At 35.2% G+C, this 70,897-nt stretch overlaps 8 protein-coding genes and 1 long non-coding RNA gene across 15 annotated transcripts in view; 4 read left to right on the top strand and 5 right to left on the bottom strand.

Annotated features, from left to right (window-relative positions):
- The first annotated feature begins 3,989 nt into the window (after window positions 1-3,989).
- LOC144575058 (uncharacterized) lies at window positions 3,990-5,110 on the top strand. The gene is made up of 3 exons (XR_013518349.1): window positions 3,990-4,043; window positions 4,388-4,549; window positions 5,015-5,110. It is a non-coding gene; the product is annotated as an uncharacterized LOC144575058 (long non-coding RNA).
- A 5,400-nt stretch (window positions 5,111-10,510) lies between these two features.
- On the top strand, window positions 10,511-14,812 carry LOC144575204 (xyloglucan galactosyltransferase MUR3-like). The gene is made up of 3 exons (XM_078325318.1): window positions 10,511-10,997; window positions 11,089-11,153; window positions 14,720-14,812. The coding sequence occupies exons 1-3, from the start codon at window positions 10,511-10,513 to the stop codon at window positions 14,810-14,812; spliced, it is 645 nt and encodes a 214-aa protein (XP_078181444.1).
- An 886-nt stretch (window positions 14,813-15,698) lies between these two features.
- Window positions 15,699-18,556, top strand: LOC144575102 (uncharacterized). Its single transcript, XM_078325219.1, has 6 exons — window positions 15,699-16,195; window positions 16,399-16,492; window positions 16,899-17,017; window positions 17,105-17,170; window positions 17,393-17,452; window positions 18,191-18,556. Exons 1-6 carry the CDS (start codon window positions 15,869-15,871, stop codon window positions 18,242-18,244), a joined length of 720 nt encoding a protein of 239 aa, XP_078181345.1. The 5' UTR covers window positions 15,699-15,868; the 3' UTR covers window positions 18,245-18,556.
- Window positions 18,557-25,403: 6,847 nt separating this feature from the next.
- LOC144574671 (scarecrow-like protein 34) lies at window positions 25,404-29,349 on the top strand. Of its 6 annotated transcripts, none has more exons than XR_013518273.1 (4): window positions 25,404-25,702; window positions 26,354-27,616; window positions 27,741-29,019; window positions 29,098-29,349. XR_013518273.1 is itself a non-coding variant. In XM_078324683.1 (3 exons), exons 2-3 carry the CDS (start codon window positions 26,384-26,386, stop codon window positions 28,842-28,844), a joined length of 2,337 nt encoding a protein of 778 aa, XP_078180809.1. In that variant the 5' UTR covers window positions 25,574-25,702; window positions 26,354-26,383; the 3' UTR covers window positions 28,845-29,349. The 6 variants fall into 6 exon arrangements, 1 of the variants encoding a protein (XP_078180809.1); XR_013518277.1 differs by having other exon boundaries at window positions 25,574-25,702; window positions 29,105-29,349; XR_013518276.1 differs by having other exon boundaries at window positions 25,678-25,697; window positions 26,356-27,616.
- A 2,692-nt stretch (window positions 29,350-32,041) lies between these two features.
- LOC144575136 (membrane protein insertion efficiency factor) lies at window positions 32,042-34,869 on the bottom strand. Its single transcript, XM_078325256.1, has 4 exons — window positions 34,629-34,869; window positions 34,469-34,540; window positions 34,227-34,367; window positions 32,042-32,410 (listed from the first exon to the last, which is right to left on the bottom strand). Exons 1-4 carry the CDS (start codon window positions 34,798-34,800, stop codon window positions 32,346-32,348), a joined length of 450 nt encoding a protein of 149 aa, XP_078181382.1. The 5' UTR covers window positions 34,801-34,869; the 3' UTR covers window positions 32,042-32,345.
- Window positions 34,870-35,033: 164 nt separating this feature from the next.
- Window positions 35,034-38,148, bottom strand: LOC144575089 (uncharacterized). Its single transcript, XM_078325209.1, has 11 exons — window positions 38,058-38,148; window positions 37,771-37,830; window positions 37,632-37,684; window positions 37,433-37,499; window positions 37,271-37,322; window positions 36,973-37,044; window positions 36,706-36,758; window positions 36,400-36,457; window positions 36,225-36,316; window positions 35,570-35,842; window positions 35,034-35,398 (listed from the first exon to the last, which is right to left on the bottom strand). The coding sequence occupies exons 2-11, from the start codon at window positions 37,810-37,812 to the stop codon at window positions 35,240-35,242; spliced, it is 921 nt and encodes a 306-aa protein (XP_078181335.1). The 5' UTR covers window positions 37,813-37,830; window positions 38,058-38,148; the 3' UTR covers window positions 35,034-35,239.
- A 14,248-nt stretch (window positions 38,149-52,396) lies between these two features.
- On the bottom strand, window positions 52,397-53,686 carry LOC144574924 (thaumatin-like protein). The gene is made up of 3 exons (XM_078325031.1): window positions 53,507-53,686; window positions 52,963-53,234; window positions 52,397-52,885 (listed from the first exon to the last, which is right to left on the bottom strand). Exons 1-3 carry the CDS (start codon window positions 53,571-53,573, stop codon window positions 52,472-52,474), a joined length of 753 nt encoding a protein of 250 aa, XP_078181157.1. The 5' UTR covers window positions 53,574-53,686; the 3' UTR covers window positions 52,397-52,471.
- Window positions 53,687-55,772: 2,086 nt separating this feature from the next.
- On the bottom strand, window positions 55,773-58,655 carry LOC144575081 (L-type lectin-domain containing receptor kinase S.4-like). Its single transcript, XM_078325202.1, has 2 exons — window positions 57,307-58,655; window positions 55,773-56,828 (listed from the first exon to the last, which is right to left on the bottom strand). Exons 1-2 carry the CDS (start codon window positions 58,528-58,530, stop codon window positions 55,965-55,967), a joined length of 2,088 nt encoding a protein of 695 aa, XP_078181328.1. The 5' UTR covers window positions 58,531-58,655; the 3' UTR covers window positions 55,773-55,964.
- Window positions 58,656-69,418: 10,763 nt separating this feature from the next.
- Window positions 69,419-70,897, bottom strand: part of RCA (rubisco activase) — a 2,887-nt gene continuing 1,408 nt past the window's right edge. Inside the window, exons 5-7 of one of the 2 annotated variants that reach the window (XM_078324532.1) lie at window positions 70,272-70,744; window positions 69,903-70,184; window positions 69,419-69,741 (exon numbers count right to left, since the gene is read on the bottom strand). In XM_078324532.1, the coding sequence (XP_078180658.1) occupies window positions 69,626-69,741; window positions 69,903-70,184; window positions 70,272-70,744 (871 nt within the window). In that variant the 3' untranslated portion in view covers window positions 69,419-69,625. Of the gene's footprint in view, window positions 69,742-69,862; window positions 70,185-70,271; window positions 70,745-70,897 lie in introns of both variants that reach the window. The other variant, XM_078324533.1, reaches the window with a different exon arrangement.

The following is a 70,897-nucleotide window of genomic DNA, read 5'->3' on the forward strand; positions in this document are numbered from 1 at the left end:
GGAGCTAACAGGAAGAAGAGAGTATATCCATTATTAGATGATTGCTCTCCAAATGGTATGTGTTATTTATAGGCAAAATCATAGATATCAATCAATTTGTGCATTCATGACTATTAAAAATTATATTCAATATATTACCGTTTCATTCGTTATTAAAAGAAATTGAATATGAAAATATGAATGGAAATGAAACGGTCTCATTGAATAAATGGTAATCATGCACATACAGAAACTCAAATGGATTTTATTTCCTGCGCAAGCTTTGGTGCAAGTTATTGTCAATTAATTCAATTGATTATGAGTAAATGCTAAGATTTAGAAATTACATCCACAGCTTGCTCTCTACCATATTTATATGATTTGATTTTCTGTGGCAATGGAATAGAGAGCTTTCATATGAAAATTGAATCATACAACTAATTCACAAATAGCTCCATAATTCATAAAGTTAAAAACCATTAATATTAAAATAAATATTATTTAAATTTTGAGTTTTAAAATAAATTTCTAACACCTCCCTCGTATATAATTGGTGAATACAAAGCTTTTCTTCATTTTCTGCACATATGCTGATATTCTTTGAATAACTGCTTTTCTCATTGGTGAATAACTTGTTATTTAGCATAATTTGAAAGAAAAATTGGGAATCTTGAATCTCATTTTTGATATTTCTCCTTTATGAAACGACAAATCGAGAGGAAATTGAACTGAAAAACAGTCCAGCTAGTATAATTAATTTTGGAGCCTAATTTAGTTTGTTGAAATATGTGATTCACCTGGAAAAAATTGAAAGTTTAACTTAAGTTGGTGATACTTACTGAACCATAATAAAAATCAGAAATAGCCAAAATCAGGTTTTTCATCGCCTCATAAATCTAGTTCAGATGAGGGAGATGCAAAATCTGCTGGGATCCTTAATTGTAGACTTGTAGTCAAATTCTTTATTATCTTCAAAAGATTGAAATTTATGTGTACCACTAGTTTATGATCAAAATTTAAAGGCTTGGCATGGAGAGATAAGATATTGCTATTTCTTAATGGAAGTCATTGCACTAATCTGCAATTGAAGAAGCCAGGAAATGTATATTCTATGATGTGAACGCTATCCTTTTGTGTTGACATCAATTAGGTAAATTTTAAAGTTAAAGAGACATTGGAAAAGTATAAGTTGAAGTAAAATTCTTAGTTTAAGGTATGTTTGGAAGATACATTGTAACTGAATTATAACTATTATAAAGAGTGTATTAGAGGCTCTATCCAAAGGAGAACGAGACACTTTTATACAAATCAACACTTTACAGATACAAAAAGAGGAGAGAGAGGAGATGGCTAAAATACCTTCTTCATCTTTGACAAAATGACCCAGTGGGTTTCATATTCTCTTTCCCTCCCCTCCCTCTCTATCTCCAAATTACCTTAATTCTCTACATTAATAGTAATTCTTAAATATAATTATTTTCTTTTTTATTTCTTTGATGTTATTACTTACTGTAATTGTTGTAAACCTATTATTTTTATGCTATATTTCTTTTTTATTTGTTGTCACGCTATTTGATAAATAAAAATATATTTTAGAGCTTCATATTTTAAGTTGCAATTTTACAGCAAATAAGCAATATCAGAGGAATCTCTCTAATTTACTCAAGAATTATAGTGTAATAAAAATAATTAAATGATCCTGATGAGTAAAGCACGCTATTTGTCCTTTCCATCTATTAGGTACTAAAGATCTTTGAAAGCATTCATTTTTATCCAAAAGCTGTTTGACATGCAAAATATTTTAACATGTCACAGGAGTCATGCAAAAATATTTGGAATAGAGAATACAATAAATTGGACAAATATGACATAATCAGTAATAAAAAATGCATCAACAATTTTTAGCTAGCTATCTATTTTCTTTATCTATCGCTAATTCTAAATCCTCAGCTTTCCATACAATAGTTTCTTCCATTAGAAAAGCCAATTTCTTCAAATATTCTTTGCACATTTGGAGGCACATTCTTGTAACCAGAGCCAATGATTTTCATTTCTAAATTTATTTTTTTCCTGACACAATAGATAGTACACATATAATTCATATTAAAACTTGGGGAAAAAAAAGAATTAGAAATAACTAGAATGTTGTAACTATACATTCTTCTAAGTTTCTCCATGTTAATTAATAAACTCTACACAATCAAGAAATCTTACGTTAGATTAAGAATAATGTTAAGCATACTTTAGTTTCTAAATAGTAGATGCGATCTCAAGTTGTAGCGTCTGCATATCTTATTTGTTAGAAAAAAAATAATTAATATTTGAAATAAATGCAATGACAAAATGTACATGACCTCTAGTTTTACTAAGTTGCGGACTTCTATTTTTTACAATGACCAAGCTCACTGTAATGCGAGCATTTACGCTTTGTTCCACAGAATGGAGTGTGTGTTTCAGCATCGTAGAACTAGAGGAGACGGAGAGGGAGCAGGGAAGTTAGATACAAGACTCGTCAAAGCAAATTCAAGCTGCATAGCATAAAAAATAGGAATAAAAATTAATAAAAAAAAGAAGAGAATAGAGCTATTCTTAAGTTAATCCAATTTGTTAATTCATATTTGAATCAACAAGAATTGAAAATAGTGACCTAACCCAAAATTAACCCAAGATTAACTCTTGAGTGATCCAAACACACCCCAATACGTTACAAATTGAATAGACTGCTTGTAACGACTTCCTATTTGCGTAACTGATCGGAAGTTCTACTACGGAACGCTACGACCCTTCCTGTTCGACTCAAGATTGAATAGACTGCCTTTTAGCGAGCTTTTCTTTGTTGCGTAACTGATCGGAAGCGGAGGGGACGGAATATGACCATTCCTTCTTTTTTCTTCTCTTCGTTCTTACGCTGAGAAGTATGGTGAGAAAGCATTCATCTCTTCTCCGACAAACTCACAATTTTGTCAGTCTTTAGCAAAAATTGAAACCCTAGATTTTTTTAACATGCTCTTCCCCTATGAAAAGATCAAGCGACAGATTAAAACTGTTTAAAATGATAAACCTAATGTTTAATTCATCTGAGCTGATCTACTAATGGATTAATCTAATGGATAAAAAATTTTAAGTTGAACATACTTCAATTAGTCACATGCTTTTTAATTCAATTTCAAATCTGACTTTTTGCATTTCTTTTTTATTAATTAATATAAATGAGTAGGCTCCTGGACATATTAGAGGACTACTTAATGTTTCGTGGCTACCACTACTATATTGAATCCTTCAACTAACAAGTTTGTGATCGAGTAATCAGTGCTATAACAAAAGAACTATAGTCCGATCCAAGTCCACAGAGAATGTGCCTTACCAGATCGGTGTCAGGGACTCTTCCAGGCTATGTTGCATGGATACGGGTACGGGTGTCGTGTCAGACACGACACGGGTACGGCGATACGGCAATTCTCAAAAATCAAGAATACGACACGCTTATTATATTATATTATTAGTTTAATAATACTTGTATTATATAAATTAAATATCAAAAAATCTGGATATACATTAAATAGAAACGCTACAAGATTATATCACCAAATGTGAAGTAGTGCAGTGGTTAAGCCATTTGGCGCTGTCAGCTGAAACCCGAGTTCGAATCCTCCTTGGAGCAATGAAATAAACATTTTGGCGCGGTTCACAGGATGCTGGGTGCACTAGGAGCAGCAACTAGCTGGCGGTCCACTGCAGGCGCGGTGCACAGGGTCAGTGATGGACCATGCAACGAAATGTGCAGTATTTATGGCGTATCCGGACGCGTCAGAGCAGTGTCCAGGTCGTATCCAGACGAGTCAAAGCGTGTCGGAGACCGTATCAAAGGACTAAGGATACGCCACGTAAGGCGACGCGCCAGCTGGCGTGTCTGATACGTATCGTGGCCGTGTCAGAGGAGTGTCGGTGTCGGATACGTGTCGGACACGGGTACGATGAGTTTCTAGGAGTGTCAGGGTAACATAGCTTCCAGGTGATGTAAAAGTCAAAAACCGTCGATGATCAGTTCGATTTATGATTTCCCGGTTAGAAAGTTGTTTTTTATTCAATTTTTCAGAACCTGGAATGTTTACATGGATTATGTGATCAGTCAAAATCAGGATAGGCGGGGTGATTTTAGTGGTTTGTGAATTGTTGGTATTCATGAAGAAAACAATTTTCTGGTAAAAGGGATTAGGATACTGGTAAAGGGAAAGGGATTAGGATATGCTCTGATAATGTCTAAATAATTATATAGAGAATAGAGTTGAGACAAGATTCTTGTATTTCTTTTCATTATTCTCATGTTTGATACAGATACATCTTTAGATAGGCAGTGTAATAGTGTATACAATCATATAACAACCTAACTAATCCTAGCAACCTTCAGATACAAGCTTGCATTACTCATCTTTCTTCTTTGACGTCGTCAAATGGTTAATCGGAAGACTCATCTGACAACAACGCTACCAATACCATCATGAACTACTTGCCTAATGTGTGGGACATACCACATGCAATTCAAGAATGTGACTTACCTTACTACTTCTAAGTTTTTCTCTTATTATAAAAGCAGTGCATTTGTTCCTCTAGGAGAAGCTCCCTGATCCCATCAATGGCATGGGCAAAGCTGCCTTTTTATATTTTTATTGATACTAATTTTTATTTTTTAATGATTCAACTAAGAAACAGGGATATTAATAAAATAAATGAGTTTAGACGGGAAAATAATTAATTTCATATTTTGATGGGTAAATATCTAATTATTAAAGTTATGATGGACATATATCTAAAATTTTCTACATTTTATTACAAAGTTTTGTTAATATGGATGTGCTAAAACTACCTTTGTTTTGCCTTTCCAGTGTGCAATGAATTGTGCAGAGGATTGCTTGAAGTCCTTATCTAACTCAATCCTGACAGTTTGTTCTGATGTCATAAAATTTTCATCAATACAATTTGACAACAAATGCATGCACCGAATCTAGGCTGTGCTGTCACAAGACACCTTCCCTAGAGTTAGCTACACTGAAGTAGTGGAGGTACTCCAAAAGGTTTTTATATGAACAATGCATTAATTAAGGCATAGAATAATTATTATTTGACTACAACGACCTAATTGAGATTTGTTTTCTGATGGAGAGCATCTAATGATTCTCAATATAAAAAGACTTACATGTACTGTTTTTCTATAAATTTAGATAAAGACAATATAGGGGTCCTTATTGAAAAAATATTTTCACAATGTCTGACAAGATTAAAATGAAATTTTGATAAAAATTAAATGTTGGATGCTTGATCTTTGCATATGCATATAAGCCACTGTGTTGAAATCCTAAAACTTGTTTATATCAATGTTAAGGTATCCTAAACGGCCAAACCAGTCCCTAAGTACACCCCAATCACTGTACCAGGCAATCAAATGAAGAAAAGAAAAGTGAGATGCAACTGGTACCAAACAACCCAAAGTGAACACTGTTACAAACCAAAAAAGAAAAAAGGGTTAGAAAAGGAACTTAGTCGCACTGCTCCATGAGCCAGTAAAGGACATCACCATGAACAATTACGAAACAAATTTCACACTTAGTGTTTCTACAATTTCTGAAAGCTTTCTAAAGTTCGTATTCTGAAATTTACGAAGACTGGTATCAGAACCAAAGCTGGTATAGAACTGTTGATCACTGAACTGAAATCCTGACATGGCTAGAAGCTTTAGAAAATTCTGAAGTTCGTTGAGCTTGACGTTTATGATCTCCTGGAAATTTAGACACCAACAATACCAAATTTGGTCATGTGAGTTGTCCTGTTTAATTTTTACAAAACAGACTGTTCAATAAACCCTAAAGTGCCAGCATGTATGTAGAACTAGTGGAATAAATTAGTAAAGATCTTATAAAAATTATAAAAGTGTATGTAAGACATAGGAAAATGTATCTACATGGATAAAATTATGAAACGAAACGGGCGAAAAGCTTTTATCAAAAAAAAAAAAAAATTATGAAATGAATATGAAATGACACAAATCAAAGCTTGTAGCACTATTGCACCTGTGCTGTGCATTTCCAGTAAGATTCACTTGATCCAATAAGCAAATTCAGAGTCAATAACCCTTTAAACAAATGCTTAGATCGATGTCAATTAAACTTGGCCAATGATTGAAACCCCTTATGTTAAAACACCACAAAGCCATCGGAAACCCAAGATCAAGGCCCTGGCATGAATTGTAGATTTGTTCCACCTGATTTTCATTTTCTTATTTTTTTTCCTTTCTATTTCTTTTTTCTTGTTTTGACTTTTTAATAAAAGATTATTGAATTAAAACAGTCATTTATTATTGTTTCTTTTATTGTTATTTATTATTTGTCTCTCAGTTTAATTTTAATGTTAAATCTTATAATATATTAATATGTTTTATAGTAACTCATGGACACGATACTAATAATGAATTAAGATATTAGACAATTCCGATTCATTTCCTTTTTATCCGGGAACATCCAATAAATTAATTTTTCGCACCAACAAAATATATGAACTTAAAACAAATAAATTTACAAATGGCTAATGTATCACCTCCGTCATCATTTTTTCTTTTATTTTTTGATGGTTAGTTGGCAAGTGCCAAAGTAACAAATATATTATAAAAAAAGTTTATTTACAAACCTAGATCTATACAGTGGCCTTCGTGGCCTGTTATTTCCTTCTAATAGTTACAATTATTAATTGCACATTCTTTTGTTTTGAGGAACATTAGTTTCCCGATTAAAGACAAAATATCGTTCAGAGCATCAATAATCATTTTATTAAATACACTATTTTTATTTTTATTATTCTTTACCTTTGCACCCCTAAACAGGATCCTTTCTCTAAAAAAAAAAAAAAAAAAAGTAAGAAGGAATCAAACAAAACGGAGAGTTTAGATCTCTTTTGTCACGCTTTTTGATGATCTCTCTATCTGGGATAGTTTTTGTAGGAAAAAGGAAAATACAAAGTACAAAATCAGAAATTGAAATGTAAAGATTTCTAAACGGAAAAAAAAAAAAAAAAAAAACGTACTCTAATCCAGCTTTCCTTGATTCCTTCTAATAAAAGGAAAATATCATTCTTTTACTTGAAAATGAGAAAGCCCGGCTAGTTTTCTTTTGGGTTAATTTCTCATGTATCAAGATTTCTTCAATTTCTTATTTACCCCTTTACTCTTTATTATATTCAATATGTCCTTTAACTTTGTGTTCTCTTTCATATTTGTCCATTACACAATACTTATGAACTTAACCTTAGTTAAAAGACAATAATAACCTTTCAGAAACTCTTCTTTAAAAGTTTGATAAGTCTTCTTATTTTCTGTTGCAAACACAACTCAATTTGAAAATATAAATGAAAAGAAGAGGGGTGAGAACAGAAAATGAGAAGGAGACTTGGGCATTTAAGGAAGAGGCGCAGTCAGCAAAATTAAAGGAGAATAAGAGGAGGTTGGGTGGATCCTCCCGAGAAGTTTGGAGCATGAGGGTAGAAAATGGAGCTCAAGAAGTTTGAGCTAGTAGAAACAGAAGAAAGGTTAAAAATACAAAAAGCAAAGAAAGAAAAATAAAATATAAAAATAAAACCAAATTAGCTAATGAAGATTGAAACCCAGCAGCTTCACCTCGTGTTGTGCATGTTGCAGGACCGCAATTGTTATATTTTTTTTGAGAAAATATAGAAGTCAAGCTCCCATTTCATTGATATAAATAACGGTTATACAAGTTATGCAACTTCAATACAGCGAGATGCAGGACGGAAATTGACCAAATAGGCGAACAACAACATCAATCTTTCTTTGTAAAAGATCTTTCCAGCCTATTACCATTCTACAGGGTATCAACAACAATACAGCGAGATTCAGGGGAGCTAAAATGGAGATGGGGGCCTACGGGGTGCTTTTCGACATCTTCGGCATATAAGATGCTGCACACCACAGGAGTGCTATGCCCATATCAGAAGAGAGTTTGGAAGGCCAACACGCCACCGAAGGTAAGGGTATTCATATGGGTAATGTTACACAATAAACGATTAACTAGAGACATGCTACGGAGAAGAGGATGTCAGGTTACCAATGGATGCAGATTATGTGCTGGTCATATGGTGGAAACGAGTAAACACCTTTTTTGGGAATGTTCAGTATCTAAAGCATACTTGCTTTACTGGATTCAGTTGCTTCTCAAATTGGGTTTGGGTACAATACATAATAGTGTTAGCGATCACGTTAGACTATGGGCAGGAGCAGGAGCTATGCACACGGAAGAACTGAGGCTGGTGTGGATAACAGCTTGGGCAGCGAGATTATGGTCGTTGTGGCGAGAACGGAATAGTAGAATTTTCAATCAAAAGACAAAGACAGTTAGGTTACTCGTAGAAGAAACGATCAAGGAAGTTAGGCTATGGATAGATAATGGATGAGGGGTTTTAGTGGAACATGAACCCTCGGTTTTTTTTTTTTTTTTCAAGAGTAGAATATCTCATTTAATTGAGTAATGTAATATATGTAGGAGGTGGTTGAACATTTGTAATTAATTTTTTATCAATGCAAAATAGTAGGCTGGCAATTGCCAACCTACCATCAAAAAAGTTATGCAACTTCAGAAAATAAATTAGGACTTCAGAGTGTTGAGTCTGACCTACAAAATAAAGGAAAAAAAAGAAATAGAAAGAAAGAAGAAAGGAAAATAGAGCAACAAAGATAAAATAAAAAGAAAGAAAGAGAAAATAAACTAAAAGTCCAATTAAGATAAAATAAAAACTGAAAAGCTATCCTAGCAATGCTCCAGTACCAGTACCGATTACATCCTTCTTGTTGCATGGTACTGTACCTATGTTGTGGCCTTATCTGCTCAACCAGTTTGAGCAACGTCTTGGTTTCTTCTTTAAGAATCCTTAATATTCTAATTAAAGCTTGGGAGCAGTCAGACGCAGATTTTCTCTGTACTAGAGCTGGTGTTGTGCCTCGTACCAACTGGTACATACCAACTATAGTCCCAAATTGAGCTGTGTTCGTAGTAGAAACAAGGAGACTCATCAAATTTTTAAAGAAGAATTTTTTAAAGGATATTTTTGTCTTTTAACTATAGTTAAGTTCATAATCATTGTGTAATGGGTAAATAAGAAAGAGAAGACAAAGTTAAAGGGCATATTGAATATAATAAAGAGTATAGAGGTAAATAAGAAATTAAAGAACTTTTGAAGGGTTCATGAGAAATTAACTCTTTTCTTTTATCACAGACTCATAGTTTATAATAAAACCAAATTCTTAGACTTTCTCATTTTCAATTAATGGATGCATGGAGGATCTGATTTAGAATGAAAAGAAACGCCGCGCCAGATGACTTTGGGAATATCACTTGTTGGTACCGTCTGGATTGAATACTACATTTTAATAGGAAGCGAAGGCCAGAATCTCAGAGTACAGCATTTTTCTTTAATTTTTGTAATCGCAACAAAATAGAAATAAAAAAAATACAAGGCTGGGTACTCAAAATCCTGTCTTCTGTTTATTGGATCAAATGTGAAGATTCTGGCCTTTTAAAAAAAAAAAAAGAGTTAAGAGCCGGACTCTCAGATATCTTTTTCTTAATTGTTTCCATTTTACAATTTTTACAATTCAATTTGTAACTTTTTGTTATTCTTTTTCCCGAAAAAAGAAACTCTCTATGTATCGCTGATTAATTTGGTTATATATCACACAGAATTACAGTGACAGATCTAGTGAGACAGGATTTAAGGAGCATGAACCTATAAAATGAAATGAAAACATGCACTTATTAGTTTTTTGTTTTTGTTTTTTTGAGGAAAAACATGCACTTATTTGTTAGCTGACTTTCCAATACAATGTACACTTGCATCCTAAAATTAATTACAAACGTACTGAATCTCGGTATCAACGTACTAGATATCATCCTCCCCTCCATTCATCCATAATTCATCCATGGAGCAATTCAAATCCACCAGAAAGTACATCATCTACTTAGCCATTTCGTTCGCAGGGCCTCCTTTTCCTTTTCTTCTTTCGCTCTGAATCTATCGGCTTGCCATTTCCCAACTTCCGCTTTGCTCTCATCTCTAAACTCCATTCGCTGCCGACCGACCCGTGTTCTGGCCGTTACATCTACACATACGACCTCCCGGCTCATTTCAACTCTGACTTATTACACGACTGCAACACTCTCAGGTGGAACGACATGTGCCTGTTTATAGCCAACTCAGGTCTGGGCCCACCTCTCAATGATTCGAACAGAGTATTTCCCGAGGCTGGTTGGTACTCAACAAACCAATTCACTCTAGAGATCATATTCCATAACCACATGAAGCAGTACCGGTGCCGGACTACAAACTCTTCCATCGCTGCGGCAATATACGTACCGTTGTATGCTGGCTTAGATATTGGGCGACACTTGTGGGGGTATAACATGTCGGTACGTGATTCCCTATCCCTGGATCTTGTTCAATGGCTCAAGTCTAGGCCTGAATGGTACGTAGCGTAATGGTGGAAGAGATCATTTTTTTTGTTTCGGGAAGGATAACCTATGACCACAGACGACCGAGTGAAGAAGAAATAAGCTGGGGTAACAAGCTGATGCTCTTACCAGAGATTGAAAACTTTACGCTGCTAGCAATTGAGTCTGCCCTTTATACAACAAACAAGGTGGCAATTCCATACCCGACATACTTTCACCCGTCAAATGAGAGCCAAGTGGCATCATGGCAGGAGACGGTACGGTCCATGGACAGGCCTTGGCTGTTTTCCTTTACAGGAGCTAGACGACATATGCAAACCACATCAATTCGAGACCATCTGATAGATCAGTGTACACGATCTGATGAATGCAGGCTTCTCCAGTGCAATCAAGGAAAAAATAACTGCCAATCACCGACTCGAATTATAAAATTGTTCAAGCATTCAAAGTTCTGCTTGCAACCGACAGGGGATTCATTCACGAGACGCTCGACATTTGACTCTATTTTGTCAGGTTGTAGTATTTTTTAACCCAAACTCGGCTTACACACAATATATGTGGCACTTTCTGAAGAATCATACGGAATATTCAGTGTTTATATCAGAAGAGGAGGTGAGGGAAAGGAAAGTGAGCATAGAGGAGGCATTGTTGAAGTATAGCAAGGAGCAGGTAAACGAAATGAGAGAAAATGTGATAAGCATGTGTCACACCCCAAATCTCGGATATAACAGCCTGCCGCATATATCTATTAAGACATATATACGCAAAGCAGTGGATCTTTTATATGCATTACCAATAACATCATTACATAATAACCACATTCCAAATTTCACGTGGTTATGCTGTCAGACGCAATCCAAAATCGTCTCTCTGTATCTGTGTAATAAACCTGAAAATGACCCAAAGAGTGGGGGTGAGAATAAATTCTCAGTGCGAATTTGCCACAGTTAGATTATTGAACTTGCAATCAAGCTCCATATTCAGAAATGAAATCCATACAACACCGATTCAAACAGATATATATTCATAAATAAAAGAATGCATATGCTCGACAACAATGCAACCAGATGAATCACAATTAACGGAATTTTCAAGATGAATTTCAAAACAAACACGTATTTGGCTTAACTCGACTCATTAGGGCTGGTAATAACTACAGATGTTCTTTCAAGCTGGACCCTTTATCAAACCCTCGTCTGTAGGGTTACTGACACCTACAGACATTCCACCGAGCTGGACCCTTTATCTGACACCCATCTGTCCCAACCGGTACTGGAAAAACTGAGGGTCGTTCACCTAAAGCGCTAGAAGGATCCAAGGCTCAAAGTCAGCTATACAGCTCAACTTTGCAAATTCGTCGGATCCAAGTCAGCTATACAGCTCAACTCCGTAAATCCTCTCACACACACAATTCGTCGGATCCAAGTCAGCTATACAGCTCAACTTCGTAAATCCGCTCACATACATAGTCCGTGGTGACTTTCAATCAAAATCAGATCATAATAGATCGACACAAATGGCAACTGATCGGCGTAAAGCGCAACACAAGTTTCGGTATGCTTGGGAGCGTACCTTTTAAACCTCGATTACACCTTCCGATTAGGGTTGCAAGTGCACAACCCTATCGAGGAGTATAATCGGGTATCGATCCACAGGGACGGTTTCTTTATCTAGAATTTTACTTAGCTTAGCTAAAGACTAGAAGTGAGAAAAAAGGGGTTTTGGTGTTTAATTTTCCTAAGAAATCAACTCAAGCAATCACACAATGATATAGAATAGTAAATGTGCAAGAAAAGGTATAAACTGTGTTTTGATTTGGGATAAAAGGTGTTTCAAGGGTTTCAGACTTCATCTCTGATTTGCCTCTAGTGGTACGGCCCTTACCAAGTTGGTACGGCCAGGCCGCACCAACCTGGTATGACCAAGCCGTATGGGGCTTGGTACGGGTAAGCCGCACCACTCTTGTAAGGGCCGTACTGGTTTACCAGAACAGAGCTTACAAGTTCGAGTTGATGCATTTCTTGCTGGTACCTCGTATTAAACTCTTGATAAAGGTTCAATTGACCATACCTAAGGTTCCTAAACCTCAACTCTCGTTTGTTGGTTCAAGATCTAAGTTTTGGATTCAATTCTTCACCTTCTAGGGTTTCTAAACCTCAACTCTCGTGTTTTGGTCCAGATCCTCTAGTTGATTGATTGGAGATCTAAGGTAACCTCTAATCTGTCGATTAGAGGAGAATTCAACCTTTCGGCTTCAATTCGATCAAATCTACCTAAAGGGATTGATTTGGTTGAGAGAAGGCAATGGTCACATGACCTTGTTAGGGTTGATCTACCACTATAGGCACACCACATGCAATCACAGCAACACAAAGCAATCAAGACAAGCAAATTCACAATCAAATCAATCACAAGAGTTCATACAAGATCCAAATCAAGAAAAGCAACACAAATCAAGAAAATCCATCTACAAACCCTAGAAACGAAAGTCTACTACTCACAAGTCATGGATCTGTCCAGATATACAAGAAAAGAGATAGAGAAAGTCATGAAAGAACTAGATTGAAGATCGGGAATGGAGAAGGTGTAGATCCGTCGATTCTCGTCTCTTCCTCTTCCTTGATCTTCTCCTCTTGCTCCTTTGCTCTCTTTCTCTCTTTCACTGAGCTCTCAATCTGGAATGAAGTGGAATCCCCGAAAATGGAGAGATCCCCCGCTATATATAGCCTCTGCCAAGATTTGAATTCTGTCAGGCGGCACCTATGTACGGCCCGTACCAATTTGGTACGGCCAGGCCGTACAAGGTGGGAAGAAGGCTGAAACGGCTAAGTTTGGTACAAGCCGTACCAAGTTTGGTAAGGGCCGTACCAAGGTGTCCAAAAACGCCGTTTCTTCGTGTATTTTGCTCCAATCCTGCAGAAAACAAACAAACTCTCAGCAGTACCAAATTCTAAGAATATATCAATGAAATGCACATGGTTTTGACAATTTGGAACATGAATTTGGTATGAAATCAAGTCAAATATAGGCTAAATATGCGAGGTATCAGCAACCATACAAGCATGCAAATCATTTCATTCACAATAATTCGAGTTTAATTTGATTGGGCTATGCAAATGATTTATGCAATTTAATGATGCAACAATCAGACATTCAACATGACAAACGAATAAACAATTTAATTCCTGAAAATGAAATATCAAACAAGTCCAAGAATCCCGCACATGTTTACGGCGAGCGTATCGCGTACTTATGGATCAGACGTCTCGAAATGTCCCGCAAAGTCTTGCTCGACCGAGCCTACACCTATATTACACATACACTTGGTTTAATCGTTGTTCAGCGGTCGAGATGTCTATTCGGGTTATATTAGGGCTTATATATTCCTTAACCAATTCTTTTGATTTCTCTTTTCTTACTAAAAATCTCACACAATTACATCTAGGTCCTCTAAACCATATACAATTTCACTTTGGTAACACTTCCTTTACCGGTTCACTATTTTGGTTCCCACAACAATTCAATTTACCGAATGGTTAACCCTAATTTGGTCAAAACCTCAAATTAGTCGTTAAACGTTCTAGAAATTCAAGATCAAGAGATAACCCTACCGATTACAAGCCTAATCGATTGGATTAAACTAATCAATTCACGATTATGCCCAATTTCAGTTTTGGCACGAAAACCCTAAAAATCGAAATTCGATATTGAGATGAAATCGGGAAAGAATCGGCAAATAAACAATCAAAGAAGCTCAAGGAGCTAGTCTACAAGCAATTCAAACACAAATCTCGAGTTTAAAATGAAAACCCGAAAAATTGAGAAATCTGAGATTTTAGAGAGATACGGGAAGAGAAAGGATTACTGAATAGGAGGGTTAGGAGAGATCTACGGCCACTTGCTCGGTTCCAACTTTGATCACCCATCCACACTCACACCAGTGCGGACGCACTAAGGAGAAATTCAGAAAACAATCTAAGAAAAACAGAAGTCAGTGCGGGTCAGTCACCCGCACTCACCACCAGTGCAGACGCACTGAGCCTATAAAGTGTCAAAATCTCGAAATTTCGACACGGTTTCGATTCACACTTGACATACTTATTTAGAGAAGCATAATTTAAGATTTAAATTTCTATTTCGTTAGCACGGTTTTCAATTCTTTTCTTTAAAATATTCAGAATTTAATTGTTAAAGTTCTGTAACGTAACAGCATGATACCGATGATTGTGTACAAGGAACCAAGGTATGAGGTGGAGAGTGTTAGAGATGCATTTGACATCGCCATTGATGGAGTAATTGAGAGAGTCCAGAGATTAAAAGCAACTTAATTAATTTTACTCTTTGTATGAATGGATGAACCAATTGCAACAAAACAAAACTAATTATTTTTTGCATCCATGTACTAGAAATACGTCAGATTAATTCATTAGTTAATTTTTTAGCTACGAACAATTTGTTTAGTCTAGTTATTGAATAATGAGGAGGGTTCAAATGCCTCCATGTTTTTGTGCCTCCATCATGCCTCCATCTCTCTCCATCATTTTCAAAGTTCAAACAGTCGATCCGAACCGCTCAATCTAACCTCCATACTAAAATATGTTTGGAGACCAAATTTTATATTTTTAGGAATTTTTTTACTATTTTTTTAGATAGGTACAAAAATACTGTTTTTAGATGGTTCAGATTTACTGATTTTGTACCTATCTAAAAAAATAGTAAAAAAATTCCTAAAAATATAAAATTTGGTCTCCAAACATATTTTAGTATGGAGGTTAGATTGAGCGGTTCGGATCGACTGTTTGAACTTTGAAAATGATGGAGAGAGATGGAGGCATGATGAAGGCACAAAAACATGGAGGCATTTGAACCCTCCTCTTGAATAATATATGGTTATATCAAATACCTACCAAGTTTTCAAATAATAAAAAAAAAGGACATTTATCAAACACGTCTCAGATCCCGTCTTCCTTTAATCTGTTTGTATTGGAATGACCCTTGCATTGCTGCCATTGCATCCATGTACATGTATCACGCACGCTCTTTTGTAGGCCCAAAGGCTTCGGCCGTAGCTGATACGATATAATACATTATATTCGTTATAGGCCCAGCCCATATTCTACCAGACCCAGTAACAACCTACCATTCAAAGCCCAATGAGTTCCCGGCCCAACATACTCTTCGTCTCTCCTGTCCTCTCCTCTCTTTTTCTCTTCCAAATTATATTTTATGCCCCGCCCCAATTCTTCAATTCAGCTCGACGCCTTTTGATCAGAGAGCGCAAGAGCGACATGAATAAGACGTTCATTTAGATTTAGGTTTAACGTTACAGAGTTGTATTGATTTGATTGTCGGAGAAGGTGTAGTCAAGTCTACAATCAAATTAAATGGGATCAAATGATGATGCAATACAAATACCAATTGATGCTCTGGAGAGGCACCTCCTCTCCGGTTCGCCCTCTTTTTCAAAGAAAGAAAAAGATGAAGATGAAGAAGACGCGAGTATGGTACTGTACACCGCCTCTTTTGAAGAGATGGAAGAGAGGTTTATCAAGTATCAGACTGCCAAGTGGGTCCTCTATTCTCTGGTACTGATTCTGGCATGGGGTATAGGTCTTTTAATGCTACTCTATCTCCCCGTCAGAATCTATATCGCTAGGAAGGAGTTCAGGTCCAAGAAACTATACCTCACTCCTGATGCCATTATTTATAAGGTAGGTACTTCAACAGTTCTACAGTATTAGTACTGTTCGACAGTTCAGTGTCTTACGAGTTTCCGTGCAAACTTGTAAACACTGCCGTATGTTGTCGGACATAATCAATTGTAAGAGCCGGCTGTTACTGTATTTGTAATTTCTTCAAGGTGTGATACAAACATGAAAAGAATCACTAACCTTATGTAAGCAATTAATTCTAGGTATGCAGACCTCTAAGTATACCATGTTTTGGGGATCTGAAGAAAGAAAAGTACATAATTCTACCTTCAGTTGCTGGTGTCATTCTTGAACAAGGTAATGCAAGACGTGTTTCGTTTGTACCACATTTTTTTCTATGAGATATTTTGTTTCCCAAGTTGCATCCAGTAATATACTTTAAATACAAATAAGACCTGACATGTCCTGGCATTTGCACCTACAGAACTGCAAGACAATTTTTCTCCTACAAAATATAACTAAATACAATATTTCTGTTTGAGCTGTTTTCAAATTGTGTCCATTCATCATTTTTCATTAAATTTTGTTTGATACTGGGATTGCTATTCGCGAATAACCAAAAAAAAATTTTAGTTACATATTTGCAAATACGAGATATGCCGTGCAATATTTTCAACAAAAGAACAGAAAAAACACTAAAACCTGTGACATCTAAAAACCCTTTCCTTTACATTCCGTATTTGAAGTAATTCTTATTTTATAGGTTACATACAATCATACTTTGGATTATATTCAATCCGAATAGAATATAAAGGTGTAAGAAGACCTGCTAGTGATGATGTGAACATACAGGGGGTTGCAATTCCGGCTGATTTTCAGAAGGTACATTCTATTTTCCAACCCTTGAAAATACTGTTATACTCCAATTGTATAAATTTTTCATTTATAGATTTTTTTAATTTGTGATAGGCGGTTTTAACACAGCTTTCGAGTATCAGAAGCGAGCAATTAGGCAAACAGGCTTCTACTTCTTTGGTATAAGAATAAAACTGTTTGCTTTGTAATTTAAGTTTTGAACAAGCTAGTCTTGTTTTCCAAAAGGAATATTTGGTCCAAATTTTTATCTGATATTGGTTCTGTGTAGTCTATGAACAAGTTACTCTCACTTGTTAGTGAAACAAGTACAGAATGCAATTCTGTTCAATCAGTTCAAATTAGTAAAATATATTTTCTCAGAGATAGATAATATATTCACAGGAAGTTCCATCTGGAGATTTGATATTGCAAAAGCTTGATGAAGTTGAGGATTCTCTCAAGGTAATTATCTCCCTTCCTTCCCCCTACAAATACCTGGGTAGTCTTCTTATGGAATAATTTAATGTGTGCCACAAGACATCACTATCAAACATATACCAAAAGTATGCTTCTTAAAGAATGTTGAAAATACTGCTATAACCCTGTCCTTGTGAGAAAGGGGAGGTAGTACAGTTGGCTAGGAAAAATGTCCTAGAACTGTTGGTTACTCAAATGTCAAGAGTTCGATTCCCGCTCACAACTTCGCAGCCTTTGCGAATGTCCTCGTGAGTTCTCCAGAAAACACCCACATAGTTCCTTTTATTTTTATGCAGATTAGAAGATATTTCATGTTTTGTCAGATACTTGTATATTACTGTGTTTTGGATGTTTGTGCATGCCATTTCTAGATTTGCAGGAGATATATATATATCCATGATATTTGGACATTTTGCAAGGGCGCACATGAAATCGCCCCTCTTTTCCTGTTGATATTATGCATCCTACTCTATTTTTCTATTTGATTACCCGCTTTTCTTGACTTTGTGGTGATAGCACAGAATTGCACTTGAACCCCCTGGGTCCAATTCTATGGAGTTATTTTGGGGACTAAATTGTAATGAAGCTGCATCATTTGATTTTTATTTAAATAAATCTAAAATTAAGGTTTAAGGAAACACAGAAAATTAAAGCTTGTCCAACATCATAAGAATGTGAGGTGTTAATAGAAATTTGCTTTTTGTTTTTTGTTTTCCCTTGCAGAGGGTGCATGCGCTGATAGAGACAAGAGCACACAAATCTCAAACTCTTGATTAATATGGCACTTCATCAAATGGCAAGACAGTTGTTCTTAGGTTTTCATCAGATGCCACTGTATGCTGAGTTTTACAATTCAACGTTACTCAAGCATTTTCATTATAATTGTGTTATGTTTAGGTAGAGTCAACTAAAGTTTGCCTTCTTGAAGGAATATGTATATCTATTAGTTGAGGCAAGAGCATAGAGTGAAATGCATTTGTGGATGTGATAGCTTCTCCATTGAATGGTTTCAGAGATATTTGTGCAAGGAAATGGAATATGAATATCTGATTTGCTGGCATATGTATATATTTGTCCAGTTCGTTTCAGCTATAGTTTGTGTTTTATTTTTTATTTTTTATTTTTTATTTTTTATTTTTTATTTTTTGTTGCTTTTTGGAATCTTTTGTAGTTAAAATTAAGAGTTTTCTTTGCGCTTAACCAAAATGGTCATCACAGTTTGTAGGAGAACGCAGTTCCAATTAGTGTATTGAAATAGCCCGCGCGGGTCGGATCCGGACCGAACTGTCCGTGGTCCATACCCGTGGCCGGATTTGGAACAGATACACGGGTAATCCGGGTAGAGGTTAAAACAGGCTGGGATCGATTTTTTGAAAAAAAAAACCATAATAACTCGGACCGTGTCAAATCTGTACCCGCTCGAAGAGGACCGCCTACATGCCTACTTGCTTGCCCACACTCACCCACCCGTACCTGCCTGGACTCTCAAAAAATTCAAATTAAAAAAAAAGGTTTTAATTAATTTATATTTTATTATAACAAAAATTATTGATTTCAAAACTTCAAATATGCAATCATGTCAAATGAATTTTAGTTTAAATAATTTTGATTTATATTTTATTGGTTTAAAAAAAAGAAGGGGGGGGGGGGTTTCGGATTGGACCGGATCCGTATCCGCTGGAACCCTACTCTTTCATGGGTGAAAACTTAAAAGGGCAGGGAGATGATGGAGGAGCAGATGGGGAACAACTAGTCGGGTGCATAGTAACCATATTCGGGTTTAATTCGTGAATTAAACGTTTTTGGACTATAAACATATCAATCCGCGTATAATACAAGAATTGGCGAGTTAAACGTATAATTTGCGAATTATTCGCGTATTTACCAAATTCTACGAATTAAACACTGCTTTTACCAAAAAAAATCGTCACTGTCTTTCACAGCATCACTTGGTTTCTTTGAAAAACATTCATAGCGGGGTCCATCTCCCATGCATGACAGTAGCTTTTAAAAAAAAGTTATTCATACCGAATTCAATGTGAAATATTCCATAAATCTTCTATGTAAAATTTAATCTTTAAATTCGTAACATCTATTTTTTAAACCACGAATCATTTCCAAATTATATATGAATCACGAATTTTTGATTTCGTCGAACTGAATCCGAATAATTCATTTGTCACTGTGATCGGGTGGTGAGCGGGCAGCTCGTTCTGACCACGGTATTAGTGTATCCCCTCACCGACGAAGAGAATCCTCCCCGCTCACCGCACTTGGGTCTGCTCACCGCTCACCGCCTATCAACATTGGCTGTACGTCTACTGGGCCACTGCCCAATACAGGAGGCCTCAAGAGCTGGGTTTGGGCTGGCCCATCTGTCTACTTAATACTTCTACATTTTTCTAGACTTTTTGCTTTTGTTTTCTTCTGTCGCAGGTGTTCAAGCTTTCACTACTGGTTTCTCCAGTATATTCTCAGTTTAGCGGGAAGAACTCACCTGGCCCACCTGTCATCTCATATGGGCAGAGCAAGACGTTATTTAGTTAGCTAAATACGGCGTGTACTTTTTGTCTTTTCTTTCCGTTATGTAACCTGCTTTTTTGTAATCTATATTATGGTTAATGCAAGCCTACGGGTAATTTCGCCAAAAAAAAAATGTTAAATTTTATACTAAATTATATCATTTTTCACTCACTAAAGAAAATATATATTATAGAGGTTGTCTTTTACATTATAAATTATTTTTTATCTTTGTCAAAATTGTTGAGTTAATATATAATTGATGAGCCCCATTGATATGATATATGATGCCACAAACCTCATATAAATTAAGTCACGTGTTTTTTGTTGACGGGTTCAACAACACTGACTATGTTTAATTTGTGGATTAGTCTCCAAGAAAGAGATCAATTATTAATCTGCTAAAAAAATATATTAAAAGCAGTCTGTCTGCTTATTTTCAAGATGGGGATTCAACGGACGAACGCCACGAAACAAAGATAAAATAAAATAATACAAAGAAAACAAAAGGTGGAGAAAGGTGCTACACAAAGTGCCTTGGTCAAAGGTTGACTTCACTGCTTTTTAATGTTTTAAAAATTCAAGTATCCTTGTATTTTTACCGAGTCTTAGATGCTTCCGAAATTTTTATTAATGCCCTCAAAAAAAAGATAGCAAATATGTTTTCTGAGCTTAAATTTTTTTTTTAAAATACCATAACTGCCCCCACGTTAGGGTGATCAAGTAGTTTGCTATTTTTTTAGAAATCTTAATATTTTTATTTAATATGTATATTAATAATATTATATGACACTTATCCTAAATGAGTAGATTGTAATAATAGAGAGATTTTGTGCATTGTATAGAGAAATGTATGATACGTAATCAATTTAAAATAATATAAACGATCGACAAGAGCTAAGATGGTTACAGATAATGATCGTCTGGTCCTTTGCAAGGATCGGATTTTGTGTTGTTATATCAATTAGATTAGATTACTTTGAAGAGGCATTCTAATTTGTCATATTATATTGCAAATACTTGAACATCCGTCAGGCACCAATTGGAGACGTAAAATTGACAAATTCATATCCAAAGTTGCCAAAAAAAACAAAGGAAAGAGCCTCCAAACTTGAGTTGAAGTTTCCGATTAAGTTTTTTATTTTTATTTTTCGAACATGTAGAATACCAATTTTTATAGCAAACATTCATGCTATACACATTAAACATCTCTAAAAAAATATATATTTAGCTGACCGCCCCACAGTGGAACGGTTTGCTATATTTTTTTTAGCTGACCACCAATCATCTCCAATGGGTGGCTGACAATTGTTCAAGTATTTGCAATCTAATCTTATCGATGTAATATCACAGAATCTAATCCTTGCAAAGAATCAGACGATCATTATCTGTAATAATCGTCTTAGCTCTTGTCGATTGTTTATATTTTTTTTTTTAAATTGATTACGTATCATACATTTCTCTATGCAATGCACATAATTTCTCTATGATTATATTCTACTCATCTATGATAGGTGTCATATAATATACATATTAGATGAAAATATTAAGATTTAAAAAAAAAATAGCAAACCATCCCACAGTGGTGTGGTTTGATAAACATCTGTAAAAAAATTTAAAAAAATAAAAGAAAAAAATGACCGCCTAACATGAGGCGGTTATGATATTTTTAGAAAAATTTCAACCCAGAAAACATATTTGCTATTTTTATTTTGTGGGCATTAATAAAAAATTTCACAAATATTTTTTGTATTTCTGAAGACAAAATAATCTCAAGTGGATAATAAACTCTTGGTGCGTTTGGATGGAACAAGAATAGCACTATTCTTTTAAACTATTCGACGTTTGGATGGAGCATGAATAGCACTAACTTATTATTCTTTATTTGTCTTATATGTGTTAATTCACTATTCTACTGACTCAACTAAAAGTTAAGTTAGCTACTATTCTTAAATTTAAAATTAACTCTATTCTTGCTCTATTTCTTGTTTGATCCAAACGTACCGTGGAATATTGTATATTTACAATTTACATACCTTGACTATATTCAGAAAGGTACCATGTGGGATTAACAACAATTGAATGAACCAAATAAATAAATGGAGTAATAATTAACAAGCAAAATGATGCATTGTACCTGCCCTAGCTAGAGTACAAGACTAGAAGAAATATAATTGGATGAAATTGGAAAGCGACCTGCCCTTCAACTTTAATTGATGCAATAAATCGCTGGATTTTGTATTTCATTGATGCATTTATGGGTTCCCTGTGCTATTATATATTTTGGTCCGCCTATCTGGACTAACTACACTACTGTCCTTTTCGATCTTTTCATATATACACAATTACCCCTTCCTTTTTATGAAGCATAAAACATGCGTGATTGACTGTCCATTCGTACCATTTGAACAATTAAACAAAATCCAATCATTTACCTAATCTACTGCATCATGGGCTGATTCATAGAGAGTGAGGTTCAAATTTCAATGTTCTCTATTTTATTTTATTTTTTAATCTTGGTCCTAGCAATTTTGTACTTTGTTATCAATATATTTATTTATTTTATTACTGACCTTTATTGCGACAATTTTTTTAAAGAGTGTATTGATTTAATAACAATGTGATAATTTTTTATATCACTGTTGTATCAAGTAAGCTGTTTCTCCGACTTTTTCTGAAAAAATATTTATAGAAAGATATTAGATAGTTTAAATATGATAATTTTTATGAACATTTGTTGAAGACCTTTTAATGAAACATAACATGTAAGTTGCACAAGATTTCTTACGTAGAATTATAAAAGAGTTTATTTACACCTCAAAACACATCATCTTTAATTGAGAAGAGAAGAATTGAAATACATGAATCATGATAAAAAAAAAAAAAAATAAAGTCTAATCTTATCTCATGGGATTTTTCCTAGTAAAATTTTAATGAGCATATTCTTATGTAATTGACATATAAGAGGGAGTGTTATGAATATATTATAAATGTGTGGATATCATTTATTTTGTAACTTTCAATATTAATCCTCATTCACTTCCCCCACTACTCCACTATATCATTAGAATTCATATAACACTACTATTTGAAATTCATTTTCTTATTTATTATAATAATATTTACAATTTGTAACCTATAAATAGAGGCATTGTAATCTTGTATTGTACACACATGAAAAATATATGAATAAAGAAATAGCCATTATAATAGGTATTAGGATTTTAAGACTGTTTTAGTCTATTTAAACTGGAAATAATTAAATTAATGATAACTCGTCTTAAATACAGTTAAACGTTTTTAAAAATCTTATTGTAATGACAAAATTTATGACATATTCAATTTTAAACTGTGGTGGCAAAAATGAAATGCGGAATGAACACCTGAATTTTAGAGGAAGAACATTCATTTGTGTGTAATATATAGGAGCTGAGTTGTCTCAGTAAAATTGTTTTTAATGAAAATTTCCAATCAGTGAGGTATACAAGCATGAATCATTCTGCTCTCTCCCAAAATTTCACATAGAAGAAAAAGAAAAATCAATATGAAGAAAGAACATTTGAATACATGCATATGCTGATCTGCATGCATCTGAATTCCAGCCGTCAGAATAGCACAGCATAGATCCATTCCGTCTCCCGCGCTGGTCAACTTTGATGGTCTCCGATCCTATTTCTTTTTGTCGTGAACCAACACCGACCCCTACATTAATTGCTAGATCCAACGTCCAACACAGCCAACCTGGTCCCCACTTGCCAGTTATTACGGTGTTGACGCATACCCCAAGACCGCGTCCTTTTGTTTGTTCTCTTTTCCGGAGGTAGTCACTGACTGACTGGCTAAGTTACCTTACCCGGGTAAGTTAATCTAATCTTCTTTCTCAAGCCTACTCTCGCTTCGTGGGGCCCTCCACATTGTTTTCTTGAATGTTTTTATTTGTTAAAAAAATGAAAGAGAATCATATTATAGAATAAAGATATTCTCTCCAGTAGTTCTCTAAGAATCTCCCGGCCCAACTTGTTCTGACTAACAAAAGTAGTTATTAATTATTGACATTAATTAATCCGGGTACACCGTCGAGATCCGACGAAAAGAGCGTGGTGCACCGTCGAGATCCGGCGAGGAAAGAGTGGTGCACTGTCGAGATTCGACCGGGAGAACGTGGTGCATGCACCATTGGATGGGATTTATGTTAGCCCAGCGAAGGTTGTCAAAGTAGAATATATGAATATTTTATTTATTAGATATGAATACTTCTTGAAAGAGGGGTGAGAGAGATGAATCTGACTTTGAATTTTGAATTGTATAAATTATTTTGAACATGTATGAATACTTCGTAATCGTCAGTATGAATACTTCATTGTTTTAGATATGAATACTATATAGATTCGCTGTAATGGTCTCCAATCTTGGTAAATGTCGCTTTCAGACTGTTGCGGTCTCCAATTCAGGTTGTCACAAGACGCCAGCGGTCCCCCTGGTCGTTACTGGTTTCCAAGATTAATGATCCCCTCCTGACTATTATAGATAATAAGTATGAATATTATAAATTCGTAGATATGAATACTATATGTTTTGACTATTAATAAAATCGCGTTAACCTTGCTTTTTGGTGGTAATTAGCACGTGCGTGTCAGTTAGTGGTCCCTCGTTGTACTTTTTTTTGTCTTTTAGCGTAGGAGACAGATAGGTGACTGAATGAGGGATACTGTTAGTCGTTCCCAATAAACCATGTCTACCGAATTATAGCCACGTGCTACGCCCATGATTGGGCCACTCGAAAGACCGGGTCCCAGTAGCAGTATGCTGCTAGTATCCTGACTTCCTGAGCACTAGACTCATGACTCAAACTGGCGAATTCGTATCCTCTGAGATATCTCAAGCTTTGCGTGACTTTTTGGAAAATTCCAACCGTTAAATAGCCTCTGCACGAATCTCAAAGCACACATAATACTGACCCCCTACATCACCCCCGAATAGGCACCGGACACGTCGGTCACACAAAAGTTGAGATATCTCAGAGGATACGCACCCTCAAACTGGCTCCCTCGCTCCAGGCTCCAGACTAGAGCCGGTTACCCAGTCGCTCTAGAACCCGTATCCTCTCAGGTATTGCACAATTATTGCAGAGGATCACTTACTTTACGGTTTGAGATTAAATCTCAACCGGCTTGGGATTCGGGTCACTGTAGGGGCCCCATTTTTGTGCTTTGAGATTCGTGCCAAGTTAAAAAGTACGGTTCAGATCTAGTAATTGTAAAAGATTCCCTTATCAGGTATTGGAGAGGATGTGAATTCGTCGCTCTAATGATCTAAAAGACTAAAACAAAATCAATAACAGGCTGTAGCCGGTCACCCAGTCAAAAGACCGTTCGCTCAATGGAAGCGGCGCAGCTACCCGGAAAGTTCCAGTTCGGACAAATTCAATCAATTATCTCCTCCGGTTACGAGACAAGACCATCCTGGACGTGGTTTCGAATACGTGAGGTAAACCATTCATTTTAAATGCTTCTCTGGTCCCACACTTGCACGGAGGGCGGAGGGTATATGTTCGTTTTATCTAACTGGGCCTGGTGGCCCGGGTCTACATTAATTAATTATTCCGATGGATCATCGATCGATCTCGTTGTTTGTTGGGTATTAATACGTGTCTCTCCATTTTCTCATCCATTCGTTCTCTCTCTGCAGGAGGAGAGTTCTGAGGTCTGTGGTCAGGTACGCAACTGTTAATTATCTATCTGGTCTTAGTCTTACTTCAAACAAATATCATTCTATCTATCCGTCTCAAAATAGTTTTGTTTTCTTTTGTTTTCCCGGTCAAAACCATCGTACAAGTTACTATCGTTGGTGCTCAGCTTTGATTTTTACTTTTTATTTTGTTCTCTGGTGAGTGAATCGATTGAGTTTAATTAGTTCTGAATGAATGCAAAGGGATATTTAGTTTTTTTGTTCTTATGCTGTTGTTCATAACTTTCTGCTAGCTCCAATCCAATTTTTTGTGCTTATCTAATAATAATAATTGCATCTCAGGTTTAGATTGATATTTATTCTGATGCCTATCCTTTCTTAGGATGAATCTCCAACCTTTGAACATTTATCTAATTGCTATATGTCTTTCCCCTTTTGTTGATAGAAAGGATCTCCGCTTAAGTTGAGCAATTATGTCATTTCTCAAATTAATTTAATATAAGTCGCCGATATTTGTGTGCGTACATTCTTTTGGTATATTGCCCCAATTATTTTTGCAAATCTGTAACTTAACTGTATTTGAACTGAAACCGAATCCCTTTTCATTGTTGTCAATTTTTATCATACTTAATTGCTTGTCACACTAACACAAACATTTTTGTTCTTGAATTTTTATAGAGATAAAGAAAAGAAAAAAGTTTGAAGAAAATGGGGTCTCACATCCATGAAATACAAGGCCTAACCATTGACGATCTTGTGCAACCAGAAGCATTTTTAATTCAAAACAACTTCATACCATCTCCAAATGAAGCGGCCACCGACTCGTCTTCTTCCTCTTTTGCCCGTTCGTCTTCCAATTCCAATTCGACTAATTCCAGTACTCTAAGCCCGCCTTTGTCCTTCCAGGAACAAGACTCGACAGATGACTCTGTGATTTTCTCAGATTTCGTGTTCTCATACATAGACAGAATGCTGATGGAAGAGGAACGCTTCGATGGCCAGTACCACCCAGCCGATATGTTAGCCACCGAACAACAATTTTCATCGATCCTTGGCGGGGGTCCCACTGACGAGCCACCCCTCACCCAGTTCGTACCAGCTCAGCAAGTTGATTTGGTGCCAGTTCAGACTGCCGCCATAGACTGGCCGTCTGATTTTGCACATAACATGGGTGACAACAATCCCTATGATATCACCTCAAATGATCACAGCCTCTTCTATGGTGATGCGGACAATCTCATCAATTTTGATGCTTTTAATGGGTGGCAGCATGACTCGGTTGATTTGAATCAACTCAATAGCCAGCTTCTGTTTGCCAATACCAATTCTTTCTCTTCCTTATCTTCTCTCTCCCCCACCAGCACTGTAACTACTGATGCAAATACCACAACAAGTGCTAGTAATAAAACAGTAGAGGTGGGGTTGGAGGAATCTATGTTTCATAAAGGCCTAGAGGAAGCCCAAAAGTTTCTTCCAAAAGCAGCGAAACTGTTTATCGATGTTGAATCAACCGACTTCAATGTGACGCGGCATGAACCTGCCCCTCAGAGCAAAATCCAATTCCTGCCCACTATATTAGTAAAAGAAGAAGAGAATAACAGTAACAGTACTAAGAGCATTTCTCCAGAAGGTCAGCAAAGAGGGAGGAAACACCCGTACCGGGACAGGGACGAGGTGGAGAAGGAAGATGGTAGGAACAACAAGCAAGTCGCGTACATGGAAGAGGAAACCATCAGAGAAATGTTTGACAAAGTATTGCTTGGTGGCCAGGACAAATGTTTCAGGGACATCATGGCCTTGCGAGAGGCGAAGCATGACGAGCAGGTCCGAATTGCGGCTGAGACCCAGGCCAGCGCCTCCGGCAACACCAAGGGCCGTGGTAGGAGGAAGGCAGCCCGTGAGGTTGTTGATTTGCGCACTATTTTAATCCACTGTGCTCAGGTTTGCAATTTTACTATGGTCAAAAAGATGCCTATGCTTCATTTTGCCTCCTTTTTATGGAAATTCTTTGAACTTTTAAATTCTGTTATGACTTAAAACTTTCAAAATTTTAAAAATGTACCAGGCTGTCGCCACGGACGACAGACGAAGTGCCAATGAGCTTCTAAGGCAGATACGTCACTATGCTTCCCCAACTGGTGATGCAACTCAGCGATTGGCTCAGTGTTTTTCTGACGGACTCCAGGCCCGCTTGGCAGGGACCGGCAGCCACCTGTACCAGTCCCTTGTTGCAAAACGTACCTCGGCTGCAGAGCTGCTCAAGGCGTACCAGCTCTACATGGCTGCATGTCCATTCAAGAAAATCTCATTCTACTTTTCTAACCAGACCATCTTGGATGTGTCTGAGGGGGCCGAGAGAGTGCATATTATCGACTTCGGAATACATTATGGATTCCAATGGCCATGCCTATTGCAACGCCTGTCATCTCGTAAAGGTGGGCCACCTCATCTGAAGATTACGGGCATAGATCACCCTCAACCCGGTTTTCGGCCTGATGAGCGACTTCAAGAGACAGGGAGGCGTCTGAGCGATTATGCAGCACATTTTCATGTACCGTTTGAATACAAAGCAATTGCAGCCAAATGGGAGACCATCAAGGTGGAGAACATTGATATTGACCCAAATGAGGTTACCGTGGTCAATTGCCTCTTCAAGCTGAAAAATTTACCAGACGAGACCGTAACAACTGATAGCCCCAGAGATGTGGTGCTGAAACTTATACGGAAGATAAACCCACACGTGTTTGTTCATGGGATTGTTAATGGGTCGTATAGTGCCCCATTTTTTGTGACCCGTTTCCGGGAGGCGCTGTTTCATTACTCTGCCTTGTTTGACATGCTAGATGCAAATGTACCCAAGGAGGATGAGCACCGCCTGTTGATTGAGAGGGATTTGTTTGGCCGAAGTGCTTTGAATGTGATCGCGTGTGAAGGGTTGGAACGAGTAGAGAGACCCGAAACGTATAAACAATGGCAAGTGAGGGATATGCGGGCAGGGTTTAAGCAGCTTCCATTGAATGATGAGATAGTAACAAAGGCAAGAGAGAAGGTGAAGAAATGTTACCACAAAGATTTTGTGGTGGATGCGGATCATGGGTGGTTGCTTCAAGGTTGGAAAGGGCGTATTGTGTACGGTATGTCTACATGGAAGGCTAGAGGCTTGCCATAGATTGCCTGTCTTCTATACATACAGCAGGAACGGGCCTTTGTGTATGTACAAGTACTGTACAAGAACTTATTAATACTATATATGATATTTTGCTGTGTATGGAAATCCTCTATGGCTATACCCCTTCTGGGTTTGTAGTGAAGTTCTGCCAAGACCAATGGATGATGACGACGAGGTAATTTTCTAGTTTGTTTGTTGTTTTTCTTTCTTTGAAAATAGCTACGAATTTGAGATATTTTGGTTTTTTGTTTAGGCTGTAGAATAAAGACGAACGAGATTAGAGATGGAGGAAAGGGGGTTACACCCACGGCAAAGTTATATTTAGATCACCTTTAATTGTTTTCCTTTGGTTTTGTTTTTGGTGTTGTGATGTTGTGTAGATTAATTTGTAGCTTGGAACAGACAGTTGCTTAACTATAGTTAGATGAGGTACCTGTACTCAAATTTTGTGGGTGGTTTTCGTGTGATTTAGATGTATAATTAACAAGCTTCTAAATAGCGTTTATAGCGGTGTAGCGGGGAGACAAAAAAAAAAGCTTTAGCGAATAGCGGAGCTATAGCGAAAGCTATTATAAATAGCGTTTTTTTATTTCAAAAATTATATTTTATATTTCTACTAATAGTAAAAAGAGTGATGCTTCTATGGACATAAGGGCCTATTTGTAAAATGAATATATTTTTATTTTCAAAGTTCAAACAGCCGATCCGAACCGTTCATCTTGTTCTCCATATTAATATATCTTTGGAGACCAAATTTTACATTTTTCTGAATTTATTTACTATTTATTAAGATGGGTATAAAAAATATCAAATTTAGACCATTGAATTTTGTACCCATCTTAATAAATAGTAAAAAAAATCAGAAAAATGTAAAATTTGGTCTCCAAGCACATATTAATATGGAGAACAAGATGAACGGTTCGGATCGACTGTTTGAACTTTAAAAATAAAAATATGTTCATTTTACAAATAGGTCCTTATGTCCATAGAAGGCTTTGCCTAGTAAAAATGTCTCATCAAGAAAAAAAATATCAAATTAATTAAGAAGTTCTAATATTATTCATATTAAACCAATACAAAGTTCAAATTGTCATTCAAAATATTCCTAATTCAAAAACTATCGATATATTTTATATTCAAAATATACCACTACCATATATTAATGCATGATACAAAATTTAATTGATATAGCGGTATAGCCCGCACATGTTCCATTGTATTTATATAGCTTAATAAAGTAAAAAAAAAACCAATCTAGATATTAAGGCCCATTAAAATTGCAAAATCATGTTTTTAGAAAAAAAAAATTGCAAAATCATAACCCATGTAGCATAGCGGACCGCTATAGCGGTCGTAGCTTGATTAGCGCAGTTTTAACCCGTAGCTTAGCTTTCTGGGTCCAAAACCGCTATAGCGGCGCTATAGCTAGCTATTTAGAAGCTTGATAATTAATGTATATTCACGCACCCATCAGATGTTTTCTTAATTCTCAAGTCGTGTTTTGCCTCTCACAGTTTCGCGGCGACTCTACTGATTTTTCGAATAATTTATAATAATAATCAATTAAGGAGAGAATACTCTGGATGTGGTACCCCATGCGTGGTCCCGAACCAGATCAAAGAATCAAATTAACATTAGGAAAACAGCAGCTTCTGCCAAGGTATAAAAAAAGCAGAAACCCAATTGGAAGTTTGGAACCAATCATAGCATATTATCATTACTACCGGAAAGAACGACAATTAACTAAAGCTCAAAAGACTACAAAATCGGCATAAAAATCGCAAGGCACATTGCACGAGCAGATGGTTCAATGTATCAAGGATCCAAAATTTCTTTGGCATTAAATAATTAGATTCATGCTCCTCTGGTTCTCCTGAAGGAACATTTAGAGGCAGAGGCCGAGTCAAAATTTGTTTCTTCACTACGATTATTTTATTTTTATGGTGTTGCTGCGTTTCCTCTGCTTTAACTCAAAAAGGAATCTTTTGAGGTGATAGATCTCAACCATCTGATTTTAAATGGAGTTAATTTGGCCGCTGCTTATTATATAGAGAGCCCTTTAATATTAGCGCGGATCTACTTTGTATGAATCTTAAAACAAATCGGATGATCAAGACTCATTAACTCAAAAAATTCCCTTCTGAATTAATAGTGAACTAGAATTTTATAGAAACAAAGTAATTTGCAAAAGGATACTGGTCCAAGCCGGCTAAAATTACAAGAGAAAATGGGACCACAGGCCAGAAGCGTCTACATTCATTCGTAGATGTACTTAACAACTACTATAATTATAAAATTATAATTATATATATATTGAAATTGGATAAATTTCATCATAGATCACTGAACTTTGCTTTTTGTAACAAACTAGTCACTCAAGATTGATTTGTATCTCAGTAGCCATTCAACTTTCAATTTATTTCAACCTTGTCACTTCCCAATTATTTTTGTATAAAATAATAATTAAGTATAAGGTGACAGCCTATTTATCATATTAGATAAATTATGTATCTTATTTTCAAAGTATTTCTCACCCACTTTCCTTCTTTCTTCCAACCCGTTTCTATCATTCTATCTACAATATTCTTCCATGGTGAAAAGTTTGTTTATTTACGCAAATATGGGTAACTTGTTTGTGTGCAATGTTTTTGCTGGATATGTACACAAAAGGTGAGATTGTTGGCCGGTGCCGCAAGTTGTTCAATGAAATACTCGTTAGAGATTGGATTTCTGGTGCACGTTGATTTCAGGTCTCTCAAATTATGGGTATTATGTTGAATCCTTTCAGCTATTTAGATTGATGTGTCACAGTGGTTCTATGCTGAATTGTTTTGTGATATCTTATGTTTTAAAAGCTTGTGCCAATATGAGAATCGAAGAACTGGTTCAAATAATTCATGGGTTTGTAGTTAAATTGACTCTTGCTTTTGACCCACTTGTGGAGATGAGTTTGTTGATTCATAAGCTAAATGTGGTGATCTAAGGGAAGTACACAAGCTGTTCTTCCATGGTGAAAAGCTTGTTTTAGCGAGAGGCATTGGATGGCTGGAAAAAAAATAAAGGCAAAAGTAGAAAGAAAAGGTAAGTGGGTGAAAAATACTTCATGTCCCCAAAAAAAGTAATATAAATTATCAAATATGATGAATAGGCTACCACGTCATATTCTATTATTATTTTATACCAAAATAGTTGGAGAGTGACTAGGTTGAAACAAATTTGGAAGTTCAATAGCTATCAAGATACAAATCAAACTAGAGTGACCAATTTGTTATAAAGAGCAAAGTTTAGTGATCTGACGAAATTAACCCATTGAAATTTAATTGAATTGAATTTTTCTTCAAAACTTATTATATAGTCTAGCCCCTTCATAAAATACTAAATGTTTACTCGTAGCATCTGCTCAATATTTTTTTTCAATTCCGCCGCTGCCACATGCCCCAGGAAAAGATTGAAGATAAACAGTGCTTATATACATGCATATAGCCAGTATTTTTGTTCAACTTAAAGATCAGACGGGGGTTCTCTCCCTTCACCGAACCACCGTGGCGGGTCAAACCCAGATCCACCTGAAATGGAAAACAACTTATTTATATTTTTACTACCTGGTTGATGAAAGAAACACGACAGCGTAATATAAATAATCATGTCCAAAAAAATTGCTAAAATATGAAGATTCCTGTGTGTGAGAGAAATAATTAGCACGACGATTAAATTAACTATTTCTATTCACAGATTCTCGCTTATTGCACCACACTGTCTCTTTCATTATCCTTTCTTCCCCCTCGATAATGCAAGCAACATGGTAATATAATAATGGCTATATCTGTCTTGCTAAACAAGCCTAACAATGAAATAACAAAAGGAAGTGGCGCAATTGACCGACATATATAACTTTTGATGGCCAGAACAAAAACTAATTGCACCTACAGTTCTACAAGAGACAATAAGTTGCTTTGCTTTAACAGAACTAACAAAATATATTAAACAAGCTCTATCTAGACCATAGAGGAAAACAAGAATTATTCTCATCTAAACTCAATTTCCAAAAGTTTCTTATATCCCCCCACCCCACCCCAGAAAGAAAAGACAAATACAGAAAAGTAATTTTTATTAAAATGCCCCTCCTAAAGTGGTAATCAAGTTAATATTGGTTGAGCTTGAATATCATTGCCTCAGGCCTGGAAAAAACTCTTCCAGTACCAATCCCTAGTAAGTTCCCATATTACTATTCACATATTTGATCAGGTTCCAGGTTCAGGCAACTTATTAAATAGGTACGAGTTTCAACCCTTGTATCAAGCGGTATGTCCTGAATCATTTTGTGTTCATCACTTTTCGATGGGCTTGTTAGTAAAAAAAATGTTTTTTGCTTTTCTTTTTATTTAATATTGCAACTGCAAGGAAATGATGAATTTGGAATGAGGTACTTGTTAACAGACTCGAGTAGTCAATATTGTGGGAAAAGAACAGTATTGATGCAGGAATTTTTTTTCAGAAGACACAGCTACTCGGAATTTTCCAAAATGCCTAGCTTACTATTATTAGAATTTGAGCCATTGACAAATCTTAAAACAAATAAGCACAACTCTTGCATTGATGTTTGTATGATTTATGGATCAATGCAAAAGAATTAGTCAGCCGATACTTGCTGTTTTGAAATAAAATCCAAATCCGAATAGGCAATTTAACAAGCTGTGTGTGACTGACTGACTGACTGACTGCACGGAACTGTAATATCATATAATGACAATTATTGACATAGTCTTGACAATTCTTTCACTAGATTATTCCAAAAGGCAGGGTTAGATGAAGAAAATTTAACTCTGCCTGTGTAATTTCTGCACAACCTGTCCCAAGCCAAGCCAGGATAAAGGATGGGGGTCGTGGTAAGGCGTGACGACCCAACGGTTAAACAACAGCCTATTTATGGAAAGACTCCGATTGGGTTTCATTTCTAGCCTACCCCAACTTGTTTGGGACTAAAGGCTTGGTGGTGGTTGTTGTGGCAGGGTTAGATGAGGAAAATTGCAGATGCAAAACTTCGACAAAGGACAGACATTAAAGAAGAATTACTGAAGACTATTTTATATTTAGCCCTCAAATAGAACCTTAACTCTCATATTTCAGTTGGGTTCAGGTTATGCATGACACCTATGTCCTTTCATATAGTAAAAGCTTCTTAGTATTTTTTTTCTTTAGTAAATTTCTTATCCCATACTTTAAAAACTGATGGTGTGTAATTTGTCACGGCCAAGATTTGAAGAAAGTTGGACATTTAAAGAAGGTCGTCAGCAGAAACAAATGAAATATTGTAAATTTGGGGTCAAAAGGACACCGGTACAAGTACAAGCAAGGCATCGTTATTGGACATAGAAAAGTTACCAAAAGGATTGCAGCGGCAGATGCGCCAAACAGTGAGCACGGAGCCTTTGACAAAACCGTATTTTTTATATGCATCCATGGAATATTGACTACATGTGGGTACGTAGCGACAGCTTCTGGGAAGCAAAGGAGAAATCTCTCCTGTTATAAAAATGAAAAATATATATATATGGAAGTGAAGGTGGATAATGTAACGAAGGTAAACTACAAATAATGATAATACAAGTGAAGGGAAGGGTTACTCTTGTAAAAGATAAGCAGGGAAAGGGCAACTTTGACACCTAAATCCTGCACCTCCTCCTCCTCCTCTGGAACTGTATGTAAAAAGTGGAAACAAACAGCTATAACAAATGCTGGGGTAAATAAAATAAAATATCGAAACTAGTAGCAAGTAACCCTAACCCTGATATTGGTTGCGCGAAGCAGCAGAGAAGTGAAGCGGCAGACGTCGTCTTTCTCGGAGTTTTGGTCGAAAAGAAGAAGGAGATAGGGTTGACAGTGAGAGGAGGAGGATGCGACGAGGCGGAGGAGGAGAAAAAACAGACACCATCGCCGTCGCCGTCGCCGTCGCCATAGCCCTTTTCTAAGTCCAATTAAATTGTGTTTTGGGCTTTTTGTAAATAAATAAAGGCCTCTTCAGTTCAGGCTGTTCAGTTGGAACTACTGAGACTAGCCGACCCATATCAAATTCTGTTTTGTGTTTTGGGATGATATGTTTTGTGTTTTGGGAGGAAGTCAGGTGCTTATCATAAATTAAATCATCATCTGCATATCATAAACCATTTCTCATATATTCACAAAACTAACTTTAAGAACACAGGAAATCGACATTTATAAATAATGAATTAATCCTCAACAAATTTAATAACCTCGCACCTCTTCAATCGCAAACCCATGAAATCAAACTTTATTATTACAAGTTCCCTATTCTTTCACTAGTGACAAATGAATGAATTAGAAAAAAAAAACCTTTTTCTTTTCAATACTAATCTTACTATTACATAAGACAAAAATTATTTGGTATTCACTTCTGTAGAATCCAACATGGAATCAACGTCTGGAATTACAATAGCACGTTCCTTCCCGAGCTGGCCGATAACACAACATTGCTTCTCTTTCAAATTAACAACCGCCACATCTTGACTGAATTTGCATTCTGACCCTGGATAAACCTGAAAGCAAATTCGAGAAATAAATTTGTTACACAGATAACAACCAGGGCTGGCATAGCCCAAGTAATTTGTTTTCTTTTTTTAGTGAATAAATAAAAAAGCAACTCTGCAACAAAATAACAAAAATCAATTTGGAATCTGATGCAAAACGTTATTTGGGTCTAAACGCACATCAAAGAGATTTTCTCCAAACTTCATCTTTACTTTCCCACTTTTATACACAAGCAATTTCCCCATATAGCCTGCTGACAATTCCCTTAGCTTGCACCCCTTCTTTGCACCCCTCAAACTGCTGGCCGCCGTATCCTTCTTTGCACCCCTCGAACTGCTGGCCTCCGTATCCTTCTTTGCACTGCTCGAACTGCTGCCCCCCATATCAGGCTTAGACAGAGGTAACATGGCTGGCAACTGAAAGAAGATCATTTGCGGGATGTCACTCTTTATCTGCAATAACGATTGAGTTTGTTAAAACAAGAATGTGTATATAGTTACCCCAATTTCATCAATACCCTGCAAAAAAGAGAATAACCTTTAATTTTTCATTCTCTCTCTCTCTCTATCCCCCCCCTCCCCCCCTCCCCGCCACACACACACACCAAAACAAAATAAACAAAATCTATATTGTGTCTGTATACACAAAAGAGAGAAAAAGGATAACATGCACAACTTTTCTAAATATATTGAAAAATGGTATGGCATGGCATTTTCTTATATTAATAGTTCATTAAAGAATCTAATTTTACTGGGATGCACAGGATAGTTAGCAGTTAATTTGCAGGACAGCACTTGAGATTTTTCATACATTTAAAAAAGAAAAGAAACGTACACTCAAGCCAAGTTTGGAGGCTGGATCTAACTCAGTCCCAAACGCGAAAGAACTAGCAATTGACCCACCAAATTCCTCCTCGTTAAGTATTTCTACAAGGACAAAATTCAAGAACCTAAGGATAAGTAAACACAAAATACACAATATAATTTTTTTTAAAAATTAGATCAAGTACTTGGATCTCTTCTATCTTCTCTCAAAGGAAGTGTGATGGGATAGTTTGAATTATCATCCTGCACAACAAAAATATAGTATTATATTATGGCTGCAAAGCCTGCAATAGATAATTATATATTGACTTTACATTCGGATCAATTGGAGGAACACCTTGCAAAATCCAAGGAAAATAAAATCAAATGGATGAGGACATAAATATTAAGTGCATTGATGGCACTAACAAATTGAAACCTGATGACTGGTTGCTGGTATTGTAAATGTAATCATTGCTGAATATATTCAGGTTTTGTGAATATATACTCACCCAAGGAAATTCGTATTCTTTTTCTTCTTTATCTATTTTAGAGGATGAAAAACCTGAATAAAACATTAAAAAAAAAAAAAAGATGAACATAAAAGAAGAAAAGATTATTTTGGTTAGATATTACAAACACCTGCACCCTGGATGGAAGAAAATTGAACAATTTATAAACCAGATATGGCTTGGTAAGGATGACAATTAAGGAACTATGCTACATTATCTAATTCATCAATGATTGCAATTGCAAACTAGGCTTTTGTGAATCTTTACCAGTAAAAGATCCAGAAGCACCAAAAGTCGTATAAGAAGTTGTTGCTCCAAATGCAATTTGCTCCACGTTAGCTGAATTAATGACGATCACAACAAGTTAGCTCTCAGTGTAACTAGGACCGTCTAGGTCTATTTTACAATTATGATATGATGATATGGAGTTTCTTTCAGGATTATCTTGAAAAATTTCCTTTGCCAGAACATTATTGCACTGCAACAATAAAATATTGTACCTTGTACTCTTCAATACTGCCTGTCAAAAGCATATGTTAATCACACATTAAGGACGGGGCATTACCTTTTACCTTTTCCTCTGTCTTTGGCATTCTCCTGCCGAAGCCAGCATTGTTCTGACATAAAAAAAAAAAAAATAAACCCTTATTATTGGATAAAAAATAATTTGATGCCTATTTTCGAACCTCGAGCAATATTTTTGGTAGAAAAATGAGAAAGTAAGAACCTTGGCCATTTTAATGTGCTGAAGCAAATCTGTGTCTATAGGCTCCTCCTTGATATTAGTCGGTTCTCTGAAACAATTACAAAACAAAATTTAACACAAATAACTAGAAAAAAACAGTATTTAAACTAAAACAGAAAAAAAAAAAAACAAAAACAAAAACAAAAAAACAAACAAAAGAGCTTTTATTGGTCTACATCACATTTTGGGTACTGTAGGCTTCTTCTGAGTAGGTCTTTTAGGAGCAAATTTCATCTGTGAGAATACATTAATTAGATATTAGAAATGATAAAGCATGACCACTTCATATAAAATCAATGAAAGAAGCAAAAAGGAATAACCTTATTTTTAGAGGCAGGTTTAGTATCTGTTTCTTTCTTCATCTTCAGGATCCAAGATAACTAACTAGATAGATAAAAAGAAATGCAAACAATATTATAAGAGAAATGATCGGATTATGATGTAAATATGTAATTGTAAATTGATGTAGATAGGGTTTAACTTTGAATCGATCACGCACCCAAGCAAATTTGCAGTAATTATGGTGTAAGTTAGGGATTGATGAAGACGATTAATAAATGAAAAATAACAGCAAAGAAAGGAGGAAAGAGAACGAAGAGAGGCTGACTGCCTGACTGTAGAGAGCGGGAGAACGGCGGCAGGGGCGGGAGGGAGCGACAAACGAAGAGAACTGTTTGTTATTCGTGAGGAATGGCGATGGAGAGTTGAAGTTTTTTATTTAGAACATTGTTTTTATTTCCTGTTAAGAATGCACAACCCCTGAGCACTGGGCCCTGGCCCAGCCCAAGACTTTCATACACAAATAATGCCATCCTCCTCTCCAAATCCAACCCAATTAATCAAAGTATTTAGATACGGATATTGTACTTTATACGATACGGATTTGATGATGCGTTAATTTTCAAAAATATAGAATACAACACAGTTTTTGTATATATTATTTTTTATTATTTTAATTATATTATTAATTTAACACTTGTATTACAACACGATTTTTTTTTATAATTTTGCAATGCAATATGTATACACTTACAGTACCCAAATTTATAAAAACACCACCATTGATCACCATATGATACAGAACACTAACATAAACTCTAACATAATCTATTGCAACTTGTTTCTCTTTCATTTGACATAGGAACTATGTTTCTGGTTTTTTTTTTTTTTTTTTTTAGTTCAAGTTTAAATGAAAAACACTAACATAAATTCAATAAAAAAAGAACAAGAATTAGTCAAAATTGAGAACAAATTATTGTTGTGTATAATAACAAAAACGCATGTCCAAATGCTGAGTAGCCTACAAATCTATACACCTACCTGAAATTAAAACTAATTCCGTCCTGTAATCATAATCATCACGAGGCAAAAATAAATCGAGGCAAATTCAAAATATTACCCTTTTTAGTCTATTGGCCTAAACTCTATTTTTTATTAGGTTATTAGGTGCACCCATGTGTCGTGCGATGCGAGGTAAAAGGGACCCATACATGCCACATTTTGTGGCGTTTCACTGACAGGTGGTATCGCTTGCACAGAACCGCACGAGTAGCCACACTGTGCATCAGTTTGTACTTGGCTATAGACGATCTCAGTAAAAGGAGCTGAGTATCTTAGAATTGCCATTGCGGCGCTTTGCCTCCCTTAAAAAGAACCTTTTAACCCACATGACTCACTAATTTTTAATCTCACTGCATTACATCAAAAAAAAAAAAAAATTAATCTCACTGCAATTAATCAAAACTAAAGTTTGCCAAACACAATTACCATGTCAAAGAAAGAGCAAACTATACCAAGATAAGTGTCTTATTTATTAGTTATTATATAAAATTATGGGTGGTGATGGCCCCTTTTTACAATAATACCTAGTTTAATTGGGGTAATCGGCAGTATGCATCACTCTTACCTGCATTGTCTATCCAGGGTAGGCTGCGCGCCTTTCCGTGAATCCATTTCTATTTAATCTTTATATTTGTCAAAAATAAAAATGTAAGAAGTGTCTAAAGTAATTTTTTGAATAATTATTTGAATCTCCGCAACAACCTTTCTTTAATGATGTACTATGGTTTCCTTTCTTAGTCCCGCACTTATTCCTGTATCAACTTTCATAGACATAAATACTAGAAAGATAAAATATTAAATTTAAAAATTAAGATATTAATACTTTTATGCGTAACTTGTTTTGATCATTTATTTTTCAGTCCTCTAATTGTCTCCACGTCAACACTCCTCTAATAAAGTAATAGGAACCCTGTATCTCTGCATCAATATTATCCAATCGTCCATGTGTTAACATTCCTCTAATAAAAATAATTGACCTCATCAGTATAAATACTTCAATACATGGGTATAAATATTTTCAATATTTGATATTAATACTTTAAGACGTCATCCAGTGTCATATTAAAAAATACTTGCACGACGAGGTATAAATACCTGCGTAACGATGAGCCTGAAAGTACATCATCATGAGTCGCATTTAATAGAGAAATTACGAAGAAGACGTTTATGATTTTAAATTCACAAAATTCCTCACAAATCGTCAAAAATATGGATGAAATTGAACGGAAAAAAAAAACACATCTTAAAAACTTGTATGGCCCTCCTGTGTAGTTTGAGCCATCTCCCACATGCATGTTTTTATAGTGCATGTACGTTTGGGAGATTTAATTGAGAAGACAATTATTTACGTAAAAATTGTTTACCTCATAAAGATACATAATTCCGTACAAAAGTATAAATACTTTCGTGCATAGATATTAATATTTTAGAAAAAAAATCAGTATTGGAGTTTTTTGCTTCCCTCCAGATAATTGTAGTAGTTATAGTATGAATATTATTGGCAGCTTCCTAACTTTTTATCATTGAAATTCGAAAATAAATTAAAAATAATAAAATACTAAAAACATATGGATATGTATGCACATATTTTGTTTTCAGTACGAGGTCAGTACTATACAAAAATGTTTATCCCTGTAATGTATAGTAAGTATGAATGATCACGGTTTTGGTTAACAATTAGTAATTACATTGTATTTGAACTTGCAGAGTTAGAGAAGGTGTGTTTTTAAGGCTTCTATGGATCTTAATTAGCATCGCAATTAAAGTGTTTGCATGACAAAATATATGATGCGTTTGAATGAATCAAGGAATAGCTCGGAATAGCAGCTATTTCTGGGTTCGGAATAGCCGCTAATCCAACATTTCATAAGAATAGCGAAATAGCAGCTAACCCGAGCTATTCCTTTGTTGAGAATAGCATTTTTTTCAGCTAGTAAATATAATTTGTTGTCATTTGTTATTCCAATCAAGGAGAAGTCATGATTCACAATTTGGCATTGTGTCCAAGCTTCTTGTTCTGATCCTATATATGTTATTACAAAACTAGCTCTATCAACATGTGAGTACACAGAGAAGATAATTACATCTCAATGAAATTACAATTGTTCCTTATTTGTTGGGGTGGATCTACAGTGTTCTGGGGGGAGCAGCTGCTTCTCCCTGGAATTTGAGTTTTAGTGGAGTTCGGGATGTTCCGATCTACTTTGTCCTTCCCTAAAATTTTTTTTGCCCCTTTCTAAATGTTTGAATTGTAATTCGGGTTAAATTTAGAGTTAAAATTAAAATAAGTTTCTTGAATTATGATTGATAATTATAATTATATGTTAGATAATCAAAAATTACAAGTCAGAGTATTGGAAAGTACAAGTTAAAGCAATGTTTTTTATCGAATACCTAATTAGTTAATGGATTTAAACTTGATTAGCTATTTAAACCCGGTTCGATATTTTTTTGTCCCCCTGACGAAAATCCTAGGTTCGCCCCTGCTTATTTGCAATTGAAAAAAATGATGATCCTTGAGGATTAGGGCTGCAAACGAACGGAACCAAATTGAACTTGCCCTAGTTCGAATTCGAAATAATTTTGAACCAAACCCAATTCGAAATTGAAATAGATTTCAAACCTAAAAGGTTAGTTCGAATTTGGTTCGGTATAATTCAAACTATTTTGATTTGATTCGAAATTGAGGCATCAAATCAACAATTGAGATAGTAATCAACAAAGTTTGATTACAAAAGAAATCGCCAAAATTTGATATTTTAAATCGATTTCTATACAAAAGAAATCCACAAAATTTATTTAAGCAATAAAACAGAGAGCCGACAGAGAGCGTATTTAGTCTCTTCACGAGAGAGGGAAAGACAGAGCGGTTTAGTCTCTTCGCTCTCACAAGACTCGCGAAGAGGAGACAGAGACAGAGAGAGAGAGCATGTTCGCGAGAGAGGGAGAGACTCACGAAGCTTCGCGAGAGTGAGGGAGACAGTTCATCAATTAATTTAATTGGACGGTAGATGTTTCTCGGAGATTCGAATCAAATAAACTCGTGAATCTATTCAAATCGAATCAGATCAAGTTCGAAATTAAATTAATTTCGAATCAAACTGGTTTGAATTAATTTCAAATCGAATTTTTTTCGAACCTTTTCAAATCAAACTCGAATCGAATCACGAACTACGAATTTTTTGTGCACCCCTATTGAGGATACAAACTAAAAGTATCTCTGGACTAAATAATTATAAATGAGTTAGGCTAATATGACATTGGTGTTATTTGAAACTAAATAACACCAAATCTTAAACCCTTAGATCTGCTTTAAGATTCGTAATATCCGTTTTTACTGTTCAAGTACTTTATTTTGTACGAATCTTAAAGCATATCTAAGAGTTTAAGATTTGATGTTATTTAGTTTCAAATAACACCAATGTCATATTAGCCTAACTCATTATAAATTTAATAAAAAGATTTACAGTTAGAAACATTAAGATGATTTTGCTCTTCGTGTACTTCAGAGGACATCACATGGGCCCGTAAAAAAGCTGGAAAAACATACCGACGGGGCAATGCATATTAAATGCACCAAGTGGATCCATCACGTGCGGTTGATATCATTAATCTAGGGTCCACTGAGTCGATCGGAGATTCGGAGGTGATGACAACATTCGGCTCTCCAGTGTCCAAACACAAAACATCTTCTTGTAGCGGGTCATACTGAAGCTTCTTAAGTCTTAACAATAAATATAACAACATAAGCCTGACAATAAATATATGTTCCTTTTTTATAATAAAAACACAATACATGTATAAATACGTGCATATTTATATTAGTGAATATTTTATTTTTACTAACTAGTTTTTTTTTTAGTTATTGATGTTATTTAGAAAATAAAGAGCGTGCAAAATGAACATGTTGCATTCATTCTAGCAAGGAAAAAAAAAGTACAAGAAAGATGCTTTGTATGAATATGATTTTTTTTTTCTTCAATTGTCCAATTCTTGCAATGATATGATCACACACACACACACATATATATATGAGATGCGCTACAGTGAGTTGCGAAGTAAAACGCGTTTCTACTTCACGCCGTATTTTTATTTTAAAAGTCCAAACGACCGATCCGAACCGTTAGATGTTTAATCCATATTGAAATGTGCTTGGAGACCAAATTTTACATTTTTTTGGAATTTGTTTACTATTTATTAAGCATTTTTGAAAATTGCTGTTTTGCTGTGAACAGTAAAATTTTATGGACCATCAGATCAGTGACTTTCAAAATTGCTTAATAAATAGTAAAAAAATTCCAAAAAATATAAAATTTGGTCTCCAAGCACATTTCAATATGGAGAATAAGATGAACGGTTCAGATTGACATTTTGAACTTTAAAATCGCAAAATATGAGCGTGAAGTAAAATAGTCGCTTTACTTCGCAACTCACCGTAGCCCACCTCTATATATATATATATATTTTTAATGAAAGCTTGGTAGTAGATAATGAATTCGTATCCTCTGAGATATCTCAAACTTTGCGTGACTTTATGGAAAATCCCAACCATTTAAATACGTTATGCACAAATCTCAAAGCACCATAATACTGACTTCCTACATCACCCCGAATAGGCAACGGACACGTCGGTCATGCAAAAGTTGAGATATCTCAAACGATACTCACTCGTAGATAATGACCACGTGGAAGCAAATCTGGGTCCTTTTCTTGAGAAGAGGAGGATCCTCCTATTCTCCAATCCGAACCATTCAAAATCAATCAAACGGTTTCAATTACATTTTTCCTTTCATATCAATATAATCTATTAAAACGAATCAGATGTAATTGAAACTGTTTGATTGATTTTAAATGATTCTCATTGGAGAATAGGAGAGTGCTCATTTTCTTGAGAAAAGAAGCAAATTTCATTCCATGACTACATTCGATTGAACAGTATTGCTGTTTCTTTGTTTCTTATTTTGAAAACAATTATATCTTAAGGGTACTTAATTATAACAGTGCGTATGTCTTTTTGGATTGAGTTAACATTAGCAGCGAATTAGTCTGTCAATATTGGCAAGGATAAAAAATAATTTATAATTTTCCAATCTGTTAAATAAAATATAATGCATACTCTAATGTTATCGAGATAAAATATAGTGAAACGACCCTATTTCCATAAATAATACAATTATTTGATATAGTTCGCAATCATTGTTGAAAATTGTTAAAAAAAGAAATCAAAATTAAAGATGTGTCCTGTAATATTAACATAAGAGTGAGGCTATGTTATGGTAATATTCATATTACAGAATAATTTGTGTTATGGATTTATATTTTTATTTTTAAAGTTTTAACAGTTAATATTTTTAGCACGATAGGTGTTTGTATGGAAAATTGGAAATGTATTTGCAGACCAAGTCTTATATTATTTAAATAATATTGCTATTTTTTCGAAATAGGTGATAAATCACTTGATTTAAAAATTCTGAACCATTCAAAATAACGACTTTTTACCTATAAAAAAAGATAGTAAAAGAATTGTAAAACAATATATACTGGTTCATATTAAAATTATGTTTTAATATAAAAAGAAATACATTTTAATATAAAAATACCCGTCGAAATAAATACATTTTAACATAAAAATTATGTTTACTGGTTCATATTAATTTTTTAATCTTTAAGAATATCGAAAAGGATTCATAGCACTTGTCATTCATAATATTCATATTACCGTAGCCTCACTCTTAATATAATGTGCATAACTTTCGATAAAATTAAAACTATATATCTAGTCATCCATGAAAGACAAATAAAAGTTCAATCATTGATTTTTCCAAAAAAAAATGATAGATGGTCAGACAATCTTTAATTTTGATAAAAATTTCAGAAAAATTTACTTTTTTTATTATTAAAGGGTTCCGGTATATCCATCATATTTTAGACTATTATTGAGAATTAACGTTGAATAATTTAACTAAAATCTGAACCTTTTTAATTGGACAACATTGAAAGATATCAAAAATGAGTTTGATAAAGAAGTTATGCACCGTTGGATTATTGTTTGAAATGAAAAAAAAAAAAATACAGAAAGAGTATGTAACAAATCTTTGACCCGTTGACTCAAACATAAAACAAGAGTAGCGCATAGAGGTGACATGGTTACCTTCGTTTAGGAGCAGGACAGTGTCGTATAAAATTCCGATATTTTTTTAATATTCAATATTAAATAAAAAATAAGCTCAAGTATTTTAATGAATTTTAAAAATATCCAGACCGCTAAAAATCTCAGCGATTGAGAAAAAAATTGGACCGCCAAAAATTTCGGCGGCCAAATAACATAAATTTTTATTTTATTACTTTAGATTCTGTCAAAAAATGTTATGTATCTCTAATAGTTTTTTATTTAATTAGAAAATGTTATAATTTATTTATTTTTTGTATTGAAATATTAGAATTTTGTTTATACTTTTGTGAAAACAGATGGAATACTATATAATTTGATTTATTAGAAATACTGCAACAAATAATCCGGATTAATATTTTTCAGGTCATATTTTTTCCAGCCTTAAAAAAAATTACAATATTTTCTTTGTGTGTTAGTGTAAAAAATAAAAAAAAAGTTTTGAATCTGAATTATTGATTCTAGTTTAAAAGTCACTTTTAGATAAATACATAAAATATTGTGGTCCTTCTATTTTCGAAAAAACAAAAAATTTCTCTGACTTTTGTCATCGAAATGATTTCATTTCAAATTTTTTTTCAAAATAGATATAATATCTTAGAATTTAAATGTACTAGAAGAATTCTAATATTTTATTTGTTTACTCAAAAGTGACTTTTGAATCTAGATCAATAGCTCATATCAAAATATTTTTTATTTTTTTTCCAATAACACAAAAAAAAATTTTCATTTTTATTATAGCCGCAAAAAATCTGTCCTGAAAAATATTGATCTAAATTATTTGTTGTAATCTTTCTTATAAATCAAATTATATAGTATTCCATCTATTTTTACAAAAATATATAAAATATTTCAAAATACTTGAAGAATTGTATTATTTTTTATTTAATGTTGGATTTAAAAAAAAATCGGTATAAAATTCAGCATTTCAGCGCACTATTTAAAGGGAGCCTTTCTGTTACTATTTAAATAAGAATAAATATTTTAAGAGCATTTATTGATGATAACATATCATGTCGTAATCTTCATTTCATTGTTAAGCACGTAGAGTGTCCGATTTGTCAACGACGACGATTGAAAGATTAAATTTCAGATTTAATCTCAGCCCTTCAATTGCATAATCTGTCTTCTTTGGATTAAATGCATCAATGTGCAGAAGTCTAAATTAAACTAAAAACATACTCACCACACGTACTGCCACGCAATGCATTACAATTAAAATTAAATAAATTCTGAAATTAAGCAATATAATATATTTCCTGATTTCATTCATTCATTATTTTTCCTTCTCCAATTTAGCGATATAATAATATTTCCTTATTTCTTTCATTTCTTACTTCTCTTATTTGTTTCTATAGCAATTGCAATAAAAATTCCAAAAATATTATCAATTTTGTTTCTATATAGATCTATACATATCACAATGAAAATAAATTGAAATCGTAGAAACATAAATCAGCGGGACATGAAGAAGGGAAAGAAAACAAAATTAGAAAGATCACCAAAAATATGAAATCATTGGTACTTAAAATACCAATGTTTTTTTAATTTTAGGTTTCTTCATTCAATTTGCTTACCGCATGGGTATTATATCTAATCAGCTGTATCGGGTATTCTATTTTGTACAAATTAATTTAAAATTACAAAGCTATTATTTCAAATCATTGGTACTTAAAATATAGAATCATCACATCATCAAATTATTATAAGAGATTACGATTCAAAATAATTAAAAATACAGAATCATATAATTCTATTCAAAGATCATGTCCCTCAATTTTTGAATAATTATTAATATTATTGAATGATTAATTTCATAATTTTTTTTCTCTTATAATGTGTTCTATTACAATGCACGGGCATAATACTAGTGTTATATTATGTCGTATCATATTGTAGTGCAATTGCATCGTAATTTTTAAAAATACCATACTCCAAAAAATAATAAACCAAATAATCACGTTTTATGAAAAATTTGAATTTTGACACGTCCTCAGCCCCTAGATGCAACCACCCAGAGAATGGTCCGCATCTCTTAAATGCGGCCGTGTCAAAATTCAATTTTTTTAGAAAACGTGGTTGTTTGGTTTATTATTTTTTGGATATGATATATTTAAAAATTTCGGACAATTGCATGCATGCATCATATTGTATAATATTTATTCACCAATATAAAAATATATCTAGGGAAATCGGAGGCGCCCGGTCGAGGTTGGTATTAACGCCACAAAATTTTTTTATTATACAATAACTTTAAAATATAAGTGAGATTGCGATAATATGTATATTGCAATAATATATTCGAAATGTTAAACCTATTTCAATATGAAAATATACTCGAATATAAAATATAATATGTACTTGGAACTGTTTTACTAGGTTTTTTTTTTAAATAGACAATTTATTAATCTAAAGATTCTGGACCACACTAAAAGTGTTGATTTAGGGTCAATTTTAATTTGATTCGTAATTTTATTGAGTCGAACTGACTCAAAATTTGATTCAATTTCGAGTTACGGGGGGTAATTACTCTAATTTGATTCGTCAAAAACTCAAAGAATTAACTCGACTCATTAATTCGTTAACAAATAACAACTAAAAAAGTTTTCCAAATTTATTGGCTCGTTCGCTGGAGATTTTGCTGGTGAACCAACAACTCGTTTGTTAGCTCGAGTCGACCAAATACACATGAAATGAATTCCCAGGCAATCGATATATAGGAGCCATTAATTGTTTGTAATTGTCAGGCTCCATACCAGCATGTCATTGCTTGCCTGGTGGCTCCTCACTACCCAACATATACATCAATTGTCGCTATCTATCATGCATACAACATTACCCATCTCATTATATGGTCTCAAATTAAAGGACACAGGAATTGATATACTCGCGCGTAAGATATTAATGGAATTGGAAGGGCTCCCAATTAGTAATTAATACGCATATCAGAAAATGACTTACGTAAGCATGACAAATTGAATTATTAATGCTTCATTAGAGAAGAAATAGTGGGGACCAAATGACATGTATCTTGGAAACATCATGTATTCATGCCATGAATGAAAGACATGTCCCCCCTACCCATGCATCTCTGATCTCTCCACTGTTATTAATTGGGTAATGCCAGACATTTACATAATTTTTGAAAAAATAATAATTAGAAACTTCAAAAAAGGTGGAAATATTAAATAGAACTGAGAGGGCGTGCATGGCGGGGTCCAACATGATATATCATACACAGAATTAAGAGAGGACACAACACATGCAACAGTTTCCCATTTTTGTTTTCCAGGGGCTTCCCTGCATATATACCATTGACTGACGAATTCCTATCCTCTGAGATATCTCATACCTTGCATGACTTTTTGGAAAATCTCAACTGTTGCAATACGTTCTGCGCGAATCTCAAAGCTCAAATAATACTGCCCCTCTACGTCACCCCCGAATAGGCAGGACACGTCGGTCACGCAAAATATGAGATATCTCAGAGGAGACGCCCTCTTGACTGACTCCACCCCCCCAGCAGACCTGTTATAAATATCAAATATACCCCCTCAAATTACTGATATTACCTAGCGAGCTAGCTACTTTTTCAATCTACCCAATCTGCCCGTCTAAGATGTATGTATACTAGGCCAAGTATAATTTGAGATATGTTAAGGCTACTTTGGTAAACCATCAATCTCATTAATTGGGCCAACTTTCTCTTTGTATGCCTGACCTCTATTTATTAGCAGTCTACCACTTCCCTTCCTTCCCAACTAAAGTCAGAAACAAACCTCACTACCTCACCTCAACTCCTCTTCAATTCAATTCTCCTGAGCTCAATTCATATTAACATCCCCCCTAGCTAGAGCTATATTTCAAACTCACAAACACTACACGCCCAAATTACACCAAATTTCCATCCATCCATCGATCCATTCCATTCTCAAATACAAGTAAATTAAATTAGATGGAGGTGTACATGGATGACAAGTGGAAGCTCTCCAAGAAAGGGAGCAGAAAGGAACTCAATTCTCCACCGACCAAAGGTGGCAGCGGCAAGGAGCGAAGCAGAAGCATGGCTCGGTCCATATCAAGCAGGTGTGCTGGTCTGGTCAGAGAACAGCGGGCCCGCTTCTACATTATGCGCCGTTGCGTAACAATGCTTGTCTGCTGGAGAGAATATGCTTAAATAATTATCAATTAGTTCTTGGTGCCGGCGCCGGCTCTCGCTTTCTCTGTGGGAGACGGGTCCTTGTGCTGTGCATGGCCATCCAAGGAGGAAGAAGCAGCATCAAATCAAATTCAACTTAGATTAGCTTAGATTTAGCTTGATTAAAACTAGCTTTCTCTCTCTCTCTCTCGTGTTTTGGAACCTTGGCGGTGGCTGCCAAGTATCTCTCTCGCTCTCTGCTGATTTTCCGGTGTATATACTAATTAATTAATTGTGCTCATGAGATTGAACAATTTTGAGTCTCTGTGTTCCATTTGCTTACTGTTAATTTTATCTTAAATTTTTGCTGATGAATCAATTTCAATAGCTACTGCTCACAAGGGGAGTGAATAACTTCCAAGCAAACCTAATTAGTACTCATAAATCATAACCTATGCTTATGTATGTGTTATTACTGATATGATATCTTCTCCCAACTTGGGTTCTTATGTTTTTCTTTTTTGAAATGAAATTTTATTTATGGCTATTTGGAAATTATTCCAAATTTAGATAAAAGGTTCTGAACAGATTTAGGTGCAGTAAATGGGAGGCAGATCTTTGTCCTTGCTGTCTTTCACTTATCTCGGCACTTGTATCAAAAATTAATAAAAATAAACAAACTTATCTTTGCACTGTTGGTTACATCTTTAGACTTACACAGTAGCAGTGTTGTAGGTCCCCATAAGGTACTCAGGATGCTGTTCATGAGCTGTTTGTTGCCCGGCTCTTTCAATCTTTCATGCATTTTCACTTTGCTACATTAAGGGGATGTTTGAAGGCACCGTAGAATAGCTAGAATAGTTACTATTTAAAAATAATAGATGAGAATAGTGATTTTTGAAAGAGTGTGAGAATAGTATTGATGTGATGTTATTCGGAATAGCAAAAATGTTGTTTGGATTAAATATTTAGAATAGCAATGGAGGGATTGAACATTTGAGAGAGCACCAATTGCCATTCCGATTTTTTGCAGGCATAGCGGAACAACACTATTCTCGCCGTTTCGAATAACAATTGAGTATGTTTAAATAGATCGAAACAACGCTATTCTAGCTATTCTCGGGACATCCAAACATAACTTTTATGTTTAAATTGGTTTTTGCTCTTCGTTTTCAGTACAGTACACCTTATTGTTGCGGACAGTTTTATTAATATTTAATAGAAGTTGCTGACATATGTTTTATTTGGATCCTGTCTGATTTTATCACTACAATGCGAGGGGATTTTTAGTGGGGGAAGAAAGGAAAGCATCAAGCGTGTAATATGAGCATCTTCCAACATTGGCATTAATTATTAAAAAGTAAAAGGTGGATATGGAGAGAGATGTCATGAGATGATTTAATTTAATTAAGGGGAGGTAGTGTAGTGTAGTGAAGCCAAGTGCAAGTGCAACTATTAAAGGAAAGAGACAACAGTTACTTTCCTTTCAACTGATTTGACTGGGACTATTGACAGATATGGAATGGACTGCTGTTGCTTTTCTTTTCCAATGATATAGTACATATACACTGAAATATCACACTGTACATGTACAAATTTTACAATTGTACATCCACCCAGTGCCACTTATCCACTCACTACTGTCTGTCTACTGGGACCATTCTGTATCTCTACCTATCTATCTATGGAAGCGTATGCAGGGGTGAGTAATGAGCGAGCATGAGCGAGTTAGGGTATACTGATGCTTTTTCATTTAATAAATGAGCGAGTTGTTAAATGAGTGAGTTCAAGCGAGCGAATAAATGAGCGAGTTGGAAATGAGCGAGTTTTAAATGAGCGAGTTATGAGCGGCTCACGAGTTATGAGTACTAAAATTTAATAAATTGTCATAATTCAATTAAATAGAATAATAACAAAAAAAATCAACGGTATTACAAAAATAGAATAATTACAACATAAACTAACAATAGCATCAATAAACAACAATCAACAAAAACTAAAGCAGCACTAATAAAAATCCAACATAAATCCAAAAACATAAACTAACAACAGCACACTGTTTTGAGGCGTCTGTTTAAAAAAAATAAATAAATGTATAAACTATGAATATTTGGGATTGAATGTGGCGGTGGGATTAGATGTGACAAATTTTAAATGAGCGAGTTGGGGCATGCTCATGCTCGCTCATTTAATAAATGAGCGAGTTTAAGTGAGCGGACAAATGAGCGAATTCAAGTGAGCATTTAGTGAGCGAGTTATGAGCAATTTACTCACCCCCAAGCGTATGCTCTGCGGAGCTTTTAATTTGGTCCGTTCGTTTCGGATCGAATGGATTAGATCAGATCTTGTCCGAATTGAAAAAAAAATATTCTCAAAATTTGCAAGATCTGATCTGATCCGTCCGATCCAAAATGAACGGACCAAATTAAAAGCTCCGCAGAAATTGGCTCCGCAGAGGATGCGCTTCCTCTATCTATTAGTCTATCCGTCTATGATGCATATCATTTTTCTGTCCGGTTTAACAACCCCACCCCCCTGTTTCAATTACGTCAAGTTTTTGGCATTTTCATTCGGTGGAGCGAATACTTAACAAAATATATCTGGTAGCTGCTACCAGACTTTTCAAAAAAAAAAGAATACTTAACAAAATAATTTACCATAGTAATTTTTGACAATAATATGCTTTCAAATTAGCTGAAATAAAATTATAACTTATGTTTTTGCAATTACGTTATTGCATATATAATTATATATAGACTTTAAAAAAAAGGTTTCATACAATTCCGATAATATTTGGTAATATACGAAGACGTGATTTCATATTGTTAATTTTTTTAATTAACTTAATGACGGTAAAACATGCACCGATCTTATTATTTTTTATTGACATAATATGCACCTTTGGCGCATCATGCAATGGACAAGTGACAGTTTAATAAACAAAATGCTCTTCTTTGAAGGCTAATCAAAAAATTGAGAAGGGTTTAAAGGTTGGCGTGACAAATTAAGCCGAACATATTTTTGACAAACGGAGATGATGAAGAGATTGAAAATGCGGTTTGGACTTTTGGGCTTCGACGAACATTTCGGCTTGACTTTTTAGGCCCAATAGTCTGTTCCACAGTGACAGTGCGTTTCTGTTGGATTGAGTTGGGCTACTCAAATGCTACATTAGTGTCCCAAGAAACCAAAAACCAAATATACTACAGTCCTAACTAAATTTGGGTCTCAAACGTAATATATGAAGTAAGTTATATCTAAAATTCTGTCCCAAAAAGTTATAAATAACTGTTACGAGCAATAAATCCGTATGTATACTAATTATAATAAAATCAATACAACAACTGTGAACATATATAGTCAAACTAAATAGTCAGGTCCTGCTCCTGGGCGGGCAAAATGTGATCAAGTATCTGGTAGCCTTGCACATGTTCAGACTCGTCGGATCGTCATATGCGAAGCTATAAGCCTGCGGGCAAATCGACTTGAATAGCTGCGAGAAAACAGTTGGCTTGCACGTGTCAGGAGATGCGTATTGGCCGGTACAGCAGTAACTGTCGCTTTGCAGAGCCATACATGCGCTCTTGCAGCCTACCACCGTGCCATCTCCTGACTTCACCTCCAATTTCGACGGGCAGCACACATTCAAGTCTACATCACAACCTGCCACACCGCACCCGACCCCACCACCCACAGGCAACATTGTCACCGGAATGTTGAAGCCGTCTACCAGGCTCACGTCGTAGTAGTGCAGAGATGAGGTTTGGGTCCCAAGTGTCATCTCCACCTATTAATTAAATTAATTAATTTGGAATCAAATCACAATACGCACACATTAATTACTACTGATAAATTAAGAGAAACCATTGTTGCAGGTGGTGCAGCGCCGAGGCCGTTGCAGTGGAGTTGGCCGCCACAGTCGCCGGTCTGGCAGGCTCCCTTACCGTTTTCATCAAAGAAGCAGCCCTGGCGACCCCAGATGCGGCCCGACCATCCGAATGGCACATCGAAATATACTTCCTCTGCCGGGTCTAGATGGAAGCCTCCAAGGTTTGGTGTCGGATGGCCCCCGCTTCCTTGAATGCCCGGCCACACACTCTGTGCACAGTTGTTCACTACTATTAGTTGGATTCCGCCTGCATTAATTATAATTATATTTGGAATCAGTACTACACAAATTGAATTAGTTGCTTACTATTATTAGTCGGTGCGAATTCCATCATATTAGAACTGCTGGTCCTAAATCCTAATTAGTTAATTAATTAATTGGAAGGTATATTATTAATTACAAGTTCATACATGCAAACTTTTATCTTCTGACCACTGCACAAATATACAAAAACTTATGAAAGAAGGCGAAGAAAATTAAGTAACTATTAAATAAAAGCTCAGGTCGATAAATGATTACCTGAGACTGTTACAGTGTATAAAAAGCAGAGCATCAAGAGCTGGTATTTGCAACCAGAAGAGGCCATTGCAAACCTTACTTCTCTCCTGAGTAAGTTCGATTTATTACTTGAAACAGGATGTTGAATGTTGGGAGAGAGAGAGAGAGAGAGAGTTGAGGCATGTCAAAGTACTCTTGTTATTTGAAGTCTCAAGTGGGCCGTGTGAGAATTATCCGGTTTACATTATTAAACTACTCTTATTGTTATCTTTTTTCTTTTCCTTCTATTTAATGAGCTTTCATATATATTTTTTATCGTTTTGGAAAGAGAGAATTCATAGTTTTGGTATCGATACCTTGCTTTGTTGTGGGTTTGCCTTCCTCTAACACAATTTGCATGTATACAAAGTTGAGAAAGAAGGATTGAAAGTAAAGTTAAGAAAAGCAACGTTTGAAATAATATAATAATAACTGAGAATAGTTTAGTTTGATAAAGGTGGAGATGGATTTGGATAAGACAAAGGAAAGAAAGGATCAAGGAGATACTTTTATTGTGTGTAGTACAACAAATATATATCCCTAGCTACATTATTATCTAAATAAGATGATTCAGATTATAAAGCGATTTTTTTAGAGGTGGATTTTTTTTTTTTCCCGATCTGAACTGTTAAATTTTATTTTGATCGATCTCTCCCATGTAACAAGAGTAGCAAAAATGAATCAATATTTGTATATGGCAGCAGATGTGAGTCACATAATGACATAATTAATCTGATGAGATAATTCATCTATATATGTATTGCACTCATGCATAACTAATGATAATAATATATGTTACTAGTTCATGACATCATCACACCTTTTTCATTTATTTTACTATATAAGGCATGTAATTTACTGCAAACATTAAAGTGATTTTATATTGTTGTGTAAGATACTAAGATAAAAACCATAAAATGTTAAATGCTCTATATATGTTAACTGCTTCTAACAAAAATTCCATATTGTTAGCACATTTCATATGTAATGAAATCCTTAGACCCGTTTTGAAAATAGAAATCCATTTTTATGGTATAACAAGAAGCATAAATAAAATTTGAATAATTACAGCCATGTAGTTTGTAATCATACTATTAATTAAATGTTATACAATTAGAAAATATAAAATTTATACAGATTACATGACATTATTATTATGATTATTTTGTTGGGACATTTACAACTGACTTTTTTATTATTTCAGTAAATAGCCTAAAAATAATTAGTAACAGTTCAATTTTGAAAAATTATGCAGTAAACTTTTTCCTTTTTAAATTTTTTAAATAGGTTTAGTTTGATGTAATAGATTTGATTATGCATACAAATTCTGAAATACTCTACTATTTCTTTTTAATAATTTTTGTATTTTAAATCTATTTATAGGATTATGATTTAAATATTTTATAGTTTAGAAATAATATAATTATTAATGGACACTTTACTCTTCTAGTATTATGATGAAGTTTTTTTTATTTGAAAATTCTCACCGTGTCCAACTTAATTTATTAATTAAATAAGATTTCTACTCTAAAGGTTGACGTGTAAAATTTTACTCCTTATTCAAACCTTAATTTAAAAATGAAAAAAATGACCGAAGGATAATAATTTCAATTATGACCTAGCCCATCATCACTAAATAATACGTTTTGAACCTTTTTTATTCATTTACAATCCAACCCTAGTGAGTTTCGAAAAGTAGAATGGCGCTTCTTCATCCCTTATCTTTCTTTGTTAATATGAGAAAATAATAATAAGCTTAGGGGAAGATTTAAAATTCAGCAATAAGCCTTTTACATTACAACGGTCATAGCATTAATTAATCAAATATGTTTGGCAAAGATGTAAATTTGTTTCAGCTTCTAAATGGATGGCAGATGGCCGTGCATAGCACGTGAAACTATGGGCCGAACATCCGGTCCAGTCTTCCCTTCAAAGTTCTGACTTGTGTGAGTCGTAAGCTGTATTGCTTTTTAGTTCTAAATGATTTAATGATTTTGTTTTTGAGAGATATAATATTACTTTCTTTGCTCGCATATGGATATGGATGGTCTCTCCCTAAATTTATCTTTCTTATTTGAATTTAACAGTTCAGTAGTATAAATTATAAAATGCATGTAGTGTGTAGGCTCCAGTTTCACTGACTGAATTGCATTATTCATAATTCGTAAATAGCGGCATGTGGTCTGGTCAACGATTTTCCAAAATTCTCTGCAGAGACGAGAACAAATAACACCCTCCTTTTACTAATTATAATGTTTGCTACGGTAAGTTATGTTATGTTATGGCGCTCAAATCGAACAAAACTGGAAATATCGACATATCTCATTCTCAGCTTATATGGCATCACAACACATCACACTGTAGTAAATCAAATGTGCCATCTTTCTTTAATAATTAAGCTCATTATATACTGATCGACTGATTTATTTATGAAATTGTGTTAGCGGGCATTTGAGAGAGGCGACAAGGGTGAGCATAGGAAGCCCTCTGTTGGCACCTCGTCCGGGCCCACTGTCAGCTGGATGCTAGCTGCCTTCTCGAAGGACGAGGACGGGTAAGAGTGCATAAAATCATCAAATCTCCCTTGCTCCTCATACTCCCCTACAGGTGGGCCCCCCAACTCCGGCAAATCTGACATATCACCTTCTTCTAGGTACCTCACTACCTCCCGCATAGTGGGACGTGAACTAGCCACTGGATGCGAGCACATCAACCCGACCCGCACTGCAATCTGAGCCTCTTCTCTGTCAAATTCTCCCTCCAGCCTGTAATCGACCACGTCTGACCAGTTCCCCTGGGCCCACCTTTCCCACACCAAATCCACCAACACCATTTCTTCTGGCACTGCCTTCATCATGATCGGCCTTCTTCCGCACACCACCTCCAAAATCAATGCACCAAATGCGTACACATCACACCCGGTTGTTGCTCGGCCGGTACGTGTCAGCTCTGGTGCAAGATAGCCCAGCGTGCCAACTACACGTGTCGTGCTTGGGTTTGCCCCGTGCTCGTACAATTTTGCAAGCCCAAAGTCTCCCAATCGTCCATTGAAGTCGGAGTCTAGTAACACGTTGCTAGCTTTTACATCCCGGTGCAACACGATATGGTCCCACTCTTCATGGAGGTAGAGAAGAGCTGAGGCAACACCACGTATGATATGGATCCTCTGTGGCCATGACAGGAGGAGTGCCCGAGTTGCTGTTTGCCCGACCGTAGCCTCTGGTTCATATAGATACTTGTCAAGACTACCATTGGCCATGTATTCGTACACCAAAATTAGATCGCCTCTTCGTCGGCACCAGCCCTGTTAGGTTTAACAATTCAAGATTAACATTAATGATTGGATGATTCTTTAATTTATTTGGAAAAGGATGGAGGACTTATATGCCACTTAATTATTTAGCATTTCATTATTCTATAATGACTAAGTACATCACAGTTACAGTTCAATCAAGTTCTGCAATGAGGACTACTGGAGTCTGGACTTGATTTCTGAAATATTGTTTTTTTTTTCCGCCCCTATGAAGATTGCACTTAAAACAAAATTGTACGTCATTTTATTCTATTAACCTTTAAGAATAATTGTATATTTTTGGATATTGTAGTTCAAAATCATTTATATATTGAAACTGTAGAAGAACACTAGTTCAATTCAAAGTGAATAAAGAATCAAATATAAGCGCATAAGAATGTTTTAATGAACTTGAGAGTTCAAACTGTCTAATAAGATTTCTGACAAAAGAAGCTATTGAAATTATACTAGTCATTGTATCTAACCGTACCAGTAACTGTACCAAGTTGCGATGCCGCAGCCTGCCGATGCTAGCAATCTCAGCAACAAACTCTCGCAAACCCTGTTTGGACTCATTTGTCACACGCTTGACCGCAATCTCGCCTCCCAACCTGGGTAAAACCCCTCTGTACACCTTCCCAAAACCACCAAAACCTAACAGTTCTCTGTCTCTGAACCCCTTGGTGGCTTTTTTCAAGTCAGAGTAACAGAACCGGTGGGGCCCACACTCCGTCTCCCAAGACTCGATCACGTCTGCATTTTTAATCTTGTAGAACAAGTAACCGGCTATCCCTGAAATCACGACGAATAAAACAAATGTCGAGAATGCTGTCGCCAGAATTAAGGTCGTGTTCTTTTTGTTCGGTTGGGGCAGAGAAGGGAGAGTGGAGAGATCGAGGGATTGAACGACACCGTTCATTTTGAAATTCCAACCCATCAAATAGTGAGAACTCGCCAGCAGCCCGGTAGAAGCCGAGAAACCGACGTACATGGTTTCTTCTATAATTGGAGAGAGATTCACTTTGTATGAAATCAAGGGGGTTTGGGGTTTTGTAGAAAATGGAGAAATGGTGACATTCAACACATTGTTAGCCCCGTCGTAGTCGACCCATGCTTGGATCGTGTTGCCGCTCTTTAAATTAACATTGACAGATTGTACGCCATTTGCACCATTGTCATAGTAGGATGCGATGGCAGAGCTATTCGAAACCAAGCTGTTAATGTCAACGCCTACATGATTGTCGTTTATATCTCCAAATTCAAAATCTTGCACCGTGTCAAATTCAACTGCCAACAAATGATTGGTCAGGTTGCCTATATCAGATGCATTCAACAACCCGAGATATTGGCTCGGTAAAGCCCCAGGGAGGTCTCTAGTTGGGGAGATGACAAAGCAGAAGCCGTGACCACCGAGCTTTGGGTACTCGGGCACGATGGCAAATGCGAAAGCCGTGGAGAAGGAGAAAACAGAGCCAGCAGTGGAGTTGATGAATTTTAAGGGGTTCGGGTAGAAGACATGACCAATGAGACGGCTGGTGTCATTTGTCAGTTGGAGGATGCCGGTTGGTTCAACATGGGATGCCCCGCCAAGAGAGATATTGCGATCGGAGGATGTGAATCCCGCAAAGGAGAATTCTTGTTGGGAGGAGGGAGAGGGAAAGAGTGAGAAGGAGAGAAGCCCCAGGCCAAAATGAATAATTATCAACAAGGACATTTGATTTGTGTGAGAGCAAGAGAGAGAGGTACTAGCTAGGTTCTGTTTGAAGGCTTGATTTGTTAGAGCGAGGAAGATTGATTGATAATGATCATTCAGTTCAGCTTGAACTTTGAAATTTGAAGGCCGACTGGGAACAGGAAACTTAAGAGAGTCAGAGAGAATAAAATAGTCTCAGAGTCTCAGTGGAGGAGAATTTGGCGATACTAGCCTATATGTATACACACACACACACTGTTTGCTTTGTAATTTGATGGTTTATTAAGTCGCGCCTCCAATCTTGACTCCCCAACTTTACTCTTTAAGAAAAAAAAAAATTAATTATGCCTCCAATGATAACATACTCCAAACCTATGTTGTATGGATACGGGTACGGGTATCGTATCGGATACGATACAAATACGGCAATGCGATAAATTTAAAAAATTCAGGATACTATACGTCTATTATATATTATTTTAATTATATTATTAATTATATTATATAAAATAAATATAAAAAATCCTGAATAAGTATATAATATAGGTTATATATATAAGCTAATACGTAACAACATCAAATTTGTTCTATTCCAATGGTAAACTAAAGGCGCAGGTTTGGTCCCATCAAAACCTGGTTTCACTGAATTTTGGCCATCAAATTTGTTCTATTCCACTGAATTTTGCTAATTTTGCTGCAGCTCACTCAAAAATTGAAATGGATTCGGTCCATGCGCGGTTCACAAGACAAATCAGATGCTCTTGAGGCGTATCCCTGACCGTATCAGAAGTTTCAAGCTGTATCGGCAGGTTTCAACGAGATGTCGGAGACCGTATCAAGAGGGCGTGTTTGATACGTGTCGGATGCATGTCGGTGTCGAATATGTATCGGACACCGGTACATAGTTTCTTAAGAGTATCAGGTTAACATAGCTCCAAACCCTCGTCTGTTCACTCTTCTGCTCAACAATTTTCCTAAATAAACTATATAATCTTCAAATTAAATTCTTACGTACTTATAAATTAATTTTCAGAAAAACAAGAACGATGCAATTGTAATTCCATGCCTAATTAATTAGTTCAGTATGGTTTTGCTAAAGCTAAATCCATCCTAAAGTCCGAACTCGCTAAATCCATCCTTCAAATCTTTTGCTGCATCTACTTTAATAACTGAAGATTGATAATTTCACTATAGACATGTAAGGTTTTTATTTTTATTTTTTAAGAACTAAAAAAATAAACACATGAAAAATGGTGGTAATGTGAATTTATTTGATACTTATTATTGCGAATTTGTTTCTCAGAGAGTGTAATTTATTATTGTTATTCACTAGTTCTTATTAGATTTAGGATAGTTATTAATTACTTTAGTTTTCACCTAACTTTGATGGTATATATGTTGATATCCTATAAAATATCGTTCAATTTGGAAAATAAATCATAAATGTATTCATAATTATTTAATAATTAAGATGTATATCAAATTTATGTTAATTTGAAATTTAATTTGGTCATGTACCATAAAGACATTTAAGCTCCGCATTTAAGTATTTAGCATTGCTTACTAAATGGCTAAAAGATTATCGCACAATTTAATACATAATCTATTAAGGAATTAAAAATATATCTACAATTTTAATTTTGAATAATTTTTTTCATGATATCATATAAATTAACATGTAAGTCTGATGCACGCTAGAATATCATCATCATCATTATTATTATTAAAAAAAATTAAATAATAATGATCAATGAGAAAACAGCATCATAAACTTCTGGATTGGGCAATTAATTTGTTTTCTCAAAGCTAAGAACGACATAATTCCTTTTGGTTCAAATACCAATTGCCACGGGGAGTTTCTTTTTCTTTTGGGACAGTATATAATTCGTCTTCCTATTAAGATTTAATTAATCAAAGTGAATCGATTTATGATCCGCAGAAATCATATAAAGTGCATAAATTGGGACTTGGAGGAGAAGTAATAAAGATGCATAACTCGGAAATTAGTCAAGTCTGTTTGTTTAAATTGTTTATCGACTTGTTCATAAATGAAGTAGCTGTGTGTTCTCCTCAAGTGTGGTCCTATAATTAGACCTCTCTTTTTTTGTAGCAAGTCAAATATTCTTTTCTTACACAAAGTCCTAAAGATAACACCAAGTTAGAGCATTTTATTCAACTTATACAGGAAAGTAACACAATCAAGTCCAAATCTGTACTTATTATTATTATTATTTTTTTTTTAGTAAATGTTGAATGTCAAATCACTCAACTATTTAATATCTTAATTTTATAATAAAAGATTTTATCTATTTAGATTTTGAATCCATAATCTCTCGCATAAAGACTATGTGTCTTTACCACTAAATCAAATGCTAGTTCTACTGTGCTCATTTTATTCAACTAAACAAGACCATCATTGTACAGTATTATTGGAATTCGGTGTGATTTTTTTTAAAAGAAAAATCGATTACATAATAATCATTTAATAATTTAAATATGTTGAAAAACTCTAGAAAATAAAAACTAAATTTGACATATGACATTATATCCACTATTCATCTATATGATATGTTAATTAATAACATATGATCATATGCGATATATGTTTCGTTGCGCGTGAAACAATATAATTGAATGGTTTAGCAATTTAAAATCAAACAATATTCAATCATATGAAATTTGACTATAGACCATCTATATATTCAATAAAATAACTATAAATTCGTTTCTGGTTATAATTATAATTTTTTATTTTAATTAATTTGAGAAATAAATTTTAAGATTGTTAAGATATTAAGAGATCGCTCTCTCTCTCTCTCTCTTCTTAAATGACAGTTAATTCAGTTGTCTAAGATAATTTTTTATGTAGAAAATGCAGGTGGGAAATTGGATTAGGTGGTCGAGTTTAAATAAATGCACTGAGGAAAAATAATCTGGGCAAGACCTTGACTTTGATATCACTCAGCCAGCAAGTTTGGTATAGTGGTAGCCTGCTAGATAGGCACTTAGCTAGCGACTACTTCGCTTCATTTGGACCATTAATTCAATCAGTCAGAATTAATGAAACCAATCAAATTGAGATGATAAAGACTTTGTGCTGTGGACTTGTAGTCTCCGTCGACGACTTAATTTCTGTTGTGCTGACTGCTGAGGAATGAGGAGTACAGTTCATGCCGCATTCATTCCCCAAATTATATATATAAAAACTAAAATGAAATCACTCTGGTCTGGTCAAAAGTATGTACAATTGGCACAGTACAATTGATAAAGATAATACAGCTTTGACTATGGTCAAAGGCTGTTAGTAATTCTGTTATGAAAAACTGTTAGTAATTCTGTTAAGATTGTTTGTTAGAGAAAGTAACCTTTGTTATTGATTTTCATTCCTTGTTACATTTCCAGAGAGGGCTATATATAGCTTAAAGTATTAGCTAACAGATGCTTTCTCTAACAAACAATCTTAACAGAATTGCTAACAAAGGTTACTTTCTCTAACAAACAATCTTAACAGAATTGCTAACAGTTTTTCATAACAGAATTGCTAACAGCCTTTGACCATAGTCAAAGCTGTATTATCTTTATCAACAATAAGGCACAGAATTATGAGTAGAACTAGGACCAGTTTCTTGATGAACTCAAGTCTAAAATCTGTCAAATCGACTTCAAATGACAAATTTGAATTGTTAAAATCCGCATACCTTACGAGTGATGTGTCTACATGTGAAATTTTAAATATTCAGGTTAACTTAGTATAAAGTCAAGTGGTTAAAATTAGAAGGTTAATAAATTACTTTTAATGCATTCATTTTTTGAACGTTTTTGACCACTTGACTCTATGTAAAATTAATTTTAATTTTATTTTTTTTTACATGTAGACGCATCACTTGTAGAGTAGGCGGATTTCAACGGTTCGGATTAATCATTTAAAGCCGATTCGATGAGTTTTAGACTTGAGTTCACCAAGAAGCTTAGTGAACTTAAGAACACCCTAGTTCTACTCCAGAATTATTATTATTATTATTATTTTTATGATTTTGAAAGTATTCCACTGAATATTTTAAAGAAATATTTAGATAACATATGTCAAAGAATATAAGTAATCAAGCAAAAAAAATAAAAAAAATAGAGGAAGGTGTTACATAACACATCACCACTTAATTAATTAGAACAGGGCTTATATATCTCAGTCTTGCTGACTCTACAAATTACAATATAGCAGCGAGAAACTATAAATATATAAAAGAGTGAAATTTTCAGATTTCAGGCCTAATGCTTTCTTCTAATTAATTTGTTATATTTTCGATCTACACAAGTTCGAGTTTATTAGTTTATTAATTGTGATTATTTTCATATTAATTCAAATAAATATTGTGCAAAACAGTTATAGTACTTTCTTCTTATTTAGGTGAAATATTTTTATTTAGTGACGTACATTAATCTTATAATAGTTAGGTAGAAAGGTTGTACGCAAAGAAACAAACTATTAAAAAAAAAATTTCAACGGGTGGGAGGTGTCAGCAAGGGCAATTAGTCAAATAAATCGACCGCGATTCAACAAATATATCACCGAACCATTGACCGAATTTATACATAAAAAATTTCATGATTTCAATATTTATCAATCAAAAAATTTAAATTAGTCTTTTTCTTAGTCTAAACTCACTTATTTATTAATATATCATTTTTCTTAATTTATTTAATTAAAAATGCAGATTAATATTTAAAAAAATAAAAATGACAATTCTATCCATAAGTCGAATACTAATAAAATCCATTTTTCTTAACTTATTTCTTCCCCTTTTTGTTTTCATTCCTTAATAAAAACTTAACCAAGCAATAATATGTTAAAAAAATGAAGTCGAATAATTGTTCCTCAAATAAATTTCTGAGCGCGACCTCAACTATTTAATGTCTAATTTCTATTTTCAGCATCCATATTTGAGCTTTTAAAGTTTTTTTTTCTAACTTCTAAAATACTACTCGAAAGCATTTAAACCAGTGTTGCAAAATGCGGTTCTGTGCGGCGCATATGCGGCCGCATATGCGTATGTGGTTGGAAACTGCATAGGAAAAAACATATGCGGTTCTATGCGGTTCCGCATATGCGGCCGCATATTCGGCCGCATAGAACCGCATTATGTTTGTATGCTATGAAATTTATGTATTATGCTGTGATAACTGACTTGTGAGTTGTGGCCTGTGATAACTGATATGTTGACTACAGCTATTCACTATTTCACATTTATGTTTGTATTTTTATTTTTGTTGTGAGATTATGCATATAATGATACAAATTATATATGAATTCTTATTTTAAAATCCGCATATGCGGCCGCATATGCGGCCGCATACCGTATATGCGGTATGCGGTGCCCTTCCGCATACCTTCCGCATACCGCATTTTGCAACATTGATTTAAACTTCTATCTGCAAGCAACTAAATTCTAAATCTGTGTAGTTTTAACTTGTAACTACTTTTATATTCAAGCTAAAAAAGGAAAAATTCCTTTCACTCACTATTTTTTTTTCATTGATCATTCTTATCCACTTTTCCGATAATCCGTGAAGAATTTTACGAATCTAAAATTATAAATATTTCAAGTCGTTGTTTTATTTTTTGTAAAGTAAAGCACATGAGCATTATTTAAATGTTTGATACAACTACTTTCAACGATTGTATACAAGGGTTTATATGCGTGATACTATATGATCAACATCAGAGGTTTAAACGCTTGAACATAGTAGTTTAAATGATTACATCAGAGATTTAAATGGTTGTAGACCGAGATTTAAAAGTTGGAAAATTTAAAGTGCTAATGGGATTACTTAAAAAATTTTTTTTTTCAAATTAACTCAAAAATATTTCTTCATAGATTTCATTTGAAAGAGAAAATCGAGTAGAAAACACTCGTATTTTTAGATTCGTAAAATTCATCATGGATTGTCGGAAAAATGTACGAGAATGATAATAGAAAAATAAAAAAAAAGTGGGCAAAAATAACCTTTTTCTTTTTGGCTTGAAAAGAAGTTAAAACTACAAAGATTTGAAATTTAGTTGCTTGCAGATAGATGTTTAAATATTTGCGAGTAGCATTTTAAAATATTACAAATAAAACTTTAAAAACTTGAATATGGGCATTGAAAATGAAAGTTAGACAAAATTAGAAGACTTTTTCTGTTAAACTAGTTGGGGGACGTGCTCGGGTATGATGGCTTGGGAGACCAGAACATATCTCTAAAAAAAATTGGCCTTTATTAGTCGTTCGGATACTATTCAGTTGACACCAGTCCAATTGGCACAAACGAGTACTAAGAAGCATAGCGAATGAATTAATCTCAATTCCTACCACCCACGCATACTGGGTCCGCGCACAGATTCAAATTCGGTCTAAGCACCAATCACACCGATCGGTGCTCAGACTGGAGACGCACACTAAATTGCGATTTGTATATTAGCTAAAATTTCACCTCCCAATTCATTCTACCAAGGAAGCAAGGCAGAGAGGGAAAGAGCCAAGTGAGAGAGCAATTTGAAAAAAAGTAACTTGTGAGTTTTTTTTACACTTTGGTCCCTTTATTTAATTTTTTTTATTTCCTATACAAGACGATACCAGTTAGGGGTTGTATGTCCAAATGACAATGAATATGACCACTCCTTTCAAGTTCATAGAGTTATGTGTGGTAGCCAACCCCAGACAAAATCCTAGACATAACTCCAGACAGAACACAAGATCATTATTGCAGTTGACCTAGGGTCGGGGCCTCGAGTATTCTGTAACGGGTCCTAGTCGGGCCCCTCTAGCGGGTCCTAGTCGGGTCCAACCTGACCGGTATCGATCTCGGATTCCATCCTCGTCATCTAGCCGGGCCTAATCTGAACAGGACCTATCTGAAACCCCATAACTGCTTTATTATATTGAGAATACGGACGAGGATCCTGAAGAAAGGGAGGCAGGCGAAAATTGGGATGTTAGTGAAGACGGTGGGTATCAGATCACAGTGATGAGGATACTGGTCGTCATGTGCTTGGTAGGTGGAAGTGGCCTATAGAATGTCATGGGGGAAAGACACCTGTTCGAGTAATTTCAAGACACATCAGAGTTTGAAGAGACTGACAGTTTTTTTTTTTACGACTTCTAAGGTAAGTTTGTTACTTTATATTTATATTTAATTTTATTATTAAATTGTGTAATATTATAATTTTATTATGTTTTTTATTTATTTTGTAAATTAGCTTGGAGAAAGACATGAATTGTCTGAGGGAATGACATATGATAGCAAGGATAAAATGAAGGATAGAATTCACCATTGGCACATTTTAAAAAATATCGAGATAAAACAGACACACAATGACACGAGAAGGATAAGGTACAAGTGCAATAGCGACCGGTGCAGGTGGAGATTGGTTGCGAGGGCTACATGCTTTGGTAATTCTTGGGCCATCATGAAGAATAAGGCTCAACACACATGCCACATATCGACATTCAAGTTAGATTATGTGCAGTTGACGTTCGTTATGGTCGCTAACTGCATAAAATTGTCATTAGAAAAAAATACCGATATTACTATCAGAGCTATCCGTGACTTGGTTTTTGAAAGGTACGAGGGTATCGTTCCAAAGTACAACAAATTGTGGCGTGGTAGAGAGTTAACGATTGCCATGCCTTTGGTATTTGGGAGGGGTCTTACGGGCTGCTTGTTCCTTTGTTGGAGGCAATAAAAAGGACAAATTCGAGAACCCAATATAAAATTATTTCAAAGCCAACCAAAAAGGAAGGGTATCGGTATTTCATGAGAGCAGCATGGGCATGGGGACCATGTATTACTGCAGTCGGTCACCTCAAACCCGTCATCAGTATCGATGCTTGTTTCTTGCCTGGTAGATACTGGAGTAAGCTGTTAATTGTAACCGGATATGATGCGGACAACCAGTTAATTCCGTTAGCATTTGGACTAGTAGAGAGCGAAGATTTTGAGAATTGGGGGTGGTTCATGAAGTGGGTGTGAGAGTTTGTAATTGGGCGAAACATATTCATTTGTGTGGTATCTGACCAACATAAGGGCATAAAAAGGTATTCATACAAGATGATCTGAGTTGGTGCGAGGAGAAAGGAGAGTGTGTTCACCGCTACTACTCTCAACATGTGTTTGAGAATTTTGGAAAACACACTCAAGATAAGATTACTTCCAAAATTTTCAAGATTATGGTTAAAAAGAAGAAGAAGAGAAGATTGCAATAAGGCCTTAATGCAATTGGAAGGCAAAATCTTGATTGGTTGGCATACTTGGATACATGTGGCAAGTATAATGAAAATGACGAGGGAGAACCATCTAAGCCATGGAAAGTTTATCAAGCTATGGACGATAGGTCCCGTTGGAAAATAATGACTAGCAACAGTTCTGAATCGCTCAACAATGTCTTCAAAAATTCTCACAGGTTTGTAATTTGTAATCCTTGTATGTTATTTTTATTGTTGTTTTCTTTATTTAATTGTAATTTTTAATTCCTGTAGGTTACCAGTTGCCGCAATCATTGAGGAGACGTTCTACAGGTGTGTCAACTGGTTTGTTGAAAGAAGAGAGAAGGTTGTGCAGTGCCAAGCAGAATGTCAGCTTTTTTTCCATTCGTGTATATGAAAAGCTGGTGTGTACATGAAAAGCTGGCGAGGCACATTGGGAAGCTTATAAAAATGACATTGCTTGCATTCGACCATCATGGAGAATTTATATTTACCTCACATGGAAAAAAGATCCCATTTGACATAGAAAATGGTAGATGGGTGTACACATCTCAAGACTGCAGGTACATGGTACTTGTGAAGAGCGATCATGAGGTGGAATGTACATGCTAGAAGCCACAACACACCGTAATACCATGTGTTCAGGTGATGGCGGTGTATTGTCTAAGGTACAATTATGTACTATTAATTTCATAACTTGATATTGGGAATGACATTACTTACAAATGTGTGAACAATATAGGAACTTGGATCCAAATGTCTTCGTAAATTACTATTACAACATTCAAACACTCATCGACACATGGAGTGGAGAATTTCACGTGTATGAAAATCAAAGTGATTGGTCGGTGCACAAAGGAGCGATCTTAGTTTCAGAGCATCGGTTGGTGAAATTGGGTAGGAGACGACAGAATCGGATCCAAATGTGGATGGATATATTAGAAGGACGACAAAGAGGTCACCAGACCAACAAAGCAACTCTTGAGAAGAATGCAAGAAAAAGAAGGAATGCAAGAAACCGTACTCAATAAGGTAATTTTTTTAACCTATGTAATTTTTTTTAAAATTGCATGTCAAAAAATTAACAATTGTTTTAATATATATATTTTCTCATTGCATTTTCATCGTTCAAGAGTTGGTTATTTGAGGCGAAAATTTCTATGTTATGTTTTAGTAGGATTTTATGTTGTGTTGTAGTAGGATATATTAATTTTGATTGTAGTACAATTTATATTTTGTTCAAGTCGAATTTAACAGTTTGAATGTAGTAGAATTTTATGTTGTGATTTTATTTGAACTATATTTTTTAGTTTAAAACTAGCTAATAGTTAATTTTTCTATCTTTACAAGAAAATAGAAATTCAGAATTTGAAAATAAAATTTTAACTCAAAAAACTCAAAATAGAAACAAACAAAAAAAAATTCAGTGGACGTCCTCAGTCTGCGCACCGATTGGTGCCCAGATCCAGTATGCGAACTAAATTGGAATCCGTGCGCGGACTTCGTATGTGTGAGTGGTAGGAATTAAGATACATTCAATAGAGTGGAATCATTTAATTTCGATTTAGTAGGGTGGTAACAAAAAATTTCGGGACCAGAACCCCTTGCAATTGGTAAAGCTTTCTCTTAAGCTTGTTCTTACCTATGGATTTGTTCAACGCGCGAGTGACGGAGTGGCGAAATGGAACAGTGAGGGAGCAAAAAGCCTCTTAACGAATCAGCAATTACCGATTATTGAAAATATTTCCGTCTCTTTCCATTAATCTTCCATCCAATGAATAAATTTTGCACGAATCTTGATGTCCATCCAGCAGCTGAAAAACGCATAGTATATATGGAATCATACTATGTATGCATTAGCACCGTAACCTAACTCTCTCTCTCTCTCTATACACACATATATATTTAATAATTTGATCTGTATTTCAATTTTCAAATGAGGGGTCCTAGTTAATGAACGAGACTGATCCATTCTATGAATTGGATTATATATCTAGATCGAGAGACACAGATTCCTCCTACCTTATCCGCTCTGTCCAAAATCCAAGTGGTATTGGTAGGTTCTACAATGTACTTTATTTTAAAGAAAAATCTCTTGGGCGGTTGTCATTATATTAGACTCCAACAAACTTTTTTTTTTTTTTTTTTTTTGTAGAAAGACTCCAACAAACTTGGGCTGTAATGCAATTTATTATTTCTAGAAGATTTCAACTGGAGCTGTTTGACTTTAATTTTTTTTTTTTTTTTTAGTTTTTTCTAATGATGGGTTGCAAATTCTAACAATGTTATCTCAACGGGTAATTAATGTTTCTGTGGTCTAACCAAAATTGAGGTTTGCCTGAAACGATAAATTGGGCTGCGGCTGTTTTTTCTAGGTGGGGTTCGGCCGTTTGGGCTTCTTTCCTGTTCCTTTTCTTTCCGTAATAACAAAGTGTGGAACAGAAATTCACCAAATTCATGTCGGAAATAAATCCTGCGAATCTGCGATTCCAAATCTTCTCTTCATTTTTTGAAATGCACGGATCTCAAGAACAATTATTCTTTATGCACGAATCTCAAAACAAATGAAATGAGGGATTTGGAATCGCAGCAGATTTATTTTCAATCCATGTCAACACTCAACAATTGGGGATAAATAAATTAAGAAAAGTACTTAGGAAAAGAGGCAATAAATCAAAATAAAAGCAATATCTTTATTACTTGAATGAGAATGATTAAGAAAGACATACATAATTGCACAAGCGTACCGTGGTTGAATATTATATACGTATGTAGCAAAATTTTATGCATGCATGCCCTAATTAATATATATAAAGAAAACGATCGAGTTTAATAGGAAATTATACACAGAAACGCACACACACTCTTATAAATTATTATAAATTATATGTGCAACTTCCATCGTCACTCCTAGCCGTGGGATCAAAGTTTGCAGCCTGTGGATCGGTGCATCCCTCCGGTACAGGTACTTGCACATGTTGGGCTGCCTTTCCTGCATATTTAATTGGAGCAAACAAATACAACAAACATATAGTGAGCAAATTAAAACATACAACAGGCCTACGTACATCATGTGCGTGTATATAACTATATATTGGAATTGACATGCAAACCTCCTATCAGGCTAGGTAGAGGCGAAGATAGGGATCTAACCGTAGAAAGAGCCGGACTTAATGGAGTCCTGGTTGGCATCCCCGAGGGCGGCCTCGCTCAGGTACTTGTCGGCCAGCTGCACACGCTTCACATTCTCCTGCTCCTTCACCAACATCTCACCGTACTCCAACAGCTTCTCAATTGTCATTGGTGGCTGCTCGAACTTGGGCGGGCCCTCCAGTGAGTTCACCAGCTTCTTCCCAATGTTCTCCACTCCGACATTTGAAATCCACTTCTTCACCTCATCATCGTACACTCTCGCCCTCAGAGCCCCGAAGAAATCTACATATATAATGTATATTTATATATTTAGTCAAGTCAATAAAATTTTAAATTAACTATATATGAGGTAGGTATATATGTAATTACCAATGGATTGGCCGGGGAAGGAGTCGACTATCTTGATGACGTCATCCTTGGCCACGTTATCTGTCCTGAATATGCCCAAGCAGACACCGATACGGTCTTCACGGGTAGGAGCCCAGTAGAATTTCTCCATACGTCCATCACGGATGAGTGGGGCATAGAGGGTGGAGAAGTCGTTTCCAGTGACGATGATGGGCACACGTGGGTTCTCCTGCTTGTTGTACATACCTGGCAACTGCACATTGGTTGGGTTGTCGGCAATGTTCATGAGGGTCGCGTTCACCATCTGGTTGTTGACTGTGTACTGGGTGGTCCCGCCCATACGCCCGGCACCCGCGTCGAGATCGTTGATGAAGAGAGCACACATCTTGCCTTTCTTGATGAAGTCAGCTGCCTCACGGTACCGCTGCCTGATTAACTTGGCAGGCTCACCGGCGTTCCCACTCTCTAGCTCTCCAGCGCTCATCATGATGGGGCTGTAGCGTACCGATTAAACAAAAGTTAAGCACGCAATTTGTTAAAAAAATAAATTATTTTGTTTTATTTATTTATTTACTTTTAATTTTTTGAGAAACGTGGAACAAGTCCACCAGTTTCTATTGAAACTAATAGTTATGTGACCACAAGGA

The sequence above is a fragment of the Carex rostrata genome, chromosome 23 (assembly GCF_964058835.1).
Source record: "Carex rostrata chromosome 23, lpCarRost1.2, whole genome shotgun sequence".
Lineage (NCBI taxonomy): Eukaryota > Viridiplantae > Streptophyta > Magnoliopsida > Poales > Cyperaceae > Carex > Carex rostrata.

Coding starts and splice junctions, on each gene's coding strand:
- LOC144574671 (XM_078324683.1), top strand. CDS start 26,384: ATGGGGTCTCACATCCATGAAATACAAGGCCTAACCATTGACGATCTT. Junction 27,617..27,740: donor TTTTAATCCACTGTGCTCAG/GTTTGCAATTTT, acceptor AAAATGTACCAG/GCTGTCGCCACGGACGACAG.
- LOC144575081 (XM_078325202.1), bottom strand. CDS start 58,530: ATGTCCTTGTTGATAATTATTCATTTTGGCCTGGGGCTTCTCTCCTTC. Junction 56,829..57,306: donor GCAACTTGGTACAGTTACTG/GTACGGTTAGAT, acceptor TAAACCTAACAG/GGCTGGTGCCGACGAAGAGG.
- LOC144574924 (XM_078325031.1), bottom strand. CDS start 53,573: ATGGCCTCTTCTGGTTGCAAATACCAGCTCTTGATGCTCTGCTTTTTA. Junction 53,235..53,506: donor ATACACTGTAACAGTCTCAG/GTAATCATTTAT, acceptor TAATTAATGCAG/GCGGAATCCAACTAATAGTA. Junction 52,886..52,962: donor CTGCACCACCTGCAACAATG/GTTTCTCTTAAT, acceptor TTTAATTAATAG/GTGGAGATGACACTTGGGAC.
- LOC144575102 (XM_078325219.1), top strand. CDS start 15,869: ATGGGATCAAATGATGATGCAATACAAATACCAATTGATGCTCTGGAG. Junction 16,196..16,398: donor CTGATGCCATTATTTATAAG/GTAGGTACTTCA, acceptor AATTAATTCTAG/GTATGCAGACCTCTAAGTAT. Junction 17,171..17,392: donor AACAGGCTTCTACTTCTTTG/GTATAAGAATAA, acceptor ATATATTCACAG/GAAGTTCCATCTGGAGATTT.
- LOC144575204 (XM_078325318.1), top strand. CDS start 10,511: ATGGTGGAAGAGATCATTTTTTTTGTTTCGGGAAGGATAACCTATGAC. Junction 10,998..11,088: donor ATTTGACTCTATTTTGTCAG/GTTGTAGTATTT, acceptor TGTTTATATCAG/AAGAGGAGGTGAGGGAAAGG. Junction 11,154..14,719: donor TGAAGTATAGCAAGGAGCAG/GTAAACGAAATG, acceptor ATTGTGTACAAG/GAACCAAGGTATGAGGTGGA.
- LOC144575089 (XM_078325209.1), bottom strand. CDS start 37,812: ATGAAGAAAGAAACAGATACTAAACCTGCCTCTAAAAATAAG. Junction 37,323..37,432: donor AGCACATTAAAATGGCCAAG/GTTCTTACTTTC, acceptor TTTTTATGTCAG/AACAATGCTGGCTTCGGCAG. Junction 36,759..36,972: donor TGCTTCTGGATCTTTTACTG/GTAAAGATTCAC, acceptor TGTTTTATTCAG/GTTTTTCATCCTCTAAAATA.
- LOC144575136 (XM_078325256.1), bottom strand. CDS start 34,800: ATGGCGACGGCGACGGCGACGGCGATGGTGTCTGTTTTTTCTCCTCCT. Junction 34,541..34,628: donor TTCGCGCAACCAATATCAGG/GTTAGGGTTACT, acceptor TTTTACATACAG/TTCCAGAGGAGGAGGAGGAG. Junction 34,368..34,468: donor CCTGCTTATCTTTTACAAGA/GTAACCCTTCCC, acceptor TTTTTATAACAG/GAGAGATTTCTCCTTTGCTT.